We start from the raw sequence: 71,910 nt of genomic DNA on the forward strand, positions 1-71,910 counted from the left end.
ATAACAAGAGGGCTTTGTGTTGGAGCCTATTTCTTCCTATTCAAGACAGACAAAATTATAGTCTACTATCCAAAGATGTAGATTTTTCTCGGCCAACTCCTTCAGTCACCTAGCACTCCTTAAATATCTCAGTGTCAGTGAAGAGATGGTGTGTTGAGTTATAACCTGGGCTCGAATTGAGGGGGTATGTGAGGTATTATGGCTTTTGTAAAATAATATGGCTAAAACATGGGCTTACCCTTTGTTAGCTTAAGATCAACAAAAATAAAAAAAACATACTTAGAATTAAATAATAATAATGAAACGAAAAATGCGTTATTAGGCTTTACACTCATTCTAAAGTACCTTTGAATTCACTTTTAGAAACACAAGTTTAGCGCGTCTTTGGTTTGAGGATCATGCCGTGAGCTATGCGTGTCTAGTTCATTCATTTAGCCTAGCAGATGCTCATATATTCATTCCCATGCCACAGTCAACACGAATCTATTTTGTGACAACAATATCATGGAATAAAATAGAATACGTTTGAAAATGATAGTTTCCCACATGAAAAACAGTTCGAAGTGCTTGTAGGCCATACCTGATGATATGCGGCTGCTGTGTTAAACAACAAGTGTTTTTTTCCCTTGAATTCATTGATGATCAGATACGTCAGTTGTAACTGGTTCTGTTGCGCTACATTTTTTTTATTTTTTTTATTTTTTTACAATTGATTGACAACTTCAGCACTGTTCTAAACTTAGACGATCCTCTTTTTTTTAAACAATTTTTAAACAATATCCTGTATAGAAACGTCAAAACGTCTCCTGTGCAGCAGCATGTACTCATTCGTTGTCATGCTCTGCTGTGGTATTTAAAAAAGTATCTGCTTGTCTCCAGTCATGTAAAATGAATTGCACGTAATGCGTTTATTATAATGGATACCCTTATCCGGGGTGGTCTGCGAATCCACTAAGAACAATTGATAAAACCGCATATCTAAGGCTCTGCGCTGTCCTATTAGTGAGGATATGTGGTAGGCATGTTCTCTGCTATCCACTTTACGCTTTCATTATTATTTTGTTTATAGGGGAGGGTCACCTGTTTTCTTTTTTCATGCGTTCACGGACGGTAGGGTAAAACTATATTTGACTATGGCACTAAGAGGTGATATCCACATTAGTCAACAATAAGAAAGAGACTTGAAAGGACTCCTGCGCAGTTGTGAGTAGGGACAGATTATTACATTAGTTCAAACTCCTTTCTTTCCCATGAGTTTCGCGTAATTCACACGAAACAATTTCTGGAGATGAATCACAAATCACATTGCACCGCTAAATTCCGTATAGATGCAACAGAAATAAGCATGCAGTCTCCCCCCCAAAAAATATTTGTAAATGTTTTTTTTTTTTTAAACATTGGAGATATGGGAGGCGTTAGTGGATATGAGGGTTGCATAGACTTAGAAAAGAGAGGCCAGCCATCGTAGAACCGCCTTTCTCAGGTAAATATCATAAACATACTTACTGTAAGGTAGTAAAAAAAAAATGCGGTGGGAATTAAAATCATTCAAACACAAAACTGGAATCAGGGAACAGAATGTATTGGTGTAGATTCACATATTATACACAGTGTAGCAGCCGTCGGGCATAAATACAGTAATGCATTTTGTGATTTTAGAAGGTACGGTAAAGGAACAAGAAGAACACAAGAACGAATGGTGTTGTGTTAATGTGCAATAGGCCTTTCCTGGTACTCCCCTAGCTATTGGCCACCCTTTCCTCTTTTCGTCTGTCTGTCTGTCTGTCTGTCCGTCCGTCTGCCCGTCTGTCTGTCTGTCTGCCTGTCTGCCTGGTATAGGACTTCATGGTGTGATGTTCCGAGAGGAACGAGAAAGCAGGCTGCGAGCGGTCTTTAGAGAGCATGTGGTGAGGTCAATGGAAATGATGTGACATCACGGATTCTCCAGCTGCAGAGGGAACAATGAGAATTCACATACATGTAAGTCAAGGGAGGGTGAGCTGGGTATTAGGTGTGCATTGCATGGTGTGGTTTGATAGAACACAGGCAATCAAGGTAGTTTCTCTTCATCTCACCTGCATCTTGCTGTAGATCCAGGGCAGTAGGCTGGACACCTTGGTGTAGACTCCCGGCCTGTTACTCTGCCCACAGCCACTGCCCCAGCTGGTCACGCCCACCAGCTGCCAAAGGTTGTCACTGGTCTGGCACACCAGAGGACCACCACTGTCTCCCTTTGAGAGGAATGGAGAGGAGGGATGAGTGAACAGGGGCCGAGGTGTAGAAAGCACCTGATACAATATCACTGTATGTTTTAAAGTGGTGGATAGCAGATGAGGTAGAAGGGAATTTGAGTCGGTGGGAGAGGCAATTTTCATCAGCCCAGAGGCAGCTAAGATGACGACAAGCGTTTGTGCAGGAGAGGACAGCTCTGGACTATCGAAGTTCAGAAATATCATGAATAATGTTGGCACTAAATGTTCTAAGACAGTGAGTTAGTTAGACTCTGGGAAGAATACAGAATGTTGCTGTCGTAGAACATCTGGTGTCCATAGGGAGGACAGTTTGCCAAACTCTGCATCTATGGCTGTAAAAAAAAAAGGACAGTATATATATATTTTCAAAGTATTTTGTATGTTAATTGTATAGAGAGATATATATATATATATATATATTTAATTTAATAGCGGTGAAAGGTAGGAGAAAGAGCGTTGAACGAGTAGTGGGCCAAAATTGAACCCATGCTGCCAGCGGTAGATTGTACCACCACGGGTGTCACATCTTCTTAAACCGTTGCGTAAATAACCGTTACGTGAATTGAGATTTATAAACTTGGTGCGCGCCGTACGTACATACACTTGTTTTCCGTTATAAATCCGACCTGTCGTAAAACTGCGTGTGAACAAAAACCCTCCGTTCCCCCTTTAAGGTGACAATAACGCCTTTCATTTGCTGTATACTCTGGAAAGAACGATCAATTGCAGATTTGATCAAATGTTTTTGGAGGTGTTGACAGAATATGAAAATATTTTGCAATAACCTATGCTGTATTTGCCAAAGGACTGTGACAGTTTCTGAAGAAGAAACAAACAATGGCTAATTGTTGAGGACCTGTCAGCAGAACGTTTTAAAGTCAACAGTTTTGCTTTGACATTTCCCACCAACCTAAATATGCTGGACTGCTTCCAAATTCTAAAACATTGTCTAGGCTACTCAACAACAACAAAAAAAATAGAAATTACAGTAGGTTACTTACAGTAGTTCCATTCATAATTCAATGTAGAATATCAACTGTCTGTTCGCCTGTTAAATTCAACTGTTACGTTATAAACCGCGCCGCCTATGCGATCGTATAGACTACAGCAAAACTTGAAGTACATAGCCTGTCTATTTACTAGGCCCAATTAAATGAGAGAGGCGCGTGGTATTTTTTTTATTACTTCGGGAATGCACCACAGCCAGAGAAGGTGAGGATTTTTTTTCTGCAATGGTTATTAAAAATGAAATAAATAGGAAATAGATTTATGTGTCTAATTATTTTAGATTCCAAAAACTAAACACTCGAGACTTTCGCTCTTCTCACTAACTGCATCTTATAATGATGTTTTTTTGTTGTTGTTGCGTGTCATCATATCCCACGTTTGTACAAAATACTGTACATGCTTGCAATACAATACTTCAGCCACTATAAAATGTGTGTAAGCATGGTCTGAAATTTACATGGAGGTAAGCATGTTCTCATGTTCTTCTTTTTATAATAAATGAGTGAGGTTAATAAATGAGTCCCCAGGCCTGTAAATAGAGGGTGAACTGAACTACAGCAGGTGGACATGTACCTGACAGGAGTCCCTGACCCCATTGAGATCACCGGCACACAGCATGTTGTTGGACACACTGCCAGAGTATACCTTGGAGCTGTTACACACACGCACTTCGATGATGTCAACGGTCACCTGCATCAGGGCTTTGGAGAGTTTCGCTGTGAAGGGACACATACAGTACACAGTCATTCTCCAAACACACACACACTTCAGCTAGGGACACAATAGCTAGTTGCTCTAGGCAAACCGTTGCTCTACTGGATATATCATAGATTCCTGCAATGAGAAGACATTGAGATAGGATGAATGATGTGTAGCCTCCTTTCTCCACGTCGGACAGGCCATAGAGCAATTCTGCAAAATACCAGACGGACTGGTTCATTTTATAGCCTAGTGGGCCTGTCTAAGTTGTTGTTGTTTCTTGTGCAAAATGGTCATTATTTGGCTGATAATAATTTTTAAAAGGGTTGGTGTGGGGGCCTCGAGGATAGAAGTGTGTTAGAAATGTCCGGGGTCGAATTCTGTTCTCAGTCCGTCCCTGTTGTCTCACTCTAGATAAGCATTCTGTATGCACTTTCCTTTAGTGTAGTCCATCTCTCCCTCTCTCCACTCCCTTGTCTCTCTCTTCCTACCTGATCCCGCATCTATTGTTCCGAAGCCCGAGATCCAGCATTTGGTTCCACGGGGGAATGTCTGGTCAAAGGCTGGCAAACAGGCAGGCTGAACTGCATCTGAAAAACAAACATACACGCAGGAAGTTAGACAAACAGAGCGGCATACAGGCTTCAGACACGAGAACACACAGTGACAAAAATGACACACGTGCACACACACACACACACACACACACACACACACACACACACACACACACACACACACACACACACACACACACACGCACACACACACACAAATGAGTGGTGGTGGGGAAAAAGTACTCAATTGTCATACTTGAGTAAAAGTAAAGATACCTTAATAGAAAATGACTCGAGTAAAACTGAAAGTCACCCAGTAAAATACTACTTGAGTAAAAGTCTAAAAGTATTTGGTTTTTAAATATACTTAAGTATCTAAAGTAAATGGAATAGCTAAAATGTACTTAAGGATCAAAAGTAAAAGTATAAAGCATTTCAAATTCCTTGTATTAAGCAAACCAGATGGCACCATTTAAATCTATTTTTATGGTTAGTCAGGGGCACACTCCCAACACTCAGACATAATTTACAAACAAAGTATTTGTGTTTAGTGAGTCCATCAAGACCAGAGGCAGTAGGGATGACCAGGGATGTTCTCTTGATAAGTGTGTGAATTGGACCATTTTCCTGTCAAAATGTAGGAGTACTTTTGGGTGTCAGGGAAAATGTACATTATTTTCTTTAGGAATGTAGTAAAAGTAAAAGTTGGCAAAAATATACATATTAAAGTACAGATACCTCAAAAAATGAGTTAAGTAGTACTTTAAAGTATTTGTACTTAAAGTACTTTACACCACTGCAAATGAGATTACCATTCTGACAGTGGATTCATCGCAGACATTTAGAGGCAAAGGGCAAATGTTTTTACAGTGCTGTCCCAACATTGATGCTAGTGTTTCCCTAGCGTTTCTCTGATATACAAGGAATAGACCTGGACTCACTAGTGAAGACCACTGGGGAGGCCAGCTTCAGAATGGTGATGTCCTGGTCGTTGGTTACGTTGTTGTAGTTCTCATTCACGATGATCTTCTCCACGAGGTAGGGAGAAGGAAGCTGGTCTTGAGACACCACTCCTCCGTACACAAGCCACTTACTGGCGTCAAGAAACTGGGGGAACAACCTTCAATTGGTGAGGGAAAAAAAAAAAATAGATGTTCATTCACGTCTCAAACCAAGGCTGTAGCGTGTGACATATATGGTATCATTATTATGGTAATACGGTGTTTAATTGAGTTATGGAGATTTGGTTGTCAAGGTGAGGGTTGTTGAGGTGATGAGTCACACTGAGCAAGTTGCTGCACAGATCCACTACTAGTCTGTGTTTTACATATGAATGTGTAAGTTAAAGGACTGACGTTATACTTATGGCTAATGACGCGTCAACCACATGTCGCAAACTCTGAAATACAAGCTTGAAATCTATTTGATCGGCCCTCTGACTAGTAATTCAAAGTTAGGGAACCTCGCATCATCTGAGTGTCACACCCTGATCTCTTTCACCTGTCCTTGTGCTTGTCCCGACATGCTGAACTCTGACTAAGGAAATGACTTTGACAACAACATTTTGGGCAGTTAAATGCAACAACGAAAAGTAATTTCATCAAAAAACAATCTATATGTTGTTGTTTTTTTACACTGTTTACGATCATTATAGTTGTACTTTCTGTTCAGGGTTAGAGTAGCTAGCTTGCCGTTAGTCAATTGGCATTCTCAATGAGTTCAAAACGAGTCGGATTTCACTCTGACTTGTCATGAACGCAGCAGAGAGGGTAAGGTGGAGCAATTACCAAGGAACTACATAGCGTGTCTAGAATTAGAGCCAAGGGATCCGTTTGGAACTGAGCATTGTTGTCCTCTAGTCACTGACCTGGGGAAGCAGTGGGCAGCTGTCACCACAAAGTCAGGGGACACCAGGACCCCTCCACAGATATGTGATCTACCAAAGTGTAGAGACAGTTGCCAGGGCCATTGGCCCAGCTTGGCAACAGTGCCCCCTATGATCCGGGAGGTCAACTGCTGACGTCCACAATCTGGGAAAAGGGGAGAAGTGGTCAAAAAGTTTGTATCTAATTGAACTAGAAGTCATATTTCAAACAGAAGGTTGATATAGGCCTGCCTGAGTGCAATATGTGAAATATGAACCGATGAGCGCTCCTTACCAATACACTTCAGAGAGACCGTATTCTGGTCAGGGCAGGAAGAGCTACACAGCAACACAAGATGAATCATGTCAGCAACTCAGGATCTAACATTAAACCACGTTGGAAAACAGGCAGCACGGTTACAGTTGATTTGAAACCTCCGTCGCGAGGCTTATAATGCGGTGTATGATGATGACATAGCATTACGTCCCAAACAGTCATGACAGGGAATGACTTAACACCACCATTCCCTCAACATTACTGGGACTCAAATGAGCAAATACAAAAGTGCTAAGATTTGTAGAGGAGTTGAGCTCTCTTACCCGACGCTGACCTGGCCCTGGATGGGTAAAGACAATCTGTTGTTCAGGGTTAGACCAATGGACTGCTGGGATTTCACGGCCTTGGTTGCAAAGGACCTGCATGGTCGACACACACACAAACACATTTAGAATCTGTCTGCCAAAGCGATACTAGAATCAATTCCCCTCCCATGAAGCATTCCCAGAAACCCAATTTGCCACAGGCATACCAAGCCCGGAGAGAGAGAGGAGCGCAGAGATTCAATCTGAGAGTAAATACTGAAAATGGCAGCAGCGAAATGAGACGCCACTGAGCAAATGTCGGTGCGAGAAAGTAGTCCACGTGAGAGGTAGCGTACACAAATGGCTGTCGTGAGTGAAAGTGGTTGCTCTCTAAATGCCGCGTATAGCATGGCTGCTGTGAGAGAAAGTAGTTACTTTGTGAGGTAGCTCAGAAGACGTCTGCTGTGAAACAAGGTGATCTTACTTTCTGAAGCCCAGTTGGGCACAGGTTCGGTTGGCGTAGCTCTGGTCCCATCCCTGGTAACACACTGGGAGGAAACGGTCGTCCTGAGACGTTCTGACCTGTAGAGCACCGTCCGCCCCAAACCTCACTGGAGAGAGAAGGAGAGGAGGGATGGAATACTAAGATACAAGAAAGGGTTATGTTTGTCCTCTCGGCAGACGTCGAGTGTACGTCTACCTGCCCGCCTGGCTTTCTTTTCTGCGCATCTACCTGCACGCATGTTTGTCTTTATGTCTGTCTGTTATGTGCGTGTGTGTGCTTACCACAGTTCGACTCGTCGGTGCCCAGTCGGCAGTCTCGCAGACCGTCACATTGGACGGTGGAGTTGGAGCAGGTGTCATGAACGGGCATGCTCAACTGCTTCTCATAGTGCCCCTCATCCTCACTGTCATGGTGGTCAAGGGTGACAGCCGCAGTTGCCAATCTGGTACCGTAACGCACTACCCAGAGAGAGAGAGAGAGAAAGACATGAAATGAAATAGACCAAGAGCAGAGAGACAATGGAAAGGTTGGATGGGCTAGGTTGGGGGGCACAGAGAACAGGTAAGGGTGGGGGGAAGAGGAGAGATGGAGGAAGAGATAGAAGAGGAAGACTGTCAATGCCTGTACAAATACAGTAGGGAAAGGGGAAACCTAGTCTGTCGCACAACTGAATTCATTCAACCAAAATGTGTCATTTAACCCCTGCCGAATCAGAGAGTAGCTTATGAATAAATGAATAAACAGGCATGCATGTACATGAGTAACAACATATGAATAAATATAAAGACAACCCTGGCCTTACCTCCGAGCCAGATGGCAAGGCCCAGGAGGAGCAGCAGAACGATGCCTCCTGACCCACCAAAGCACTTGGCACTATGGTGGCAGCATTTACCTTTCTTCTTCTTGTTAGAAAGAGCTGGAACAACAATCACAGCATACACATCAAGTAGATATATCTTACTCAGGAGACCATATAGAGACCACACACTGAGTGTACAAAACATTAGGAACACCTTCCTAATATTGTGTTGCAGCCCCTTTTGCCTTCAGAACAGCCTCAATGCGTTGGGGCATGACCTCTACAAGGTGTCGAAAGTGTTCCACAGGGATGCTGGCCCATGTTGACTCCAATGCTTCCTGTAGTTGTGTCAAGTTGGCTGGATGTCCTTTGGGTGGTGGACCATTCTTGAAACACACGGGGAAACTGTGGAGCGTGAAATCCCTAGCAGCATTGCAGTTCTTTACACCCTTAAACCAGACCCCGTTCAAGGGCACTTCAATCATTTGTCTTGCCAATTCACCCTCAGAATGGAACACACACACAATCCATGTCTCAATTGTCTTAAGGCTTAAAAATCCTTCTTTAACCTGTTTCCCCACCTTCATCTACACTGACTGAAGTGGATTTAAGAAGTGACATCAATAAGGGATCATAGCTTTCACCTGGTCAATCTATGTCATGGAAAGAGCATGTGTTCATAATGTCTTGTACACTCAGTGTACCACACGCAACCGCATAAAACCTCTACGGGATCGGTGTCCCCCCCGCTGAGCTAACGTAGGCTAATGTGATTAGCATGAGATTGTAAGTAACAAAAAAAATCCCAGGACATAGACATAGCTGATATGGGCAGAAAGCTTGCCATGCTAATTGTTTGAGGAGAGTGCACAATTATGAACTTGAAAATGTATTAATAAACCTATTAGGCATATTTGGGCCTTCTTGGTACAACATTTTGAACAGACATGCGTTCATTGGAACTAAACTTTGCACATATACATCTAAAACGTTGCACATATACTGTTGCCACCGTGCTTCTACACCTGCATTCCTTGCTGTTTGGGGTTTTAGGCTGGGTTTCTGTGCAGCACTTTGAGATATCAGCTGATGTACGAAGGGCTATATAAATACATTTGATTTGATTTGATTTAGTGGCCAAAATCTAAATTGCACCTGGGCTGGAATATTACGTTATGGTCTTACTCTTGCATTTCAAAGATGACGGTATCATCTTTTACCAGATATATTTTACAAGATCTAATGTGAAATATTCTCCTACATTCATTTCTAATTTCCACAAACCTCAAAGTGTTTCCTTTCAATTGGTATCAAGCAAATGTATGTCCTTGCTTCAGGTCCTGAGCTACAGGCAGTTTGATCTTGGTATGTCATTTCAGGCAACAACAAAAAAAGAAAAAAGGTGTTGGATCCGTAATGATAAAATCTGTCTCCTATTTTACATGTCAACTATCATCTACATCTGTCCTAGGTCTGATGGGAAAGTGAAGAGGAAAACAGAATGTGAGGAGGTGGAACATCTTCCAGCAGAACTCCCACCTGATGTTTGAGGTCAATAAGGGATCATAGCTTTCACCTGGATTCGCCTGGTCAATCTGTGTCACGGAAAGAGCAGGTGTTCCTAATGTTACTACCCTGGGGCGGCAGGGTAGCCTAGTGGTTAGAGGGTTGGACTAGTAACCATAAAGGTTGCGAGATCGAATCCCCGATCTGTCAAGGTAAAAATCTGTCGTTCTGCCCCTGAACAGGCAGTTAACCCACTGTTTCTAGGCCGTCACTGAAAATAAGAATTTGTTCGTAACTTGCCTAGTTAAATAAAGGTAAAATAAATAAAACATGTTCTTTACACTCAGTGTATAGCCAACACATAATGCTGAGAGACATAATGAGGGAGTTAAAATCACACTTCACAAGGATGTTTTTATAAAACACTTCTGTTTCAACTTGTGTTATTTTACACGACTTTCACTGATGGTTTGTAGTCCCCTGAAAGCAAACAAGGAGTGGAGAAAACTGGACTGGGACAGAACTGCAGAATATAGAGAGTACTACTCACATATACTGGGCTGGCAGACATGCTGCGCAGCCACTGGTGGGGGATGCTGGGGGATATAGTATAGCTGGTTGGGAGGAGTGTGCCTTGGACCCGCTCCATAGACTAGCTCTTCATAGGACTGGAGGGGCGGGAGGGTGTGCACCTCAACAGAGTAGTATGGAGGAGGGAGCTCGTTCTGGAGGGGAGAACACAGAGAAAAACATAGAAGGTTAAGAAGTCAGACATTCAAGAATATTCGGATCAAACACCCAACACCCAACTTAAAGGCCCAGTGTTTTGTATCATATTGTAAAAAAAAAAAGGATGAACTGAACACTATAAATGTGTGAAAAAAAGTGATGTTTTATTTCCTTATGGTTGCTGGCTGATAATACAATCTACACAGGACCTTCAAAGTGACATCACCAGGCGGTATAGGTTTTAAAGTCCCAGTGCAGTCAAAAACGTGATTTCCTGTGTTTTATAAAATAATACTTTGACATTGTGAAAAAGATGATAATGCCCTTTTAATGTAAGAGCTGTTGGAAAAGACCGTCTGAAATGTCATTGTTTTTGGTGGGATGGAGTTTTGGCCTGCCTGGTGACATCACCATGTGGTAAATTCGTTAATAGACCAACAATAAATAGTTTTCCAAACCTTTCTGGCAATAACAGCTTTCCCCTCCCCACTCAGACCACTCCCAGAGTCCTAGCAAAAATATTTTGGGATAAATATTTTTTCGCTCATTTTTCAACAATTTTAAGGAAAAACGATTACATTCAGACACTAAAATGTTCCCCAGAAATATATATTGAGATGAAAATCCCCTGTAAAAACTCCCATGCAGGAACCTCCTGATTCTTCCATAAACAATAGTGTATGGGGTGCTGCCTAGAGCATACACGTTGATTGCGAAAAGGGCTTACAGATGGTTGATAATTGCTGAAAAATGCATTCTAGTATCTTCAGGTTAGATGTAACTCATTGTCGGCCATAATAATATCGTCCTTATCGAGCAAGTGTGAGATCCCAAGACTTGAATAACCAACTCAAGCACAATAGAAGTGCCCATGTCTCTGGGCAACAATGTGCTAAGATTCCCAAAGGGCCCCTTATTAATTTCCTCCTCTCTTTAACATGCTCTCATTTCTGCTTTATATTCATCTGCTCCCCATAGCGCTTTCAAGCATCTCAGACAATAGAGCTAATCATCGTCGCCAGGGCCGCAGCCGAGCTCACATTGCCCCCCCCCCCCCCCCCGGGAGTCTCTATTGTTGCCACGGAGAAGAAGGGTGGCTCCCATGGAGACAACGGAACAGCAAACTCCAAAAGGAAGTTGTGATTGTCCCCTGTCCCTGTTTGTATCACATACACATGTGATTTGTAACCCACATCCACACAGGTGATTTGTAACCCACGTCCACACAGGTGATTTGTAACCCACATCCACACAGGTGATTTGTAACCCACATCCACACAGGTGATTTGTAACCCACATCCACACAGGTGATTTGTAACCCACATCCACACAGGTGATTTGTAACCCACGTCCACACAGGTGATTTGTAACCCACATCCACACAGGTGATTTATAACCCACATCCACACAGGTGATTTGTAACCCACATCCACACAGGTGATTTGTAACCCACATCCACACAGGTGATTTATAACCCACATCCACACAGGTGATTTGTAACCCACGTCCACACAGGTGATTTATAACCCACATCCACACAGGTGATTTATAACCCACATCCACACAGGTGATTTGTAACCCACATCCACACAGGCGATTTGTAACCCACGTCCACACAGGTGATTTGTAACCCACATCCACACAGGTAGTTTGTAACCCACGTCCACACAGGTGATTTGTAACTCACGTCCACACAGGTGATTTGTAACCCACATCCACACAGGTGATTTGTAATCCACATCCACACAGGTAGTTTGTAACTCACGTCCACACAGGTGATTTATAACCCACATCCACACAGGTAGTTTGTAACCCACATCCACACAGGTGATTTATAACCCACATCCACACAGGTGATTTATAACCCACATCCACACAGGTGATTTGTAACCCACATCCACACAGGTGATTTGTAACCCACATCCACACAGGTGATTTGTAACCCACATCCACACAGGTGATTTATAACCCACATCCACACAGGTGATTTGTAACCCACATCCACACAGGTGATTTGTAACCCACATCCACACAGGTGATTTGTAACCCACATCCACACAGGTGATTTGTAACCCACATCCACACAGGTGATTTGTAACCCACATCCACACAGGTGATTTGTAACTCACTTCCACACAGGTGATTTGTAACCCACATCCACACAGGTGATTTGTAACCCACATCCACACAGGTGATTTGTAACCCACATCCACACAGGTGATTTGTAACCCACATCCACACAGGTGATTTGTAACCCACATCCACATAGGTGATTTGTAACCCACATCCACACAGGTGATTTGTAACCCACATCCACACAGGTGATTTGTAACCCACATCCACACAGGTGATTTGTAACCCACATCCACACAGGTGATTTGTAACCCACATCCACACAGGTGCAGGTCAGTCAGTCTGATAGTGTGCTTTCCCTCCCTGGGGCTGGATGACAGACAGCCAGGGTGTCAATATTGGTTTTGAGTTCTGTCTCTCTTTTCATTGATGGCTTCTCACTTTACATTTTGTGTTTATTTGGGGGAATTATTACTTACAATGACAGCCTACACAGGCCAAACCCTGATCACGCTGGGCCAATTGTGCGCCGCTCTGTTGGACTCCCAATCACGGCCGGTTGTGATATAGCCTGGATTCGAACCAGGGTGTCTGTAGTGACATCTCAAGCACTGAGATGCAGTGCCTCAGACCACTGTGCCACTTGGGAGGGATGACATTGCGTTTAACCTCCCTAACTAGTTCGATGTTGGGACATTGGCTGTTCTGCCATTGGCTATGTTTATGATTGCGATGACCGACATGGAAAGAATCTGCTTCCTGATGGTACAACATGCATGACCTCCACACTGATTCCCACAACAGATTAGTAGTGTGCTCTGCTCTGCGTGCTCTGCGTGCTCTGCGTGCTGAGGATTGGTGGGGACACAACATTTACACAACATTACAAGATTTTCAGTCAGAGTTTTGATTTCGTAGGGGCTAGGCTGTAGTGATGATCCCAAGGGTCACAAAGGTCATTACATCCTATAGGTCTGGATCATACTGAAGTGTTCGTCTGGTTGAGGATAAAGAGTGCTAACCAAAAATGACTTGTGTCTACATTGGGGTTTCCATGGTAACTTGTCAACCCTAATATTATTTTTGACAGTTTTTTTTCCAGAAGAACTCAGTCAGTTACAGGGCATCTCGGTCAAGCCCACTAACTCTCTCACCCTAGAGAATGGACCAGAAGCACTATAAATAAATTAAAAAACACCCTCCCGAATCAGAAGAACCGTCACACAGACCCACCACGCTCCATAGGAAGCCAAGAGGCAGGCATGTACCGTATTGTGTCTTCTCTATCTGAAAATCCCCAAAACACCCACTGTCTGGTTTATAAGCTCCTATATCTCCATTTGAAAACACCTGCTGTATTTGATCAGGAAGTCCATGGAAGGTGTCATTTGACCTGAATCCATAGTATGCACAGAAAGGGTTCCTCTCATGGACCTCTATCCTTAGTTCCCCCAAACTATGTGACTGTTTAACACACATCTGTGTGCTGTCATGGTCATTCCTCCTATATTACCATAAATGTATACAATATACCTGATACCTCCCCAAGCACAACAATAAACAAAGATGGGATTTACTGTTATCTGTCTCGGTGACATAGAGTAGACTCCTTGGCTCAGTCAGTAATAATACAGGTTTATAACCTAAACCTTTTCTCTGGTAAACGGCTCCAGTTTCATGACCATAGGCACAAAACGCCAATGCAAATGAACCAGAGTACTTGTACGTGGATGTTCAGTTAGTGTAAGAGCCGGGTTAGCCTGAATTCACAACGGAATCGACAGAGGTCAATAGACATTGGTTCCCCCCTTGGCATTTTCCAGTAATTACTGTAAAATGATGAGGTTTTAGGCTCCAGTTACATTTCAAATGGCAGACTGTACTTATAAACAATAACGTTGTTAAATACAGTAACTTTGAACGTCAATACCAAAGAGTCCCTTAGAGCTTAAAATAGTAGACAAATAGGTCAAACGGAACCAGCCCACATTGATTGTTGATCCACTAATCAAGACAGATAAATCCTCTGTTGCAGATGGAACTCAACAGTAGCAGGGCGGAGTGGGCCTAAGTCTTATTTTGCTCTCTGCCCCCGTATTCTGGTTCCACAAACCGGGCGAATAGACTCGTTTGAGACAAATCCACACACCATTTAGATGAAGGACCCCGACGTTCAACACAATATTTTCCACATGGGGGATTCGGCATACGTTCAACACACCATGCGAAGCAACACAGTAGAGATCGGAGACAGGAGGCCACCGCAATGAGGTCATATGGGGCTCCAGCTACACACCAGCTTGACCCTGTGCCTCTAGCTTAGCTCCTAGTAGCATACCAACGCATTCGTTTACATGTCCTGCAATCTGTCCATGATGTGGCAAAAAGCACAACCTTTGAGAACACCAGCCATACACGAGGGAAACTTTTACTTCAAAAAAAAAAAACCCCAGCCTGACAGTGAGAGTACGAGTATAGTATGTTCAGTGTGTTCGAGAAAGAAAATAGTGTTGTTTTGGAGGCAGGTGATAGAAGTCAGCCCAAGAGAAACAGACAAAGAACCAGACAAGCAGAGAACAAGGAGGAGAGGATAAAGGAGGAACTTACAGGGTCATGCTTTGCCATCGGACGCTGGGGGAGCAGTGAGGAGAGTGGAGGTGAGACCTGGTAGGAGAGGCTTTTCACAGGGCCACTCAAACAGTCACAGAACAGTGATCAGCGCATGCTGACGCCACATTTGACACTCTCCCTCCTCCTTTCTTCTCACTGTCTGTCCCTGAACCCCCTCCACTTAGCCCGCACAGGTGGGACTGCCCCCCCCCCCCCATCCAACCCCTCCCTCTCTCATCTCCTCTTCACAGAAATGGGTGTGTCCCAGTGCGCTACTTTCCCACCTACCAGACCGGTTTCACTGTAGCCAGGGAGAGACAAGGATTGATTCACACAGTGTGGCCTGCTCCATTCCGGCTCAGGTGACACCAGCTGGGCAATCAGAGCCAGGGACCAAAAACGGCGCCCTCTCAGACAGCCACATTACATTGATGTGGCTGATATGTTTCTCATGTCTTCAGTTTCAAAAATTCTGTCAGTCAGAAAAGTCGCAACTTGTGCGATGCAGAGTTTGTTCCAAGTACATAGCAGTGGATCCAATCAAGTGTGTCGACATCATATTTAAATATTGAGTTGAAACATCTATGAAACTCAAAGAAATGTACAGAGCAAAATCTTGCTGCCCATTCACAAACTTCACCTTCACAGTCACGTACAGTAACACAGGGATGTCGACGAAATTAACCGTGCTCAGGAAAACAAATAGAATGGCGCCCTTGTCAACGCAGTTCATGAACCTCCGATATCTTACTCATTATTGCATCAAACAGTTGATTAGTGAGGTCAAGGTGTACCGAATGAGGTCAGACTGCATTCCTTCTCCTAGAGAAAGCACAGGCATGCAGATGCCCACCCATACATGCGCGCCCACACACAACTTGCCAAGTAAAATTATCTTATGATCAACCTTGAAATCCTCTGACGAGAATGTTGCTGATTTTCATTGGATCAAACACCCCCTCCCTCTACACCTTTCCAAACAGAAACAAACAGAAAAGGACGGACGGCGGTAAGTAAACAAACGATTCTGAATGTCTCCACTAAGGGAAGAGCTTCCAACCGTCGTCTATGGTCCAGTTTACCATAACAAATGATGACGCCTTTCAGCAGAATATGAAGCAGACTTCAAATCAGCATTTACAGAGGGTGATAGCCTGGTTCCTCTCTAGGTTTCTTCCTAGTTTTTGGCCTTTCTAGGGAGTTTTTCCTAGCCACCGTGCTTCTACACCTGCATTGCTTGCTGTTTGGGGTTTTAGGCTGGGGTTTCTGTACAGCACTTTGAGACATCAGCTGACGTAAGAAGGGCTATACAAATACATTTTGATTTGATTTGTGATCTAATAGTACAGTATGTTAATACAAGGCAATGAACACAGACCTTGAGGATGGGTAACGGTTGGCTAATGTAATAGCCATCAAAAGTGAACATGTGTTCATTTATGCTGTCTGTTCACAAGACATAGACATATAGACATTCCAGGAGAGTGCATCTTAAAAAGCGTATCAAAAGATTGCGAACGTGACACTCAGCTTGACAATTAACTTACATTACCGACTTATCGCCACTAGAGGGTGATAGTATATGGTACCTCCATTCTGCTATCTCTCAGTCTGCTGCTCTCCGCTGGAGAGCTCATTGCTACGGGTGAGACCACTGTTGTCTCAACTCACCTGAGCTGCATTTGTGTAGTGGTGTCCATTCTCAGAAGAGAAACCAATTGAGAGACCGATCGAGAAAAAGTACCGATGTTGAATTACTAGAAAAAGGAAGTGGAGAGTTGACAGAGCGTGAGAGACAGTAGAGGTTAGAATCATCAAATGAAATGAAATTGTATTTGTCACATGATTTGTGGAATGCTTCCTCACGGGTCCTTTTATGCAGAGTTAAAGATAAAGATACAAAATAAAAAAAAAAAAATAGGAATAAATACACATTGAATACCTCAAAACAATAAAGGGTAAAAATAACATGCTTTAAATACAGGGAGTACCAGGACTGAGTCGATGTGCAGGGGGTGGGGGGGGGGGGGATAATAGGAAGTTGAGGTAGCTACTGTATGTACATCAGTGGAGGTTGGTGACTTGAAAAATTGAGGAGGATGGGAGACCCACGGTATTTAATAAAGACATTTGTAGTACAAAATGATGGGGAGTGGGAATGAGAGGGCTACTCACACCGTGTTGGGAAGGGTTCACAGCAGCGGTTGAATGAGGGTGTGAGGCATGAGTTGTTCAGAGGCTTGCCGTCAGTGCAAGACAGGGGTTGAGGTGTTCAGAGGCTTGCCGTCAGTGCAAGACAGGGGTTGAGGTTCTCATACTGTAGGCTTCAGTGCAGGACAGGGGTTGAGGTGCTCATACTGTAGGCTTCAGTGCAGGACAGGGGTTGAGGTGCTCATACTGTAGGCTTCAGTGCAGGACAGGGGTTGAGGTGCTCATACTGTAGGCTTCAGTGCAGGACAGGGGTTGAGGTGCTCATACTGTAGGCTTCAGTGCTGGACAGGGGTTGAGGTGCTCATACTATAGTCTTTAGTGCAGGACAGGGGTTGAGGTGCTCATACTGTAGGCTTCAGTGCAGGACAGGGGTTGAGGTGCTCATACTGTAGGCTTCAGTGCAGGACAGGGGTTGAGGTGCTCATACTGTAGGCTTCAGTGCAGGACAGGCTCATCGTGGACGGATGGTGTTAGAGAAGAGCTCAGCTATTCCACCGAGGGCAGGACAGGATTTGACTGGGAATACTAAAAACAATCACACAACACACTACACAGTTAGACAAAAGATCTAAGAATGAGTTAGTCCAAGCATGGAGTAAAATCTCTGATGTGTAATAATGTGATTGTGTATGTGATTGACTCTACATACACTAATGAGAGAACATTGATAGGGGTACTCATAGTGCTTGGAGAGGAAACGTTCAATGTAACAGTGGATGAGCGGGCACATGAGACATGGCTTCAGTTCATGTCAGGAGAAAGTTGTCAGTGGTAGCGGAGTGGTGTGGTCATCACCTCTTACTCAGGGAACAAGAGGAGACTTCGCTGTAAATACAAACAGCAGATACATTCCATTACAGCTGCACCGTTGTCGGTTTGGGCAACGGGTTTATCCAGGAAGTTAACCTCACCTTTGACCTCTCGCCCACTTGACAGATCAAAGTATCCCAGGAAACATTCCTGAATATATCCCTGATCATTCACATATCTGACGATAACTGACAACTGCAAGCAGACCGGTGGCAACGTAGGTCCCAGAGTGGTGGGGCAATTGTTACGCCCTGGGGCCCAGAGTTTTTCCTTATCTGTTAACCTAACCAGGAAAACTCTGGACCCTATAAAGGTATGACATTGATTAATCAATTGCAAAATGGCTTTCTTATGGGCTATGATGGGAGCAGTTTTTCCTTATCAGGTCACAAGGTTTTAAAAAACTCTTGGCCCAGGGGGGGGATGAAACCCATGTCAAACTGCAACTACCTTATATTTGTTCATATTCATTATATTTAGACTATATTAAGAGGGGGATTTCCTCTACCCAGACACAACTGATAGACAATAGAACTCACATGGCTGAGCTTGCTTTATGCTTGTTTGCATCACGCAGGCCTATGCAACTGTAGGACTAATAAACATCTGTCATCACTATTATGTTGATTGATTAATTCCAGTTAATCATTCTGGATTGAAAACGGATAGTTTGAATATAAGCCAAATTTGATCACATTCACATTTTCTCCTGACACACAAATGGACTATAAATACACAACGTTACCAATTAGTTTACCCTGACCAGATGGACTGGGCGCGTAGGCTGTATGCAGCTGCTCTTATTAGTAGACTACAGTTGATCAGACTGAAAAATACTCTCGTTTTCATCCCATACAGCATGTCAGATCTGTAATGTTTCGGTGTAGCCTAGGCTGCTGCAACATTTACATCATTCGTTTTTTTCTTGTGTCTGTCCGGAGTGATTATGTGTTATCATCTTTGCTAAATAAATACAGAAGGGAAGTGGAAAGCCTGCTTGAGCACGAAAAAATGCCTCTGCGCCAACCTCTGTCTTTAATGTCACCTTTTAATGCATGATGCGATGGAAGCTATCAAATCGTTCTGAATTGATTTCTGCATCTCCATAAATCCCAGTCCAAAGTTCCATATGTTCAGCAAGTAAAGCATCTTAACGTCTTTCCCTCTCGTCATGTCCTTCGAAAGCCAGTTCTTGCACGTCCCAAAACGCAACACTAAACCGCTTGAGAACATCCCTTTTTCTTCGTACTTTCTCCTTGTGTTGCGCATTTTGAATGAGCAGACCTTCATCCATTATACACTCAGCAAAAAAAGAAACATCCTCTCACTCTCAACTGGGTTTAATTTCAGCATACTTAACGTGTAAATATTTGTATGAACATAACAAGATTCAACAGCTGAGACATAAACTGACCAAGTTCCACAGACATGTGACAAACAGAAATTGAATAATGTGTCCCTAAACGGGGGTCAAAATCAAAAGTAACAGTCAGTATCTGGTGTGGCCACCAGCTGCATTATGTACTGCAGTGCATATCCTCCTCATGGACTGCACCAGATTTGCCAGTTCTTGTTGTGATATGTTACCCCACTTCCAACAAGGCACCTGCAAGTTCCCAGACATTTCTGGGGGGAATAGCCCTCAACCTCCGATCAAACAGGTCCCAGACGTGCTCAATGGGATTGAGATCCGGGCTCTTCGCTGGCCATCGCAGAACACTGACATTCCTATCTTGCAGGAAATCACGCACAGAACGAGCAGTATGGCTGATGGCATTGTCATGCTGGAGGGTCAGAGTACAGGCCTCGGTGTAACGCTCATTCCTTCGATGGTAAACGCAAATCCGACCATCACCCCTGTGAGACGAAACCGCGACTCGTCAGTGAAGAGCACTTTTTGCCAGTCCTGTCTGGTCCAGCGATGGTGGGTTTGTGCCCATGGGCGATAATGTTGCCGGTGATGTCTGGTGAGGACAGACCTTACAACAGGCCTATAAGCCCATGGTCCAGCCTCTCTCAGCCTATTGCGGACAGTCTGAGCACAGCTGGACGAATTCTGCGTTCCTGGTGTAACTTGGGCAGTTGTTGTTGCCATCCTGTACCTGTCCCTTCAGGTGTGATGTTCGGATGTACCGATCCTGTGCAGGTGTTGTTACACGTGGTCTACCACAGCGAGGACGATCAGCTGTCCATCCTGTCTCCCTGTAGCGTCTCACAAGTAACGCTCTCACAGTACGGACATTGCAATTTATTGCCCTGGCCACATCTGCAGTCCTCATGCCTCCTTGCTGCATGCCTAAGGCACGTTCACGCAGATGAGCAGGGACCCTGGGCATCTTTCTTTTGGTGTTATTTAGAATCAGTAGAAAGGCCTCTTTAGTGTCCTAAGTTTTCATAACTGTGACCTTAATTGCCTACCATCTGTAAGCTGTTAGTGTCTTAACGGCCGTTCCACAGGTGCATGTTCATTAATTGTTTATGGTTCATTGAACAAGCATGAGAAACAGTGTTTAAAGACTTAACAATGAAGATCTGTGAAGTTCTTTGGATTTTTACAAATTATCTTTGAAAGAAAGGGTCCTGCAAAAGGGACGTATCTTTTTTGCTGAGTTTATGATCAATGCGGCTTTTTCCCAGAAGCTTGATGTTCTGATGTGGGCATTTATATGCTTCCTGCTTTTTTATGCATTATAGCTGAACGATCGATGTTCTTCAGGTTCCAGTACACCCCTTTCACCCAAAGCTCAAGACTTTCCAAAAAGCAGGAGAGGCCAGCAATACAGGCGGCTTGATGAAAGGCTCCCTGTTAACCACCTATACTTTTGATACCAGTTGGTCTTGAACGCTCTCACCTTCTCACCCTTATTCATGAAACTGATCCCAGGCAGAGGTCCACCCTCGCTTTTAATTCACACTTTGTCCTGTGTACCCCAGAGAATGAAAGTGGTTCTTCAGCAGAAAGTCCACAACATTTTCGGTAGCGTTGGCCATTCTGCCATTCAGGCAGTGAAAACTGCACGCTCGCCGCTTGCGCTGGTATCTAGTGCTACTGCTACTTGCTACTGGAGATAATATGCAGTTGCAGCAGCATATATGGTGACTGTGAAAGTGTGTGTTTGTGTGTGTGTGTGTGTGGCATCAGTATGCATGTGTGCTTTATGTGTGTGTGGCTGTATGTAGTGTGTGTGTGTGTGTTGGGGTGTCAGTGGAATTATGTGTGTGTGTGTGTGTGTGTGAGTAGAGTCCAGTTTGTGTGCATAGAGTCAGTGCAATAGAGTTAGTGCAAAAAATGGTCAATGCTGGTAGTCCGGGTAGCCATGAAGGAGTCTTGTTTAGTAGTCTTATGGCTTGGGGATAGAAGCTGTTCAGGGTCCTGTTGGTTTCACACTTGGTGCACTGGTACCGCTTGCCATGTGGTACCAGAGAGAATCGTCAATGGATTTTGTGGCTGGAGTCTTTGACAATTTTTGGGTCCTTCCTCTTACACCGCCTGGTAAAGAGGTCCTGGATGGCAGGGAACTTAACCCCAATGATGAACTGCGCCGTACACACGGCCCTCTATAGCGCCTTGCGGTTAGATGCCGAGCAGTCTTAGATCCATTCTTTTAGATTGGTTGTGAATTGTTAGTTCCTACTGCACTGTTTTTTTCTCTTTACCTTTATTTAACAATGCAAGTCAATTAAGAACACATTTGTATGTACAACGACAGCCTAGCCCCGCCAAACTATAACCCGGACGACGCTGGGCCAATTGTGCAGCGCCCTATGGGACCCCCAATCACAGCCGGTTGTGATACAGCCTGGAATCAAACCAGGCTCTGTAGTGACACCTCCAGCACTGAGATGCAGTGCCTTAGACCACTGCGTCACTCAGGAGCTAGGAGAACAAGCATTTCACTACACCTGCAACAACATCTGCTAAATATGTGTATGTGACCAATACATTGATTTTGATTTTATACAGCCAGTCAAGATGCTCTCAATGGTGCAGCTGTTGGTAGAGAGTGCGAGAAAAGTGAGAGACAGGCAGACAGGCAGGGAGACAGACAAGTTCTTGGTGCTATGTTGAAACAGTAGGCCCAGGGAGGAGGAAGACAGAGTGAAGGCACACAGCAAATATTTTTGCAAAATGTTGAATTGTTTTCACATACACTCTTTTCCACACTTTTGTTTCCAGTGGACCCGAAAATCCACATATGTAATATAAATGTGTAGGGGGTGCACAGTGTGCACTCAACGAAATGGTGTTCTTTTACATGTTCATCACAGAACATTAGGCAAGGCCAATGAGTTTCAGGTTGAATTAATCGTTAATTGTATCCTTTTTTCTTGTAGTAAACATTGAAAATGGGTCCCACAGACATGATCACCACAAAACGTTTAAATAAAAAAGAACGTTTTTTTTGAATTTTCTGTATTGGGAAAGCAGTGTGTTTCTTGATTTACAAAATGAGTCTCAACAAGCCTGTTTGGGCAGTCATGCCCTCTCCGGCCCTTTATCTGAGGACCAAGAACACGACCACAGTTCTGTGCATTTCCATTGAAAGCGATTTGAGAGTTGCTACTTGGGTTGATTACACACTCTCTCAGGGGGTGTAGTATTCCTTAAGCCCACATGGTGGGGCCCTTATGCAATTAAACTGTACCTGATGCATTTGAACATGTTAAAATCAGTGTGGGTTTTTTGGACGATTTGTCCGCTCTTGGAGCTGTGTCCCCTCAAGGGGCCCAAACTGTCCCTAGACCTGCCCACTCATCACCCCAACAACACAGCTGCATGCAGAGTCATGCACCAAAATGCTCACAATGTTTAGTTTCACACCATTATGGTTTTACTTCTTCGAACAAGGAAATTCTTTGGGCCCGTCAGGGGATTTCAGTTCCCACATGCTCACCCTTATCACTTCTGTTTTCTAGTCATGCTTTTGATTCTGAGAAAGCAGTTTCTCTCTTCTGTACATTGTCAGAAAACTCAAACCTCGCATACTCTCTCTCGCATCTCGCTCTCCGTAGCCGATGCGAATAAGACCTTTAAACAGGTTAATATTCGCAAGACCGCGGGTCCAGACGGAATATCAGGATGCATACTCAGAGCATGCGCTGACCAACTGGTGGGTGTCTTCACTGACATTTTCAACCTATCCCTGACCCGGTCTGTAACACAAACTTGTTTCAAGCAGACCACCGTAGTACCCGTGCCCAAGAACGCCAAGGTAACCTGCCTAAACGAGAATCGCCTCAAAACACTCAGATCTATAGCCATGAAATGCTTTTCAGGTCTGGTCATGGCTCAAGTCATGGCTCACCATAATCCTAAACACCGTGGCCCACTCCAATTCACATACCGCTGCAACAGATCCACAGATGATGCCATCTCTATTGCACTCCACACTGCCCTCTCCCACCTGAACAAAATAAAAACAATGTAAGAAGGTTGTTCATCGGCTACAATGCAGAATTGAATACAATAGTCCCCTCCAAGTTCATCACCAGCCTCCGGACCCTGGGACCTGAACACCTCCTTCTGCAACTGGATCCTGGAGAAGATTTGTCATGGGTTCATACACATATTTAGCAGATGTTGTTGCAGGTGTAGTGAAATGCTTGTGTTCCTAGCTCCCGAGTGACGCAGTGGCCTAAGGCACTGCATCTCAGTGCTGGAGGTGTCACTACAGACCCTGGTTCGATTCCAGGCTGTATCACAACCAGCTGTGATTGGGAGTCCCATAGGGCGCTGAACAATTGGCCCAGCGTCGTCCGGTTTAGGGTTTGGCCGGGCTAGGCCGTCATTGTACATAAGAATGTGTTCTTAACTGACTTGCCTAGTTAAATAAAGGTTAAATAAATAAAACATAAAAATGTGCAGTAGGATCTAACAATTCACAACAATCCACACTAATCTAAAATAATTAATCTAAGACTGCTCGGCATCTAACTGCGAGGTGCTGTGTACGGTGCAGTTCATCATTGGGGTTGAGTTCCCTGCTGTCCAGGATCTCTTTACCAGGCAGTGTAAGAGGAAGGCCCCAAAAATTGTCAAAGACTCCAGCCACAAAAGCCATTGACGATTCTCTCTGCTAGCACATGGCAAGCGGTACCAGTGCACCAAGTGTGAAACCAACAGGACCCTGAACAGCTTCTACCCCCAAGCCATGTGGCATCAGTATGCTACTAAACAAGACTCCTTAATGGCTAATCAAATGACTACCTGCATTGACTCTCTTGCACTGACTGTAGGCACACAAACTGGACTCTACACACACATACTTCCACTGACACCCCAACACACACACGTAAAGCGCACACATGCATACTGATGCCACACACATACACACAAACACACACTTTCACAGTCACCATATACACTGCTGCAACTGCATACTAACTCCAATAGCAAGTAGCAGTAGCACTAGATACCAGCGCAAGCGGCGAGCGTGCAGTTTTCACCGCCTGAATGGCAGAATGGCCAAAGCTACCGAAAATGTTGTGGACTTTTTGCTGAAGAACCACTTTCATTCTCTGGGGTACACAGGTCAAAGTGTGAATTAAAAGCGAGGGTGGACCTCTGCCTGAGATCAGTTTCATGAAGAAGGGTGAGAAGGTGAGAGCGTTCAAGACCAACTGGTATCAAAAGTATAGGTGCTTAACAGGGAGCCTTTCATCAAGCCGCCTGTATTGCTGGCGTCTCCTGCTTTTTGGAAAGTCTTGAGCTTTGGGTGGAAGGGATGTTCAGTAACCTGAAGAACATCGATCGTTCAGCTAACATGCATAACAAATACAGGAAGCATATAAATGCCCACATTAGAATCAAGCTTCTGGGAAAATCCATTAAAAGGTGACATTAAAGACAGAGGTTGGCGCAGAGGCATTTTTTCGTGCTCAAGCAGGCTTTCCACTTCCCTTCTGTATTTATTTAGCAAAGATGATAACACATAATCACTCCGGACAGACACAAGGAAAAAACTAATGACGTAAATGTTGCAGCAGCCTAGGCTACACCGAAACATTACAGATCTGACATGCTGTATGGGATGAAAACAAGAGTATTTTTCAGTCTGATCAACTGTAGTCTACTAATAAGAGCAGCTGCAGTCCATCTGGTCAGGGTAAACTAATTGGTAACGTTGTGTATTTATAGTCCATTTGTGTGTCAGGAGAAAATGTGAATGTGATCAAATTTGGTTTATATTCAAACTTATATACATTTTCAATCCAAAATAATTAACTGGAATGAATCAGTCAACATAATAGTGATGACAGACGTGAGTACATTTTTATGAGGCCTACAGTTGCATAGGCCTGCGTGATGCAAACAAGCATAAAGCAAGCTCAGCCCTGTGACTTCTATTGTCTATCAGTTGTTGTCTCTGTTTCTGGGTAGAGGAAATCCCCCTCTTAATATAGTCTAAATATAATGAATATGAACAAATATAAGGTCGTTGCAGTTTGACATGGGTTTCATCCCCCCCCAGGGCCAGGAGTTTTTTTTTTTCAGGAGTTAAAAAAAAAGACGTGTGACTTGATTAGGAAAGGCTGCTCCCATCATAGCCCATATGAAACCATTTTACAATTGACTTATCAATGCCATAGGATCCAGAGTTTTCCTGGTTAGGTTTAACAGAGAAGGAAAAACTCTGGGCCCCAGGGGGGAAAAAAGGCCCCTTCTTCATACATCAGCAGTACTGAGATGGTTAGTCATGGAATGAACAGATATATTTTGGAGTTCCTTTCTGAATCCGTTATTCCAGTGATTGAGAAATCAACTGGGTGGGCGACGTTCATGGCTAACACTCGCAAAAAAAAAAAAAAAAAAAAAAAAAAAATCACATGAATTGAACATTGAGACATACTGTAACATTTTTCTTTCCAGTTTAGGACCCCATTTGAACCCCTACGTTATGTTAAAACAACAGTACGACAAGTGAAACACACACGCACACACGCAAACAAACACACACACACAGACCCAAACACTCATTTATCCATCAGATAAATATGAGCAAATGACAATCTCTGCAATAAATATCCACGTACAAATGGATGACATGTCCCAAGCAGTGATTAAAACCCCCTTGTTCTATGAGGGGAGATGGAAAGAGAGGTGGCTGTCAGAAAGGAGGAAGGGAGAGACAAATCAGAAAGGGGGGCGAAGAGCGAGAGGAGGGAAGTGCCGTGCTACAGTCAGAACAGGAAGCCCGTTGTCAGCTGAGCGAGAGAGAGAGAGAGCTGGGAGGTCATTAGGGGAAATAAAACACACGTCCTCCTCACACCGTCACACAGATCATGTCAACTATTAACTGTAGCTTGAGTAAAGCCTCTCCGATCATAACGTAGGAGTCCAACTGAGCCTTCCCGTCTCCTGTAGTCAGAGAGAAGGCTGAGCTGATGAGGGACGCCAGACGTGTGCTGACATCATCTACAGTAGTATGACCCTGGTTATCTGAGAACCAAAAAATACTTTGGAAATGGATTGGACCTTTTGGATTTCCATTCTCCTGGTCATCTCAGACTGTGTGTCAGGTAATGAAAGCTTTTACCAGGTATTTTAAATGGCTAGCTAAGGCTGTCTTGTTCTCTTAATAGACTCTCTAAATGTAAGAACTTTAATATTGCACTTTGAAATGTACATCTTAGTCTGGCTTTCGAGAGTGCTTGAGGCAGCATGATGTACATTATTTCAGTGTGTATGTGTCCTGCCTATCAAAATGGAACATGTTTCTGGACACACTTCGATTTTAAACGTGTAAATGCCCATTTACGTGAACAACGAACTAAGTTCTGAGTGGGATTGATAATTCAATTATTAGTCAAAAAATGTGTCGTTCAATTGGCATCCTGTGATGTAGTTCTAATTTGACGATGTATTAATAATAAACACATTGCGACATTTCATAGCGAAACTGGTTTAGAAAACCCCTGATGAAACTCTGTCCTTTTTGGGAAACACGCCAACAACTTATTGCTCTTCTGTACACCCGGTCTTCCTATAAATTTGTTTGTACTTTCAAAATCTCATAAAAAAATATGCCTGGATATTCCTTAACATTTGGAATGTTTTAACTGTGACAGGTGAAGACCTACTGATGATGCCAGTCAATCTGATGGTGGACATATGGGACGGGGAGGTGACGTTGCTCTGGGACCCCCCTGAAGGGGCCCCGCCACTGGCTCAGTACCAGGTGCAGATGGCCAGGTATAACCCATACTCCTTACCTCCAACTAATTCACTCATCCTTTCATTCTCAGACGTGTCACTTAGCTACCTCACTTCAGCCTGCATCCATCTTACGAGTCCTCCCGATCCGCACAATCCCCTTTCTTCTTTTCAATCATTCCTCCATACCACCTTCTCCTCATATCTGAAGAAAAAAACAAAAAACAAAGGTTAATCTAGCTACGTTGATGTGTCTTTCCTCAGGTATGGCAATATTAATTGGACCAACGTGACCAGCTGTGACAGGACCCAGCTGACATATTGTGACCTGTCCTACCTTATCGATGACTTCTTCATGGTCTACAAGGTCCGGGTCCAACTGGTCACCGAGAACAACGTCACTGCATGGTCACGGTCGAAGAAGTTCAACCCCAGAGAAAGTAAGTCAAGCACAGCAACGTTTTAGTGGCCGAGTAGAATAGGTATTGCATTCGGAAATGTGCTCATTTCTTCCTAGCTTATAGTGACACACTGCCAAAAGCTCATCCATTGCTTACCTTTCTCCTCTACCCCTGTTCTCCCAGGTAAACTGCAGCATCCCTCCAGTACGCTGTTGGCCACCTCCAGCTCAGTAACAGTCCGTGTTCACAGGAAGCCATTACTTAAAAAGATCTTCCCATATGGCCTTACTTACACTATCTACCTACAGGGAAAAGGTCAGGGCCAGAAGGTAAAGGACAGTAAAACACAGATCACACTTAAAACATACCAGTAACGGTACTTCTAATGTAATAGCATTTATTATGACGTGCGGTTCATCCTAGTTCATCTGTTCCTGTTACTGTATTGACTGACCTTTTTCATTTATTGGCTTGCAGACCGTCATCCGGCATTTGAAGGACGAAGACGACGAGGATAAGGCGGAGGTTCGGTTTGGGTCTCTTGACTGGGGACAGGAGTACTGTGTCAGCCTCAAAGTCGCAGGCAACGGAGGAGAATTCACCAGTGAGCTCTCCCCTGAACAGTGCCTCCTGCTGCCGGAGCAAGGTAAATACAACTCAGACTACACAGCCCTACATGGCCATATATGGCTCAACATTTTGATGTGTCATGCACCGGCCAAACTGCCTCAAAGTCATGCGGCTAAAAACATGCTCTGTTTCTCATCAGAGTGGTATATCCTTGCTGTGGTGTCCTTCTCCATCCTAAGTGTGACGGGGGTCCTGGTCATCCTGTCCCTTTGCTACTTCCTGAGGCGCCCTGAGACAATTCCTGTTGCACTGGTAAGTTTCTTGGAACAGTTTCACTCATGCAGAACTGAATATGTCTATCACTTCTGGGAAAAGACACTTGAGGGAAAGGACACTTCAGCTAAATGTTTACTTGCAGGTTCCTTCTCTATAATCAAACAACAATAAGAAATAATCACAATAATCAAATATAAGAATATGAACACAAAGTGAATGGCTCAGAAGAGAAGTTCAGTGGTGCTTTGTTCTACCACGTACCGTATATTCATTTCCTGCAACTCCACAGATGGAAAACACCCAGGATTTTAATAAGTCTTCATATAAACTGTCTGTTTACCCTGATGATATTAATAAAAACTAAAAACTGTCATTCTATTTCCTGTTATCAATCACTTCCTTTTTTTTGGTCCTTTTTTTTACCTCAGAAATCCACAGGCAGCGGCTGGCAGCCTCTCTGTGTGGGAAACGACCCAGTGGAGATAGTCACAGACAAAGGCTGGTTCATGAACACTGCCAGAACTGATGCCATGGTCTGGTTGGCTGACGAGAGGTCAACTACAGCAGGCAAGGGAGAGCAGGAAGAAGGAGAGGACAGAAGAGCGGGTCTGGACAGTGGGGCCTGCACCGAATCACACATTTCTGGGAATGGAAATGGAGGGAGTGCGGCAAAGCAAGAAGACAGTGGCTGTGGAAGCCTGGGAGCACCAGAGAGTGCCATCAGCAGCAGGAGTGGAACTGGAGAGCCACCCCTGCTGGATGGGAAGACAAACACCGACATCGACCTGAAAGAGGACAGTGGGGTGGGGCTGGGCTGCCAGTTAGGGTGTGCTGGGAGTCTACAGGGGGACAACTGTGGAATCTTGCCTGAGATGGTAATGGTCACAGGGGGTGGCTACCAGAGCCAGAGTCCCTCTTCGGTGGACACCCATGTTGTTGAGACAGAGCAGAGTTTTCAACAAATCTCATGCGAAACAGTTATGGCTGATCCTGTTGTGGGATACAGGTCTGGTCACGTGGCATGCGTTTGTTTAGGGACAAGCCAATGTGTTTGGTGCCAGACAAGAAGACACAATGAGAGGAGTGTCGATGGACAGTCTGTACCCCTGTTTAGTTTGACAGAGGAGCAGCTAAACTGCAGCAATCTCACAGGAGACATGTGTGAGATGGAATCCACAAGCTCTAGTTATAAAAATAACAATCTCCACATAGACACAGTGGTAAACTTGGAGGACTCAGTAACCTTTTCCTACCTGCCTACATGCATAGGGGAATCCTTCCCGCTCCTGGAAGCTTTATCAGAGTTACCCCTAGCGGAGGGAGGACTGAACTGCAGCGTGAACACTATGCCTCCTTCTCTTGGTGATTTGGAAGTGATATTTGATTGACAAGGTCCACAAACGGAGGACACTGTGAGACACACACACACACACAAGGGTTTGTTTAGCACTCTAGACTGCGGGGAGTCATGCAATATGTCTACAAACCCTTTTTATGTAATTTCAAGTAAACACTCCTTTTCCTAACTGAAAAGATCAGCAATCCTAATTCTATTTGTGGCTATTTAAGTATTTTTGGAGCTTGACAAAGGAAGGTGACAGAGGAAGGCCCAAAAAATTGCCAAAGACTCCAGGTACTCTAGTCATTGACTGTTCTCTCCGGGAACTCTACCTACATGTACATATTACATGTACATATTAAATGTCCTTTTAGAAGTCATTTTAGTAAACACTTTCTTGAACAATTTTTTCTTAAAACTGCATTGTTGGTTAAGGGCTTGTCAGTAAGCATTTCACTGTAAGGTCTACCTATACCTGTTGTATTTGGTGCGTGTGACAAATAAAATGTTATTTTGGAGAGCCCCTAAATGTTATTTTATTTGCTGTATGTCTGTTTAAACCAATTCACATACTGTCTGTCTGTTTAAACCCATTCACATACTGTATGTCTGTTTAACCCCATTCACATACTGTATGTCTGTTTTAACCCCATTCACATACTGTATGTCTGTTTAACCCCATTCACATAATGTCTGTCTGTTTAACCCCATTCACATACTGTCTGTCTGTTTAACCCCATTCACATACTGTATGTCTGTTGAACTGTAAGTCTGTTTAACCCCATTCACATACTGTATGTCTGTTTAACCCCATTCACATACTGTCTGTCTGTTTAACCCCATTCACATACTGTCTGTCTGTTTAACCCCATTCACATACTGTATGTCTGTTTAACCCCATTCACATACTGTATGTCTGTTTAACCCCATTCACATAATGTATGTCTGTTGAACTGTACGTCTGTTTAACCCCATTCACATACTGTATGTCTGTTTAACCCCATTCACATACTGTATGTCTGTTTAACCCCATTCACATACTGTATATCTGTTTAACCCCATTCACATACTGTATGTCTGTTTAACCCCATTCACATACTGTCTGTCTGTTTAACCCCATTCACATAATGTCTGTCTGTTTAACCCCATTCACATACTGTATGTCTGTTTAACCCCATTTACATACTGTATGTCTGTTTAACCCCATTCACATAATGTATGTCTGTTGAACTGTAAGTCTGTTTAACCCAATTCACATACTGTATGTCTGTTTAACCCCATTCACATACTGTATGTCTGTTTAACCCCATTCATATACTGTATGTCTGTTTAACCCCATTCACATAATGTCTGTCTGTTTAACCCCATTCACATACTGTCTGTCTGTTTAACTCCATTCACATACTGTATGTCTGTTGAACTGTAAGTCTGTTTAACCCCATTCACATACATTCTGTCTGTTTAACCCCATTCACATACTGTATGTCTGTTTAACCCCATTCACATACTGTATGTCTGTTTAACCCCATTCACATACTGTCTGTCTGTTTAACTCCATTCACATACTGTATGTCTGTTTAACCCCATTCACATACTGTAAGTCTGTTTAACCCCATTCACACACTGTATGTCTGTTTAACCCCATTCACATACTGTATGTCTGTTTAACCCCATTCACATACTGTATGTCTGTTTAACCCCATTTACATACTGTATGTCTGTTTAACCCCATTCACATAATGTATGTCTGTTGAACTGTAAGTCTGTTTAACCCCATTCACATACTGTATGTCTGTTTAACCCCATTCACATACTGTATGTCTGTTTAACCCCATTCATATACTGTATGTCTGTTTAACCCCATTCACATAATGTCTGTCTGTTTAACCCCATTCACATAATGTCTGTCTGTTTAACCCCATTCACATACTGTATGTCTGTTTAACCCCATTTACATACTGTATGTCTGTTTAACCCCATTCACATACTGTATGTCTGTTGAACTGTAAGTCTGTTTAACCCCATTCACATACTGTATGTCTGTTTAACCCCATTCACATACTGTATGTCTGTTTAACCCCATTCATATACTGTATGTCTGTTTAACCCCATTCACATAATGTCTGTCTGTTTAACCCCATTCACATACTGTATGTCTGTTTAACCCCATTTACATACTGTATGTCTGTTTGACCCCATTCACATAATGTATGTCTGTTGAACTGTAAGTCTGTTTAACCCCATTCACATACTGTATGTCTGTTTAACCCCATTCACATACTGTATGTCTGTTTAACCCCATTCATATACTGTATGTCTGTTTAACCCCATTCACATAATGTCTGTCTGTTTAACCCCATTCACATAATGTCTGTCTGTTTAACCCCATTCACATACTGTATGTCTGTTTAACCCCATTTACATACTGTATGTCTGTTTAACCCCATTCACATAATGTATGTCTGTTGAACTGTAAGTCTGTTTAACCCCATTCACATACTGTATGTCTGTTTAACCCCATTCACATACTGTCTGTCTGTTTAACTCCATTCACATACTGTATGTCTGTTGAACTGTAAGTCTGTTTAACCCCATTCACATACATTCTGTCTGTTTAACCCCATTCACATACTGTATGTCTGTTTAACCCCATTCACATACTGTATGTCTGTTTAACCCCATTCACATACTGTCTGTATGTTTAACCCCATTCACATACTGTAAGTCTGTTTAACCCCATTCACACACTGTATGTCTGTTTAACCCCATTCACATACTGTATGTCTGTTTAACCCCATTCACATACTGTATGTCTGTTTAACCCCATTCACATACTGTATGTCTGTTTAACCCCATTCACATACTGTCTGTCTCTTTAACCCCATTCACATACTGTCTGTCTGTTTAACCCCATTCACATACTGTCTGTCTGTTTAACCCCATTCACATACTGTATGTCTGTTTAACCCCATTCAAAAACTGTAAGTCTGTTTAACCCCATTCACATACTGTATGTCTGTTTAACCCCATTCATATACTGTATGTCTGTTTAACCCCATTCACATAATGTCTGTCTGTTTAACCCCATTCACATACTGTAAGTCTGTTTAACCCCATTCCCATGCTGTATGTCTGTTGAACTGTAAGTCTGTTTAACCCCATTCACATACTGTATGTCTGTTTAACCCGATTCACATAGTGTATGTCTGTTTAACCCCATTCACATACTGTCTGTCTGTTTAACCCCATTCACATACTGTCTGTCTGTTTAACCCCATGCACATACTGTATGTCTGTTGAACTGTAAGTCTGTTTAACCCCATTCACATACTGTATGTCTGTTTAACCCCATTCACATACTTTCTGTCTGTTTAACCCCATTCACATACTGTCTGTCTGTTTAACTCCATTTACATACTGTATGTCTGTTTTACCCCATTCACATACTGTAAGTCTGTTTAACCCCATTTACATACTGTATGTCTGTTGAACTGTAAGTCTGTTCAACCCGATTCACATACTGTATGTCTGTTTAACCCCATTCACATACTGTATGTCTGTTTAACCCCATTCACATACTGTATGTCTGTTTAACCCCATTCACATACTGTATGTCTGTTTAACCCCATTCACGTACTGTATGTCTGTTTAACCCCATTCACGTACTGTATGTCTGTTTAACCCCATTCACATACTGTCTGTCTGTTTAACCCCATTCACATACTGTCTGTCTGTTTAACCCCATTCATATACTGTCTATCTGTTTAACCCCATTCACTTACTGTATGTCTGTTTAACCCCATTCACATACTGTATGTCTGTTGAACTGTAAGTCTGTTTAATCCCATTCACATACTGTATGTCTGTTTAACCCCATTCACATACTGTATGTCTGTTTAACCCCATTCATATACTGTCTGTCTGTTTTACCCCATTCACACACTGTAAGTCTGTTTAACCCCATTCACATACTGTCTGTCTGTTTAACCCCATTCACATACTGTCTGTCTGTTTAACCCCATTCACATACTGTCTGTCTGTTTAACCCCATTCATATACTGTATGTCTGTTTAACCCCATTTACATACTGTATGTCTGTTTAACCTCATTCACATACTGTATGTCTGTTTAACCCCATTCACATACTGTAAGTCTGTTTAACCCCATTCACATACTGTATGTCTGTTGAACTGTACGTATGTTTAACCCCATTCACATACTGTATGCCTGTTTAACCCTATTCACATACTGTAAGTCTGTTTAACCCCATTCACATACTGTATGTCTGTTTAACCCCATTCATATACTGTCTGTCTGTTTTACCCCATTCACATACTGTATGTCTGTTTATCCCCATTCACATACTGTCTGTCTGTTTTACCCCATTCACACACTTTAAGTCTGTTTAACCCCATTCACATACTGTATGTCTGTTTAACCCCATTCACATACTGTATGTCTGTTTAACCCCATTCACACATTGTATGTCTGTTTAACCCCATTCACATTATGTATGTCTGTTTAACCCCATTCCCATACTGTATGTCTGTTTAACCCCATTCACATACTGTCTGTCTGTTTAACCCCATTCCCATACTGTATGTCTGGTTAACCCCATTCACACACTGTGTGTCTGTTTAACCCCATTCCCATACTGTGTGTATGATCTTTCCATACGGAGATGAATATATACACATTTAAGATCCTTCCTCAGAAAAAGACCACAAACACATATAGAACATTACTTCAGACTAACACGTTAATAACATTTTCACAGCTAAGGTCAGTGGACTACAGGCCACACGACACACTCTGTTCGAGCTTTCAGTAGCTGCAGTTATTAGTAATAATTGACCTATAAACCACCCGTTAGAAAGAGCCCTCTCATTTATGGTGCACACAGTGTTTTGCTTCTTATAGTGTGTGTGTGGGGGGGGCTTATGAGGTAAAATGTGTGCATTTTCTGTAGAAAACTCATCAGAGAGGTCCGAACAACATTGATAAATATCTGAACATTCTAACTTGTGTAATGTGTACTCGCAGAGAGCATGGAGAGTCCTTTACAATGATCGTCTTTGCGTTGTCATTGTAATCCACCCCGTCTACCAAGTCAACTGTTTCTCTCCTTATCCTCCCACACTTGTTTCACTTGTGGTGAAACGCTTCTTGTCAGTTGAAATGGGTGAAGGGGTGTCAGAAAGAGGGCTTTCCGCCTCCTGCTCAAATCTCCTGCTCAAACCCACCAACCAGCAGCAGCCAGCAGGCGACAGCTGTCTGCCGTTTTGAAAAGCAGCTCAACCCCTTGTTTTCGTCCTGCCGCACATCACTTTGTCAACAACAGTTGACATTGTCAGTGACTGCTGTAAGTGACTACTCAGGATTAACTAGAGTGAAGAAACATGGTATTTTATTCGCAATTGTGGTCTGCTTGAAACGTATTTGGTATTACAGACTCGATCACACAGTCGTCCGGAACAGCTGATGCTGTTAGCATGATTTCTTATAAGCGTCTGGGTTAGAGTCTGCTCCTTGAAAGCGCCAGCTCTACCCTTTAGCTCAACGCGGATGTTGTCTGTAATCCATGGCTTCTGGTTGGGGTATGGTCACTGTGGGGATGACATCATCAATGCACTTATTGATGAAGCTAGTGGCGGAAGAATCCCAGAACAGATTCCAGTCAGTGCCAGAAAAAAACGGTCCTTTAGCTTAGCATCTGCGTCATCTGACCACTTCCTTATTGAGCGAGTCAGAGTTATGGTCAGATTTGCCAAATGGAGGGCGAGGGAGAGCTTTGTACGCATCTCTATGTGTGGAGTATAGGTGGTATAGAGTTTTTTTCCCTCTGACTTCGTGCACCAGGTGTTATTTACAAATAGTCACAGACTGCCACCCCTTATCTTACCGGAGGCATCTGTTCTGTCTTGCTGATGGACCAAAAACCCAGACAGCTGTATGTTATCCATGTAGTCATTCAGCCACAACTCGGTGAACAATAAGATATTACAGTTTTTTATGTCCCGTTGGTAGGATAGTCTTAATCGGAGCTCATCCATTTTGTTATCCAATGATTGCACGTTGGCTAATAGGACTGATGGTAGAGGGGGATTACTCACTCGCCGTCGGATCCTTACAAGGCACCCCGACCTACGTCCCCGATATCTCCGTCTCTTCTTCATGCGAATGACGGGGATTTGGGCCTTGACGGGTGTCTGAAATAAATCATTCGCGTCTGACTCGTTAAATAAAAAAAGCCGTTGTCCAGTACGAGGTGAGTAATCGCTGTAATGATATCCAAAAGCTCTTTTCGGTCGCAAGAGACAGTGGCAGAAACATTCTGTACTAAATAATTTACAAATCACGTGAAAAAACACACACAATAGTTAAAACAGATATACAGTATGTGAATGGGGTTAAACAGACATACAGTGTGTGAATGGGGTTAAACAGACATACAGTATGTGAAGGGGGTTAAACAGACATACACTATGTGAATGGGGTTAAACAGACATACAGTATGTGAATGGGGTTAAACAGACAGACAGTGTGAATGGGGTTAAACAGACATACAGTATGTGAATGGTGTTAAACAGACATACAGTGTGTGAATGAGGTTAAACAGACATACACTATGTGAATGGGGTTAAACAGACATACAGTGTGAATGGGGTTAAACAGACATACAGTGTGAATGGGGTTAAACAGACATACAGTATGTGAATGGGGTTAAACAGACATACAGTATGTGAATGGGGTTAAACAGACATACAGTGTGAATGGGGTTAAACAGACATACAGTATGTGAATGGGGTTAAACAGACAGACAGTATGTGAATGGGGTTAAACAGACATACAACTAGGCAAGTCAGGTTAAACAGACATACAACTAGGCAAATTAACTAGGCAAGTCAGTTAAGAACAAATTCTTATTCACATTGACGGCCTACCACGGCCAAACCGGGATGACCCTGGGCCAATATTGATACTGGGGAAATTCTTCACTAGATTAGTGGTTTCCCAAACTAGATTCTAAACTAGATTGGCGGTTAGAGGGGGGCCAAAATAGATAGCCACTTCCTCTTTCAGTCTCTAACACTACTCAGAAAGTTTTTTATCAGGGGTTACACCTTATCAAATGATAAGCAGACAACTTCAGCTGTATTCATTAACCAACATACAGTTTCATGCAATACCATTTACACATTATAACCTAGTTTTATTGAAATAGAAAAGATCAGAATATTGTACAGGTATTTGCACTTTCTCACTAAAATCAAGAGCGTGACCCCCCCCCCCCCCCCCCCACACACACACAAAAAAAGAAGACACTTGACATTATCAGAATCAATGTAGTCTGCACATGCCGAATATTGACATGTATCAAACACATGGAATAATTTCTCTCTTATTTTGTCCCCCACACTGAGAACCGTGGGACCTATATTTAAACCACCAGGGCTATCTGTGACCTGCACAGCAGCCACGAGGGTGAGGAACTCTTGTCTGCTCTAAAAGGGAGCAGAGATTTAAATAAAAAAATCTCCTCCTCAGATTACCTGATATATCACCCCTATATATGCAGTGTCACCTGTGATGGTAAACACCGGCTTATTAAACTCTCCAACACGAACTCAACCACAGATTAAGAACAAAACAAAAAAATTACAATTGTCTTTCCAATATCTTATGAGGTTGTTCGAAACTCCCACCACACCTCTCTCAGGTTTCCTGATTGCCATGGGTTTCCACAGAAAACAGCAGAGGTTGCAGGGGGAAAAACACTCGGATGAAAATATATCATATGAGATCGGGATAGGCCATGAGTATGGAAATGCACTGGTGACACGTCGTGCAGTATTTTCCACTCAGAAGCTGCTGTAGATCAGAGACCGTCTCCTTCGTCAGAGCAAACTGAGGATCTGCCTACTGTGACTACATGGACACCGATCGTCACTCATATAGATCCAGTGTTCCACGAAGTTCTGTACATGTTCTGAGCCAGGTCGATCTCTGTTCTGTCACACAGAGGGGACAGGCCAAAAGATCTTAGAGGAAGATAGCCAGTTAATATCAGAGAGGGAAATATTTGCAAAACATATTTCAACAACACAAGGAGCCGAGACTTCAAAGAAATATCCTCAACATGTCAATTGCTTTACCCACACAGTCACAGTCACACATGCATTTACAAATGAGTGTTATCTGTCCTTAACGAATACGCTTGATTCCAAATACCAGAACTGGGTATGGAAACACATATCCGAGAGACAGGTACGTGGGAAAAACAAAGGCAAAGAATGATGCATAAACGATCAAACCGACCTGATAGGAGACTTCAGAGGAATGTCACCTCCAGCTTATAAGAAAGGAGATGTGCGACTTTCTGTGGTTAACTTGTTGACGAGCAGCTAAGGCGCCATTCTCTTTTTTTCGTCATCATCACTCTTTCCTCCACAACCAACCCCTTAGTTTCACACTTCTCCATGTTTTCCCACTATCGATAGAGACACCCGAACCCACACATTTTTTTTTTTGTTGGTTCATCCAAAGAGGACAAAGCGTGACGGTGGAATAGTAGTTACATTTATTATTTGTTTTTTTTTGTATTGCGACGGAAACAAAATGTGGTATTGCTCCAACGTTCAAATTAACTCCCTGTTTTGTGTTAACTCTGCTTGGCGTAGGCCGTGAAGAGAGAGTGGGTTGTTTGAGGTTTGTGTGGTGAGATATGAGTAAGAGAGAGAGAGAGCATAACTGGTATGCTCCGTCTTATGTGAGCGTACCAGGGGGTCATGCTTTCAAACACACCCTCCTCCGTTACTCTGCATCAGCCTACAGTGCCACACTCAAGCGACACAAAGGTTATGCTATGTAAGTCCAAGGTCAACTTTATTGGTCCACACGAGACAAACATTTGTCTTCTGCTATTTTAAAATATCCAACCCCTTGATATATGTGCACATGGCTAGAGAGGCTGGAGCACAGGGCAACCGTAGCACAGGACCCATATAAAGAGTTAGGGGGTTAAGTTCCATGGGATCATTAGCGGTAGGTGGCACCTGAGATATTGATGCCAGAAACCCTCTTGTTACCAGCTCCCTCCCCGTCAGCCCTGGGATTTGAACCGGCAAATCCTCCAGTCGCTGGCCTGCTTCTCTAACCTCAAGGCTACTGCTCCCCCCTCTACAGAGGCGTGCTGCAGTATATTCACAGGAGACAGCGTTTTATGTTCAAACACACGACAACGGTCAGAACGATACCGGCGAGCAAGAGAGTGCGAGAGACAGAAAGCGAGAGACTGTAGTCAACAGAGATGTTCTCCTGTGTGACGCAGGTCCTCAACTTCATACAGCCGCTGATGGAGAAGGGAGGGGGAGACTTCTTTAGGTCTACCGTCCTGTGGACACACACATCAAGTCATTTAATAAACAACACAGCTCTCACACAAACTCTCACACAAGAGGGAGTGCCGTTCTGTAGAGGAACGATTTACCCCCATTACCATCCCCATTAGTAAACTGGTTGTCAACACATTCACGTAAGCACTTTGTCTTTCAGTGATGCTCTAGAGAGAGAGAGAGAGAGAGAGAGAGAGAGAGTGATGCTCTAGAGAGAGAGAGAGAGAGGATATGGTAAATCCCACATGGTCGTGACATGCTCGTGGAGATGTTCAGAGCCAAACAATCTCGTGGAGGAGGTTAAAGTTACAGTTAGTAACAGTAAATTATTGCTTACTCACACACTACCGATCACAAGGTCAATTCAAGGTCACAGATAATTTTTTCCTGACCACGCAAATCTTCAACTGCTTTCTTATTGATTTAGAACGAGCTGTCTGAAGATGAATGGGTAAATCAATCATCACACACACACACACACACACACACACACACACACACACACACACACACACACACACACACACACACACACACACACACACACACACACACACACACACACACACACACACACACAGCCCAGTCTCATTTAAATCTGGTTGGAATTAGTTGGTTGGGAAGACCAGCAAATTGATACCCAGACACCACCATCTTCGTAGCTCCCATCAGGGTCTGAGAGGAGAAACACTGGACAGGCAGTGTATTAACCACCCAACACATGTATTATCTATCCACATCAACATCTCTAGATGGGGGAGGACTCGAAGACGCATTCTGAGTTACACTTCACTCACAGTGCTGACTCACTGTACATCCCAGGAGTCCCTCAATGTTTCCCCGGGTGACTTTTACATGAAGAGTTACATCAGCTGACGGCAGCTAAGTGTTCATGTACCTGTTTATGTACCTGTTTACGTACCTGTTTATGTTTGAGTAGCTTTCAAGGCTAATGTGTGACAGACACAATAGCAGCAGCTCAACGAATGGCTGTGTAATCCCGGAAACCTGGCCAACAGAGTTCAAGCTTCCGTGCTCGAGCGGTAAAATAACAATTAGCCAACAATCTGAATCCCTCAGTAAAAGTGCAAAGACGTGTCCTGTGGAACTTCTCTCCGCTACTCTACAGGTATCACTAAACATCTGTGGAGTTGACAACTCAAAAGCAGTAAATCACCAACAGTATCCAACAGTTTGAGAAAACAACGTACTTAAAGTTTTAAGAGTAGCAGAAATAAAGTTGAATATACTGGGCACTTTAGGCCACATACTGCAGTAAAGGAAGTAAACACACACCACAGTCAACATTTGAACCGTTATGTTCCTTTAGTAGAAGCTAGTGGCTTAGATTTTTCTTCTCCATCGCTGAATTGCCAGGCTTTCATTTTGGATGTCCCCCTCTCTCGCTCCTCTCCTCTCTTCTCCTTTTCCTGAATGTTCTGTCAATCACTTGATTCGCGTTTGGCACACGTGTCCTTTATTAAACCCTTGTCCTTAGATGTTTGGACCGGGGAATCGACTCTAATGTTTTGTCATGTGTATTTCAATACGTTCCCAGCTCCTTCGCAGCTAGGATCCCTCTGGGAACTGGTCCATCTTTATCCTTTTAGCCGTTTATTCTTTTAGCCGTTTATTCTTTTAGCATGTGACATTTAATCACCTGATCCTGACTCTCTTTATTCAGCACCACATTCAGACATTCTCTCTCCCTTCTCCTCTGTGTCCTCTGTTTCACTCTCGTACTTGGGACAATGTGAACGGGTAAGCAATGCCATCTGGCATTCATTTTCTTACTCTAAATGTTCAGGTCACTTTTAGCGGTCATTTAAAAACGCTACGTTTTTTTAAATTTTATTTTAAATGGAGTACCACAAATCCGTCACTGATACAGAGGTATTGACATGGCAGAGGTATTGACATAGTGACATCCTCTTCGCATATACTATTTGTCTTAAGGGTAGAGCAGCATTGGGGTTTGTTCATTTCACACTCTGTTGACAAGAGGCTTCAATGGTAGGCTTGACACACAGCGGTGTATCTGCCACCTTACTCACAGTCCAGGTAAGGGAGACACCTGCTGGCTGACTGTGATACTGCACGTTGTGCATCTGTGATTTGATGTCGGAATTTCCATTGGTGCATCTCAATAATATCTCCTTCGTCCTGAAGTGTGCACTTGTTCACTGCGCTCCACACAGTTGAAGCATCGCATTGGCGTAGGCCTGGGCTAGTGGGAGTTTCCACATACCTGTAATTTCCTTTTAAGCCCACAAAGGGGAGAAAGGAGAGACAACCCTCATACCCCTGTAATGTATGAAGGTTTTCCCAGAGGAGAGGGCTTTAACCCCTCATTACCAAGTTCCTATGCTGACCACCTACACACATGCATTTTGGGGTCCTCAGATACTTTTCATACATGTGTTTATGAGCTTTTTTAAAAATTATTTTTTATTTGTACCCAAACAATTCAACCCAAAAGTCCTCTCTCCGTTAACTTCTTCGTCTTCTTCGTCTTTTTTACTCCTGTCTGTGTTGTCTCCGCGGAACCTTTGTGTCACCAACCCCGACTCACCAAACCCACGAAGCTTTCGCGAATGATCCCCGATGCTGTGTGATCATCACATCCTTCCTTGAGCATGGCCCAAATGATTGAGTAATCATTGCACAACACCATTGGAAAGAGTTGAAAATGAATTCATAGTCTTTCGTGTTTTATTGCCTTGGTGGAGCTGTATTCTCCTTGGCAACCACTGTTCATAACAGCTGCCTCTGCTAATAAGAGCTGCTCAGTAGAGCACAGTGAGAGGATAGATATAGAAAGAAGAGGGATGGAAAGGGTGAAGAGACGAGCTTGAGAATGAGGTAACGGTTCCCCCTGAGGAAGACTCTTAGGCTACATGCTAATCATCGGAGCATTTCCTCTTCTGGCTCATTTCTGGGTAAGATAGGCACGGCTGCCAGTAAGGGAGAGTAGTGATTTACCTCACACCAGGAAGGAGACGTTTTGGTAAGACAATGTGATAAGTATGACATACAATAATAATGGAGAAAGGTGGGTTGAAAGACACACGAAACCGAGGCCGTGTAATGAATGATTTCACTAAACTGGTTCCCGTCAACCACAAAAGACACACAAATATAGATTACACACAAAGCCCCGAGCCCATTCAGTGCCCAGGAGATATTCAGTGCCTTGAGAAAGTATTCATGACCCTTGACTTGTTCCACATTTGGTTGTGTTACAGTCTGAATTCAAAAGTGATGACATATGTTTTCCTCTCTCGACCCATCTACACACAATACCTCGTAATGACCAAGTGAAAAACGTGTTTTCAGGACAATTTTTTTTACAAATGTATTGCAAATGTAATACAGAAGTATGTCATTTACATAAGTATTCACACCACTGAGTCAGCAATTACAGTTGTGACTATTTCTGGGTAATCCTCTAAGAGCTTTCAACAACTGGATTGTGAAAGATTTGTCAATTCAAAATTCTTCAAGCTCTGTCAAATTGGTAGTTGATCATTCATGTCAAAACTGTAACTCGGTCATAACTCTGAACTTTCACTAGCTTCTTGGTAAGCAACTCCAGTGTAGATTTGGCCTTCTGTTTTAGGTTATTGTCCTGCTGAAAGGTGAATTATTCTCCCAGTTTCTGGCCAAAATGAAGACACAACCAGGTTTTTCCTCTAAGATTTTGCATGCTTAGCTCCATTATGTTTCTTTTTTTATCCTGAAAAACTCCCCAGTCCTTAACAATTACAAGCATACCCATAACATGATGCAGCCACCACTATGCTTGAAAATATGGAGAGTGGTACTCAGTAATGTGTTGTATTGGATTTGCACTTTGTATTGAGGACAAAAAGTGAATTGCTTTGCCACATTTTTTGCAGTATTACTTTAGTGCCTTGTTGCAAACAGGATACATGTTTTGGAATGTGTTTATTCTGTATAGGCTTCCTTCTTTTCACTCTGTCAATTAGGCAGTGGTGTGAAGTACTTAGGTAACAATACTTTAAAGTACTACCTAAGTAGTTTGTTTGGGTATCTGTACATTACTTTACTATTTATATTTTTGAACAACTTTTACTCCATTACATTCAAAAATAAAATAATGTATTTTTTACTCCATGTATTTTTTGTGTGCACCCATGCACCCATTCACGCACTTATCAAGAGAACATCGCTGGCCTCTGCCTCTGATCTACCGGACTCACTAAAACCAAATGCTTTGATTGGAAATTATGTCTGAGTGTTGTAGCGTGCCCCTGTCTATCCGTAAATGTAAAAACAAGAAAATTGTACCGTCTGGTTTGCTGAATTATAAGGAATTTGAAATGATTTATGCTTTTACTTTTGATACTTAAGTCTATTTAAAACTAAATACTTTTAGACTCATACTCTATTATTTTACTGGGAGTCTTTTCACTTTTACTTCTCTCTTTACTTTTACTCAAGTATGACAATTGGGTACTTTTTCCACCACTGCAATTCAGTTAGTATTGTGGAGTAACTACAATGTTTTTGATCCTCAGTTTTCTCCTATCACAGACATTAAACTCTGCAACTGTTTTAAAGCTGTTTACTTACTTTCTGGCAACTGAGTTAGGAAGGAGGCCTGTGTCTTCGTAGTGGCTGGGTGTGGTGACACACCATTCAAAGTGTAATTAATAATGTCACCATGGTCAAAGGGACATTCAATGTCTTTTTTCTTTTTTTTTACCCATCTACCAGTAAGTACCCTTCAATACGAGAAAACCTCCCTGGTCTTTGCGGTTTAATCAGTGTTTGAATTGCACTGCCTGACCGAGGGACCTTACAGATAATGGTATGTTTGGTGTACAGAGATGAGGTAGTCATTCAAAAATCATGTTAAAAGCTATTATTGACCACAGAGTTAGCCCCCAGGATAAGACCCAGATGCAGACAGTTGAAAGTTTTTTTTAGTTTTTTTTACAAAAACAGGGGTTCAGGCAAACGACAGGTCAAGGGGCAGGCAGAGGTCAGTAATCCAGGGCAGTGTCACAAGGTACAGAACAGCAGGCAGGCTCAGGGTCAGGGCAGGGAAAATGGTCAAAACCCAGAAAACTAGAAAACAGGGAATAGACAAACAGAAAACACAGGTATAAATGCAGTGGAAGATGGGGGAAATTGGTCGACACCTGGAGGGGGATGAAGGTAACTACAAGACAGTTCAAACAGATCAGGGTGTGACACCGCGCTTATCTCGTGGCTCGTTAAGCAAATGTTTACTCCTGCACTTATTTAGGGTCGCCATAACAACGGGGTTGAATACTTATTGACTCAAGAAACTTCAGCTTTACATTTTGTATTATTTTTCTTTTGGGGGGGGCAGAATTCCACTTTGACATTGTGCGGTATTGTATTAAGGCCTGTGATAGGATTTTATTACATTTAGTACATTTTAAATTCTGTCTGTAACACAACAAAATGTGTAAAAAAAGACAAGGCACTGTCGACACAGCATTTACACAGAGCTGACGACTGTTGAATGAGACTATTGAGACATCGGCATCGGGGGTAGGGGTCTGACCGTTTACTACATACACCTACACCGCTGTGTATAGAGGGGATACCTTCAGGTGGCAAAGAAAAAGCTTCACAGAGAGAGTATGAGTATCGTGCATGACCTGCCTGTTTAACTATTTTAACCTTGATGTTCGACAACTTAAAATGTTATCGATCCAATTCCGTTTGAAATCTTCCTCACAGAGCAGTATTTTCCCTGAACTGCTTCCTTATATCCAAAACCTCCAAGCACACAGACAGGAGGTGGTGCGTAACGTGAGAGTGAGAGGACACAACACACTGACCAGAAACGAGTCTGAATATGTTTGTTTTTTTAAACAGAGAGAGAGAGGTGGGATCGCATAAAATTAAGGTTTCTCCCTAGGTAGGCAGGCTTGAGCAACACAAACAATGAGAGAGGGAAGGAAGCAGGAAGAGAGAGTAGATTCTGGCATGTAAAAACCTTATATTCAACATTGTAGTCAAAGGGACAGAGGAGGTGTGGAGAAGTGCAAGCATATTCAAAGCCTCACTTCTACCTCTGCAGTCCTACTACAAGGATCCAGGTGGACCCCTAAAGACCACCAGGCAAACACCGACTCCAACAACCAGAGACCACCTGATTAGGACCGAGGGTGAAAGACTGACAGTCAATAGTGATCTGGTTAACCTCATGTAAGTGACACAATTTGATCATTTAATTCTTACGAACCATCTTGTTTCAAGATCATTGAGCTATTTGATTTTGAATTGTAGGTATGCAAATATTTATCAAAAGCTATTTTATTAAATATTTTATTAAATATATAGCCCATAGAAATGCGTTGAATAGCACACTCATAAAAGACAGTCAAAAAATAAATAATTAGGAATAAGGTCTTGAAGTGTTTGTCCTATATTTAGGAAATATAAGAAAGCTCAGGAATATATATATACAGTGGCTGACATATATATATATATATATATATATATATATATATATATATATATATAAAGGGGGGTAGGCACAGAACTACCTTCATACTTCCATTAATTTTTTAACTATAGTACCGGTTACCTTCACACTTGTGGGGGTCGTGTTATTGACAGTCCCCCTTTTCCATAGAATGGACATAATAATCTGTAGGCCAAAACGTTCGGACACTACAGATGGTTTTTGTGAGAAGACACATTTTTGGGATTTCTCATGGTCTGACAAACACCGCTGTAGCTCAGCCACCTTCCATGCAAATGCAGAAGGCTGCCACAGATTGCAGATATTTCTAACGTAAAACTGACAGATTTTGATGGGGATTTTTTTATTGTGTTACTTAGATTGATGCACCGGTACATTAATAGACTCTATGGGGTTCAATAAGCAATCTTGTGTTGTGTATTGTTGTGTATTGCAACCTGGACTCAGGGCTTGACGTAACATAGTAAAATGAAATTCACGAAACTCCAATTATTGTGATATGTTACGTTTCAAATGGTACATATGGGTCATCCATTTTGTACGATACGTTACAAATTACAATTCGCATGATACGTTACGATTTGCAATTCGTTCAATATTTTATGAATTTCAATTCATATAAAACGCTACGAATTTACAAAATGTATGATATGTTCCGTATTCCAATTTGTGTGGCTGATTAATGTTAAGGTTAGGGTTAAGGTTAGGGTGAGGAGTTAGGTTCAATTGTTAAGGTTAGGCTTTAGGGGAAGGGTTAGATGCAAAGTAGCTAAAAGTGGTAATAAGCTAAAATGCTCAAGTTGTCCTTGATGAACACAAAACATTTGGGTTGTTGGATGTTTACTTATACACCTACCCATTCACCCTGTCCAACCACCCTACTTTTGTTTTTGCAATAAGTAACCTTCTGTCTCGTGTAACCATACCAAACGTAACGTATCATACTAATTTGAGTGTCCCAGATTTACATTTACTATGTTACGTCTAGTCTATGAGGCCAGGCTGTGCATTATTGTGCATTTTAGTGTAATGCAATTATGTGGGGGCACCATTGCTTGTGCAGGCTTTATTGTATTTCTATATGAGTGTTGAGAGTGAACAATGTCTGTAGAACCTCATGATGTTTGGTATGTCTGTTTAACAGAAGCCACGCCAGGTCAGGAGAGAACATTGATAAAAATGATATTCGGTAAGAGGATGGTCAATGTCCATTTTGATTGAGCTTGCACTAAGATTTAAATATAGTGATTGTGAGATACTCAAGGTTAGGTATTGGGACACTAAAGCAAACGTAATAAACCACTCCACACAACTATAGAGCCCTGAGGGTAACGTTAGTTCAGCAGTGCCAGTCTGGATAATATTTAACCAATCCCAGACAATTTTGTACAGACTATGCATACATAGTGTACTTGTAAAATGCCGTCCAAATCCCATGAATCGACCTCATGGAAATTGTGCCTGTTGTAATTTAGCTATGCAAATATCCACTGGTCAGGAACACTCACAAGCAGCTCATTTGGTTTGGATAGCTCCTATATGTTGACTGGGTATTTTTGACGGTCAAATCATCTTTGGTTTGACACTGTCAGATACTGTCATTGCTGTGGAGAAGTTTCAAATTCACAAATTCATGTTTTTGATCCTCAGTTTTCTCCTATCACAGACATTAAACTCTGCAACTGTTTTAAAGCTGTTTACTTACTTTCTGGCAACTGAGTTAGGAAGGAGGCCTGTGTCTTCGTAGTGGCTGGGTGTGGTGACACACCATTCAAAGTGTAATTAATAATGTCACCATGGTCAAAGGGACATTCAATGTCTTTTTTTTTTTTTTTTACCCATCTACCAGTAAGTACCCTTCAATACGAGGCATTAGAAAACCTCCCTGGTCTTTGCGGTTTAATCAGTGTTTGAATTGCACTGCCTGACCGAGGGACCTTACAGATAATGGTATGTTTGGTGTACAGAGATGAGGTAGTCATTCAAAAATCATGTTAAAAGCTATTATTGACCACAGAGTTAGCCCCCAGGATAAGACCCAGATGCAGACAGTTGAAAGTTTTTTTTAGTTTTTTTTACAAAAACAGGGGTTCAGGCAAACGACAGGTCAAGGGGCAGGCAGAGGTCAGTAATCCAGGGCAGTGTCACAAGGTACAGAACAGCAGGCAGGCTCAGGGTCAGGGCAGGGAAAATGGTCAAAACCCAGAAAACTAGAAAACAGGGAATAGACAAACAGAAAACACAGGTATAAATGCACAGTGGAAGATGGGGGAAATTGGTCGACACCTGGAGGGGGATGAAGGTAACTACAAGACAGTTCAAACAGATCAGGGTGTGACACCGCGCTTATCTCGTGGCTCGTTAAGCAAATGTTTACTCCTGCACTTATTTAGGGTCGCCATAACAACGGGGTTGAATACTTATTGACTCAAGAAACTTCAGCTTTACATTTTGTATTATTTTTCTTTTGGGGGGGGGGGGGGGGCGGGGGGCAGAATTCCACTTTGACATTGTGCGGTATTGTATTAAGGCCTGTGATAGGATTTTATTACATTTAGTACATTTTAAATTCTGTCTGTAACACAACAAAATGTGTAAAAAAAGACAAGGCACTGTCGACACAGCATTTACACAGAGCTGACGACTGTTGAATGAGACTATTGAGACATCGGCATCGGGGGTAGGGGTCTGACCGTTTACTACATACACCTACACCGCTGTGTATAGAGGGGATACCTTCAGGTGGCAAAGAAAAAGCTTCACAGAGAGAGTATGAGTATCGTGCATGACCTGCCTGTTTAACTATTTTAACCTTGATGTTCGACAACTTAAAATGTTATCGATCCAATTCCGTTTGAAATCTTCCTCACAGAGCAGTATTTTCCCTGAACTGCTTCCTTATATCCAAAACCTCCAAGCACACAGACAGGAGGTGGTGCGTAACGTGAGAGTGAGAGGACACAACACACTGACCAGAAACGAGTCTGAATATGTTTTTTTTTTTTAAACAGAGAGAGAGAGGTGGGATCGCATAAAATGAAGGTTTCTCCCTAGGTAGGCAGGCTTGAGCAACACAAACAATGAGAGAGGGAAGGAAGCAGGAAGAGAGAGTAGATTCTGGCATGTAAAAACCTTATATTCAACATTGTAGTCAAAGGGACAGAGGAGGTGTGGAGAAGTGCAAGCATATTCAAAGCCTCACTTCTACCTCTGCAGTCCTACTACAAGGATCCAGGTGGACCCCTAAAGACCACCAGGCAAACACCGACTCCAACAACCAGAGACCACCTGATTAGGACCGAGGGTGAAAGACTGACAGTCAATAGTGATCTGGTTAACCTCATGTAAGTGACACAATTTGATCATTTAATTCTTACGAACCATCTTGTTTCAAGATCATTGAGCTATTTGATTTTGAATTGTAGGTATGCAAATATTTATCAAAAGCTATTTTATTAAATATTTTATTAAATATATAGCCCATAGAAATGCGTTGAATAGCACACTCATAAAAGACAGTCAAAAAATAAATAATTAGGAATAAGGTCTTGAAGTGTTTGTCCTATATTTAGGAAATATAAGAAAGCTCAGGAATATATATATACAGTGGCTGACATATATATATATATATATATATATATATAAAGGGGGGTAGGCACAGAACTACCTTCATACTTCCATTAATTTTTTAACTATAGTACCGGTTACCTTCACACTTGTGGGGGTCGTGTTATTGACAGTCCCCCTTTTCCATAGAATGGACATAATAATCTGTAGGCCAAAACGTTCGGACACTACAGATGGTTTTTGTGAGAAGACACATTTTTGGGATTTCTCATGGTCTGACAAACACCGCTGTAGCTCAGCCACCTTCCATGCAAATGCAGAAGGCTGCCACAGATTGCAGATATTTCTAACGTAAAACTGACAGATTTTGATGGGGATTTTTTTATTGTGTTACTTAGATTGATGCACCGGTACGTCAATAGACTCTATGGGGTTCAATAAGCAATCTTGTGTTGTGTATTGTTGTGTATTGCAACCTGGACTCAGGGCTTGACGTAACATAGTAAAATGAAATTCACGAAACTCCAATTATTGTGATATGTTACGTTTCAAATGGTACATATGGTTCATCCATTTTGTACGATACGTTACAAATTACAATTCGGTTAGGGTGAGGAGTTAGGTTCAATTGTTAAGGTTAGGCTTTAGGGGAAGGGTTAGATGCAAAGTAGCTAAAAGTGGTAATAAGCTAAAATGCTCAAGTTGTCCTTGATGAACACAAAACATTTGGGTTGTTAGACGTTTACTTATACACCTACCCATTCACCCTGTCCAACCACCCTACTTTTGTTTTTGCAATAAGTAACCTTCTGTCTCGTGTAACCATACCAAACGTAACGTATCATACTAATTTGAGTGTCCCAGATTTACATTTACTATGTTACGTCTAGTCTATGAGGCCAGGCTGTGCATTATTGTGCATTTTAGTGTAATGCAATTATGTGGGGGCACCATTGCTTGTGCAGGCTTTATTGTATTTCTATATGAGTGTTGAGAGTGAACAATGTCTGTAGAACCTCATGATGTTTGGTATGTCTGTTTAACAGAAGCCACGCCAGGTCAGGAGAGAACATTGATAAAAATGATATTCGGTAAGAGGATGGTCAATGTCCATTTTGATTGAGCTTGCACTAAGATTTAAATATAGTGATTGTGAGATACTCAAGGTTAGGTATTGGGACACTAAAGCAAACGTAATAAACCACTCCACACAACTATAGAGCCCTGAGGGTAACGTTAGTTCAGCAGTGCCAGTCTGGATAATATTTAACCAATCCCAGACAATTTTGTACAGACTATGCATACATAGTGTACTTGTAAAATGCCGTCCAAATCCCATGAATCGACCTCATGGAAATTGTGCCTGTTGTAATTTAGCTATGCAAATATCCACTGGTCAGGAACACTCACAAGCAGCTCATTTGGTTTGGATAGCTCCTATATGTTGACTGGGTATTTTTGACGGTCAAATCATCTTTGGTTTGACACTGTCAGATACTGTCATTGCTGTGGAGAAGTTTCAAATTCACAAATTCACACTCTCTCTCGCTCTGCATCCCTCACTCACTGTCTCTGTCTCCCTCCGTTCAGACTCTTTATTTCCGTGTCTGAACTTTTTTTTTTATCACAGTTGGGTGGCAATAACATGAACAGTTCACGGTGACGCGTCGATTTGTACTGTACTATGGAACAGCGTTTTGCTCTCTATTACTGACATATTGACGTCTTATTCAGAAGATATTTGGGTTCGGCGGGGCTCATTTAATGGAGGCGAACTTTGAAACCAATAGAAAGCTCTGCACTTGCATTACTTCCTTGTTCTGAAGTTGGAAAACAGTAGTGTGATGAGAGGGCCAGGGGTCACACCGTGGGTAATCGTGGATTACAATCAGCTTCTGTTCTCAACAGAGGACCATTCTCTTTTATCCTGTCCTCTCTTTGTGTCTCTCTCTCTCTCTAACTGTCCCTCTCTCTTGCTCACTCTCACATAACCTCTCGGACAATGCGAGACCACATAGGTTCTGCAAAAGTAAACCAGGCAATTTGCACCAACATAGACTGGTTTTTGACTGTGTTGATCCCTTGAGTACATATGTAAACCTTAGGTGTGACTCCTTGATGCTTTTGTGTAGCATGACCACAAAACCACAGATCTGTATTGGTAGTCAGAGTTCATTTGTTAGCATTGTTCAATGAGGAAACAGTCGGGCTCACAGTGAAGTAAGTTATTGGGTTATGAATCACTTAGAGTATGCAAGCTGTTAGTTGACATCAAAGGAAAATTGACCTATTGTTGATCATTGACTGGAAGGAAGGAAACATTGAGAACCCAGAAGGAAACGAACCGATTATTTACTCCAGTGACACAATTAAAACATTTCCAGAAATGTCACCTCTGTGCCACACTTAGCCTGAGGGGTGGAGGGATATTATATCAAGCTTTTATGGCAATACGATTGTCAAATCCCCAAGTGAGGAGGGTTTTTGAACAAGGGGAGTTACAGTAGAAAAAACAGTCTCCGTCCCAAAATATGATTGTGATCACGTATGCATTCCTGGGTTATGAGACATATGTCCTCTGGCTCAGAGAGCATCGTCGGACTGGAACTCAGACTGATTCTACAGACTCCTAATTATTCAGTCAAAACAACAGGACAGGACTGGCCCACGCCCTGACCTGAAGGCGACTCACTACACACACCAGGTGCTTGTGTTTGAATGTGTGCGTGCGCGTGTGTACGCGCGCGTGCGCTCTTTGCCCGTCTGCGTGTGTCTGCTCCTGTGTGTCCGGGCTTATTTGTGCACCATTTTTTCATACATTCATGGACGAGAGATAGGGGAACAGAAAAAGAGAGAGAAAGCGCCACCAGATCAGTCGAGCTAGTTTGTGTGAGGAGAGAGATAGAGGAAGTACACATGGAGAGAGAGGAGGGCATAAGGTGTCCTGTTACAGATAATGGTTTGGTGTTGTTTGGCGAGCATGGGGCTGGGTCACTCACAACAAATCCCTGTGGATTTCAGCAACACGGATACGCACAGGAACACACCGGCAGTCGCTAATACAGCAGCATACTTTTACAGCAGCAGGGCAAGTTAGGCAGCCTGCAGGACAGATCGAGTTTCGCCGCCGGTGAATTGAGGGACAAAGAACAGGGTTTCGAGAGGGCGAGAGAGAAAGATAGAAAGAGAGAGAGAGAGAGAGAGAGAGAGAGAGAGAGAGAAGGAAGAGAGAATAACCATACGGACCGGCACAGAGTTGTGAGAGGTAAAACTGTGGAGGGAGAGGGAGAGGAGGCACAAGACGAAGGGGAAGGGAGACTCTGTCGAAGGGAGTTCTACTCGCTCCAGAGACCGAAGGGCAGTGCATCCTCTGTACCCTGTGACCTGTGAGTCTGGGCCAGCTGAGAGGGGACTTCAGCACCATGAGTGTGAGTAGAGATGGAGACCACTGTCTGTGAAGATAGGGGATCAGGCCAATCGCCAGTGGAGTAGCATCGATCACTTGTCACTCAGCTCTTACTGTGGACTCGTACAGTTGTGTTTTACAGGTTCACAGGGGTGAGACTTTAGAGAAAAACGAAACATATGGGATGACATGGCCATGTGTACCTGTCTATGAATGTACAGTCCGTGTGTTTAGCGAACAATTGCTATATATGCAAATAGTCCCTTGCAAAGCAAAGCAATCCTCAAGTGCATTTTAAAGTATTACCATGTTGAAGTTTTAAAGTCTCATTTTGAGGCGACTGTTCTGACAATGTCTAGATTCTTGTGAGATCGATATGTGTGAAATAGACGTAGATTCGGGTTATTGGGAATGTACACGTCTGTAGTTTTTGTGGTCAGCCTGCAGCATTACGTAGGGAAGACGATGTGCCTTGGTGCCAGAAAGACTAAGTGATCAGCGGTCAGTTTGTGTACGGAACTGGTGTGCATTTGCGTGTGTATGCATGAATGTGACTGTGTGTTTGTTGCTGGAGATTAAAACTCACAAGTAACTTCTCTAAAGGCCTTTCTTGCTCTCTCACGTTAAAATGCAATCCGCAAAGGAGAGGAGGAAAGGAGGAGAGCACCTTTGAATACGCCAAGGTGAAACATGCCAAGTGATTTTATCAGTGAAACCTTCTGTGGCACAGCTCTGCTTCCCTAGGTGCTTCCTCAAATGCAAACTGGGTCTAGTCCCAGTGTTTACTCTACTGCATGGGCCAAATGGGCCAAACTACCTGAACACACCTCTGTCTTGCTCCCACACAAGCATGTACATCTGCATACATCTGTCTACATGTCACTTCTATATATTTAACTTATCCTCTCTCTCGCTCTCGTTTTCTCTCTCTCTCTTTATCTCTGTCTTTCTCTGCATATTTCTCTTTCTCACTCTTTCTCTCTCTCTCTCTCTCTCTCTCTCTCTCTGTGTGTCTCTGTCTCCCTCTGCATATTTCTCTCTCTCTCTGGGATTTTATTCCACCACACCTTGTAAGTGTATGCCAACTGTTTGTCAAATTGAATTCTTGCAATGAGGTCATCATTGACATACAGCAGATTGTCTGATTCAGGTTTCGGTTGTGCTTTTAGATATCGTGTTGCAAAGTAGACGATCCTTCAAGATGCACAATGAATGGAGAAGGGCCAGCAGTTAGTGATCTCTAGTTTATATATGGTCTACCCGTCACTAGGAGTCTCTGTTTTCGATAGTTTGCTACGCGCTGTATATTGCTGGTCACCTTTGATGAAACCTTGCAGGCTTTTCTGTTGAGTTTGGTACTGGGCAGTCAGCAGTCAGCTCCAAGATGTGTATAGTCACATGTCAAGTTGAACTGGCTCACCCTCCTCTTCTCCCACCTCTTTCTCTCCTTTCTGCTCGCTCTTTGTAACCATATTTCCTGGTCACACAGCCTGCTGATGTTCACCTAGATACGTATGTGTTTACAATACATCTACGTGCAGAGTTCCACCAACCAGCAGCGTCCCTATGACTCATGCAAATCATAAAAGATGTTGAATGACACACTCGCACGTCTCTGTGCGTGTGAGCGTGTCATTCAAATCAACATTTCTATACGGTCCGTGTGCACAGGCATGCAATCCCGTGTTGTGTTTAATGCTAATCGTATGGGAGCGATCTCTTTCACTTATCTGCCATTGTCGTTCAACACTTTTCCTAAACGAGTAAGCATTTTCCTTAATGAAAGACTGGTACCATACCCTGTAGCCGTCCAAATTATGTTTATACAATGGAAGATTATACAGTATGTGAATCAAATATCAATATGAAATTAGCTTTTTCGGTAAACTTGTGTATCTCTGGTCTTACTGTTGTGTTACATGTGGAAGAACTCCAAGGCAAGTTGAACGCAAACCCATGTCTAGCAGTTACTTCATTTGAGGCTTTGCCATAGGACGCTTACAGTCAGGCACAGTGTGTCCGCCTCTCTGAAACACACAGCCCCCCCCCCCCCCCCCCCCCCCCATTTTGTTATGCTACAGCCTTCTTCTAAAATGTATTTAAAAAATAAATAATAATCCCATCAATCTACACACAATACCTCGTAATGACAAAGCAAAAACAGGTTTTTAGAAATGTTTGCAAATGTATACAACATTTAAAACAGAAATACCTTACTTACATAAGTATTCAGACCCTTTTGCTATGGTACTCTATATTGAGCTCGGGTGCCTCCCGTTTCCATTCATCATCCTTGAGATGTTTCTACAACTTGATTGGAGTCAATTCAATTGATTGGACATGATTTGAAAAAAGCACAAACCTGTCTATATAAGGTCCCAAAGTTGACAGTGCATGCCAGAGCAAAAACCAAGCCATGTGGTCAAAGGAATTGTCCGTAGAGCTCCGAGACAGGATTGTGTCGTGGCACAGATCTGGTTAAGGGTACCAAAAAATGTCTGCAGCATTGAAGGTCCCCAAGAACATAGTGGCCTCCATCATTCTAAAATTAAGTTTGGAACCGACAAGACTCTTCCTGGAGCTGGCCACCCGGCCAAACTGAGAAATTGGGAGAGAAGGGCCTTGGTCAGAGAAGTGACCAAGAACGTGATGGTCACAATCAAAGAGCTCCAGAGTTCCTCTGTGGAGATGGGAGAACCTTCCAGTAGGACAACCATCTGCAGCACTCCACCAATCAGGCCTTTATGGTAGAGTGGCCAGACGGAAGCCACACCTCGGTTAAAGGCACATGACAGCCTGCTTGGAGTTTGCCAGAAGGCACCTAAAGGACTCTCAGATCATGAGAAACAATATTCTCTGGTGTGATGAAATCAAGATTGGAGGAAAATTGGCACCATCCCTATGGTGAAGCACGGTGGTGGCAGCATCATGCTGTGGGGATGTTTTTTAGCGGTCAGGACTGGGAGACTAGTCATGATCGAGAGAAAAATGAACGGAGCAAAGTACAGAGGGATCTTTGATGAAAACCTGGTCCAAAGCTCACAGGACCTCAGACTGGGGCGAAGGTTCATTTTCCAACAGGACAATGACCCTAAGCACACAGCCAAGACAACACAGGAGTGGCTTCTGGACAAGTCTCTGAATGTCCTTGAGTGGCCCAGCCAGAGCCCGGACTTGAACCCGATCAAACATCTCTGGAGAGACCTGAAAATAGCTTTGCAGCGACACTCCCCATCTAACCTGACATAGCTTGAGTATGTCTGCAGAGACGAATGGGAGAAACTCCCCAAATACAGGTGTGGCAAGCTTGTAGCGTCATACCCAAGAAGACTCAAGACTGCATTCATTGCCAAAGGTGTTTCAACAAAGTACTGAGTAAACTGTCTGTATACTTATGTTGTAAATGTAATATTTCAGTTTTTATTTTTAATACATTTGCAAATATTTCTAAAAACCTGTTTTTGCTTTGTCTTTATGGGTGTGTAGATTGATAAGGGGGAAAAACAATTGTATCCATTTTCAAATAAGGCTGTAACGTTTCTGAACGTTTCTGTCCGACTTCTCTTTTTCTACGAAGTTGAGGTTGTTTTGTTGTTCTTCTCCTCTATGTTGGTAGATCCCTCTGTTTTAGTTTCCAGTTTTAGACCTGTCTCCATGGAGAATAGACAGGAAGACTTGATGCAAATTATGGGATTTCACTGGAAGCTGATTTGTGAAAATAGGGGAAGTTGTATATGAATACCACTTGAGAATGGCTCACTACCATGTTGCTTGATGTCAACACATACAGCGCAAAAGGATTCACCTCCCTTGGCGTTTTTTCGAGTTTGTTTCATTAGAGCCTGTAATTTAAATGCATTTCTATTTGGATTTCATGGAATGGACATACACAAAAAAAGTCCAAATTTGTGAGAAAAAAAAAAAATTGTTTAAAAAAATTCAGAAAAAAAAGTAAAACGGAAAAGTGGTGCGTGCATATGTATTCACCCCCTTTGCTATGAAGCCCCTAAATAAGAACTGGTGCAACCATTTACCTTCAGTAGTCACATAATTAGTTAAATAAAGTCCACCTGTGTGCAATCTAAGTGTCACATGATCTCTCACATGATCTCAGTATATATATATATATATACACCTGTTCTGAAAGGCCCCATAGTCTGCAACAATACTAAGCAAGGGGCACCACCAAGCAAACGGCACCATGAAGACCAAGGAGCTCTCCAAACAGGTCAGGGACAAAGTTGTGGAGAAATACAGATCAGGGTTGGGTTGGGCTATAAAACAATATCTGAAACGTTGAACATCCCATAGAGCACCATTAAATCCATGATTAAAAAATGGAAAGAATAGGGCATCACAACAAACCTGCCAGGCCACCCACCAAAACTCATGAACCAGGCAAGGAGGGCATTAATCAGAGAGGCAACAAAGAGACCAAAGATAACCCTAAAGGAGCTGCAAAGCTCCACAGCAGAGATTGGAGTATCTTTCCATAGGACCACTTTAAGCCATACACTCCACAGAGCTGGGCTTTACGGAAGAGTGACCAGAAAAAAATAAGAAAACATGTTTGGAGTTCGCCAAAGGCATGTATATGGAAGACAGTACTCTGGTCAGATGAGACTAAAAGTGAGCTTTTTAGCCATCAAGGAAAACACTATGACTGGCGAAAAACCCAACACCTCTCATCACCCCGAGAACACCATCCCCATAGTGAAGCATGTTGTGGGGATGTTTGTCATTGGCAGGGACTGGGAAACTGGTCAGAATTGAAGGAATGATGAATGGCGCTAATTACAGGGAAATTCAGTTTTAGTCTTCCAGAGATTTGAGACTGGGACGGAGGTTCACCTTCCCAGCAGGACAATGACAATAAGAATACTGCTAAAGCAACACTCGAGCAGTTTAAGGGGAAACATTTACATGTCTTGGAATGGCCTAGTCAAAGCACAGACCTCAATCCTATTGAGAATCTGTGGTATGACTTAAAGATTGCTGTACACCAGCAGAACTCTTCCAACTTGAAGGTGCTGGAGCAGTATTGCCTTGAAGAATGGGCAAAAATACCAGTGGCTAGATGTGCCAAGCTTATAGAGACATACTTTATAGAGACCTGCAGCTGTAATCGCTGCAAAAGGCGGCTCTACAAAGTATTGACATTGGGGGAGTGAATAGTTATGCACGCTCAAGTTTTCTGTTTGTTTTTGTCTTATTTCTTGTTTGTTTCGCAATAAAAAATATTTTGGATCTTCAAGTGGTAGGCATGTTGTGTAAATCAAATGATTACAACCCTCCCAAAAATCTATTTTAATTCCAGGTTGTAAGGCAACAAAATAAGAAAAATGCCAAGGGGGTGAATACTTTCACAAGCCACTGTACCAATAAAAAAACTAAAAGAAGTCTTTTTGGATTTGGGGTTTAATGGTATAATCTGTAAACAAAAGCACAGAATTGTAAATACAGAAGACCAGCAGCAGGTAAGAACTGTGTTTACCCAGCCACGAAGAGCCCTGTCCCTCCCTATAGCAACCACTTTCCTTGTCCCTCCGTCAGTGTCCCTCCGTCAGTGTCCCTCCGTCAGTGTCCCTCCGTCAGTGTCCCTCCGTCAGTATGACCCTCCATATCTGCGGGATGGCGTATTGTATGGGAAGCCATATTAGGACAGCCTCAGTCTCAGCAGGACTTGAGTTCGCTGTTGCTCAGCGTGTCAGGAAGGACCAGGTGACAGTCTGCAGACTTTACACGTAGTGTATTAGTCTGGTGACAGATTTGTACAGTATTTGTGCCGCCAGTTGGAGAGATCTGACTAAACAGCCAGTACTGTAGATACCTAACAGACTGCTTGAGAGGCCTGTCATTGGTACTTTGGGATGTTGTTGCTTTCGGGTCGTGACGGTTGTTTCACCAGTCGTCAGGTGGTTTCATCCACCGGGGTAATGACCTATGACTCATGACAGCTATGATGGCAGGTACTTGCGTTGTTGTACAACTGATCAATTATATAATCATGAACACAGTGTCATTTAGAGAACAGTAAAGCCTGGGCAGAGCTGTCAATTGCATAACTTGAATTAAGTAATCTATAGCTTGACTCATTATATTACTGTGTGTATATAACATGTTCCACCATTTAAGATCTATTGTCCTTAAATGGAGTGGAATCGAACAGCGTAAAGCAACTACATAAAGAGCAGAGAGCCACACCTGAGCCTGTGTCATATGACTGTCTCTGTCTCTGTGTCGGACCGGGCCTTGGAATTGTGCCCACAGCACTAGGCGTGACAGTCAAACACAACCTTGTGATGGGAGGCACACTGTGTTTTGTGTGTGTGCTCCTGATCCAATCTGTCATGCCTCCCCTTCTCTCGGCCCGAGAACCTCACACTCGTACACACTGTCACACATTCTGCACTGAGCACAGTAAGATTCCCTTTGTCTCATTCACTGTCCTCTCTCTCTCTCTCTCTCTCTCTCTCTCTCTCTCTCCAGACTGACACCTGGCTCGCTGAAGAAAGCAATAGACCATTAAATCCTAGACAACAAGGTAAGCCATTGTTGTGGAATTGATACATTTTGAAATAATATTGCACAAGTACTGAATACTATGCAATGTCATACTGTCCAATTATGCTTTAGTTGCACGTGTCTACGTTTGAAATAGCTACAAAATGCTGATTGCTCTGTCTCTATCTTCCTCTCTCTCAGTTGTAGTGCGGCCTGGTCGGAAAAGAAAAGTCATGACGGCGCCGAACTCCCAGAAAGGGAAGTCCTCGTCGAGGAAGAGGGTCCTGATCACCGTGTTGATGGTACTGGTAGTGCTGGGGATCCTGGTCACGGCTGGATACTTCAGTGAGTCCAGCTTCAACACCCATCATACCTGCATCCCAAACGGCACCCTGTTCCCTACGTAGTAGGGATCAAGAGTAGCGCAGTCAAAAGTAGTGCAATATGTAGGGAATAGGGTGCCGTTTGGGACTCAAGCCCACCTCTGCACCCTCTCCCAGCCTTTGCTAACACAAGACATACTAGTACTTTACCCCCTCTGTGCAAATGCTCAATTATTCACAATCAAACAGTAGAGAGAATGTTTCATTTCAGTCGCCAAACCATATTATTTCAAGAACCTGTATCTGTCTTCTGTACTCTCTCCTCCTTTCACCCCCCACCCCCTTCCATTTTGTCCCCAGTCGCACAGCTGATCAACAGTAAGTACTTTTTCTGCTCCCGGTCTGTGAAGTTCATTCCCCTGGACAAAGCGTGTAATGGGATGGCGGACTGTTCAGGAGGAGAGGACGAGCTCACCTGTGTGACCAACATGACGGTCAACACTACCTTTCCAGGTAAACACACACACACATGCACAAACACACAAGCATGCATACATGTACACACACACACGGACAGGTACTCACACACACCACTCCATCTATACATCTTTATACATCTGTCTCTGTGTCACTTCTATATGTTTCCTCTCATTCTTATTCTCACTCACTCACTCACTCGCTCACTCACTCACTCACTCACTCACTCACTCACTCACTCACTCACTGACTCACTCACTCACTCACTCACTCACTCACACTCTCTCTCTCTCTCTCTCTTTGTCTCTCTCTTTGTCTCTCTCTCTCTCTCTCTCTCTCTCTCTCGCTCGCTCTCTTTGTCTCTCTCTCTCTCTCTCTCTCTCTCTCTCTCTTTGTCTCTCTCTCTCTCTCTCTTTGTCACTCTCTCCCTCTCTTTGTCACTCTCTCTCTCTCTCTCTCTTTGTCTCTCTCTCTCTCTCTCTCTCTCTCACTCTCTTTGTCTCTCTCTCTCTCTCTCTTTCTTTGTCACTCTCTCTCTCTCTCGCTCTCTCTCTCTTTCTTTGTCACTCTCTCTCTCTCTCTCTCTCTCTCTCTCTCTCTCTCTTTGTCACTCTCTATCCCTCTCTCTCTTTGTCACTCTCTCTCTCTCTCTTTGTCACTCTCTCTCCCTCTCTCTCTTTGTCACTCTCTCTCTCTCTCTCTTTGTCTCTCTCTCTCTCTCTTTGTCTCTCTCTCTCTCTCTCTCTTTGTCTCTCTCTCTCTCTTTGTCACTCTCTCTCTCTTTGTCTCTCTCTCTCTCTCTCTTTCTTTGTCTCTCTCTCTCTCTTTGTCTCTCTCTCTCTCATCATTTCTCTGTGCAGTGCGTCTGGTCTCTGAGCAGAGTGTTCTCCAGATCTACAGTGCCGGGACAGGATGGAGGAGTGTGTGTAGTGAGGACTGGACCCAGCAACACACAGAGAAAGCCTGTCAACAGCTGGGCTACACCTAGTGGGTCTCCTCCCAACCTCACTCACTCACTCACTCACTCACTCACTGCTCACCTAGCAGCTTAGCTACAGTTTCCCCCTTAACATTTTCAGTTTCTCTTAAATGTCTTTAAAATGTCTCTCTGTCTCCACTCGTTCCCACAGTAAACCCGTCAGTAGTATCATCTCAGTGAGGAACTTGTCCTCGTCCATGAAGACAGGACCGTTCTCAGGGGTCAGGGTCGCAGCCGAAACCACGCCCATTTACCAGACTGTCATTGACCGGTAAGCATTAGAAGCCGGGTGGTAATTGAGCCTGTTACCGTGGTGTGACTCTACTGTGTTCTGAGGCTCACTCGGACACTTTCCAGCTGTGAGATTTAGTTTCAACAGAAAGGAGAACGGAATCAGTAAAAATATACACAGTTCCTTGGTGTCAAATACGGTTGGATAATTATCTTAATAAATGGAGAATTGAAACAGGTCTAAATGAATGTTCCCCACTTTGGGTACTTCTGTCTGTACTTCTCCTATGGTACTTGTCTTATTTTCGCCAGGCCATAATTGTAAACAGTCATTTGTTCTGTATTGAACCGCCTTGTAAAATAAAAGTTGAATAAAAGTCAATGACTATATTGACCATGCAGCTATGCCTGCATCACTGTTACACTGTTCACTATGCAGTGTTACTGTTGGTCCACGCCCATCCCCCTGCCACTGTTTGTAGTAAGATGGCTAGTTCGGCTCAGGCAGATGTGACATGCCAAATAGAAGGCATGAATGCCACTCATGACAGATTGGATGGCACCACCATGTCTGTTTACTCTAAAACAGCCAAAGGAACTGGAAAAACAGGTCCTCTTTTTTTTATTTTCTTCTGCTTCCTTTTCTTGTCTCTCTCTCTACTTGTGACGCGTACAACTGAGTCATTGTTACGCACACTCCCTCTCCAACTCCCAGCGTACACGTTACAGTCATCTCTCTCTCTCTCTCGACGTGTGTTTCTGACTGTGCAATGCTCTCTGTTTTTCTGACACAAACCATTTAGGAGTTTCTGTTCTTTCCCCGTCCTTGTTTCCGTAATTAGAGGACACAAGAAGTACGAGTATGTGATGTCTGACTGACACTAAACCAACACTGAAGATTAACTCTGGAATCTGTCTCAATGTCGACCTATGATGTTTGGTAGTCGCGTTTTGAATGTGTTTCTATGCACACCACATGGGATGTGTGTATGTACTCTGTGTTGAATTCCCCTCTCTGTTTGATTCCAGCCAGGTGTGTAACTCAGGATCCGTGATCTCCCTGACCTGCTCCGGTAAGCATCTGCCTCTGAGGCCCAGCCTCACACTGCAGTGCATTCGGAAAGTAGTCAGACCCCTTGACTTGATGTCACGTTACAGCAAGGGTGGGCAATTCCTGTCCTCGAGGGCCTAATTGGTGTCACAGTTTTGCCCAAGCTCACACACCTGACTCCAATAATCACCAAATCATGAGCTTCCGTTTAGAATGCAATTTGATTAATTGGCTGTGTTTGCTAGGGATGGAGAAAAAGTGACACCTCTCAGGCCCTCGAGGACTGGAGTTGACCACCCCTGCGTTACAACAGTATTCTAAAATGGATTGAATAAAATAATTCCCCGACAATCTACACAGAATACTCCATAACGACAAAGTGAAAACAGGTTTGTAGACATTTTTGCACATTTATTAAAAATAAAAAACAAATACCTTATTCACATAAGTATTCAGAGCCTTTGCTAAGAGACTGAAAATGGAGTTCAGGTGCATCCTGTTTCACCTGTGGTAAATCCAATTGATTGGACATGATTTGGAAAGACACACACCTGTCTATATAAGGTCCCACAGTTGACAGTACACAAAAACCAAGCCACAAGGTTGAAGGAATTGTCCGTAGAGCTCCGAGACAGGATTGTGTCGAGGCACAGATCTGGGGAAGGGTACCAAAAAATGTCTGCATCATTGAAGGTCCCCAGGAACACAGTTTACGCCATCATTCTTAAATGGAATAAAATTGGAACCACCAACACTCTTCCTGGAGCTGGCCACCTGGACAAACTGAGACATCAGGGGAGAAGGGCATTGGTCCCTTCTCCCCTGCAGAGATCACCAAGAAACCGATGGTCACTCTAACAGAGCTCCAGAGTTCCTCTGTGGAGATGGTAGAACCTTCCAGTAGGACAACAATCTCTGCAGCATTTCACCAATCAGGCCTTTATGGTAGAGTGACCAGATGGAAGCCACTCCTCAGTAAAAGGACCATCACAGCCCTCTTGGAGTTTGCCAGAAGGCCCCTAAAGGACTCTCAGACCATGGAAAAACAATTCTCTGGTCTGATGAAACCAAGATAGAATTCTTTGGACTGATTGCCAAGCGACACGTCTGGAGGAAACCTGGCACCATTCCTACAGTCAAGCATGGCAGTGGCAGCATCATGCTGTGGGGATGTTTTTTTAGCTGCGGGGACCGGGAGACTAGTCAGGATCGAGGAAAAGATGAACGCAGCAAAATACAGAGAGATCTTTGATGAAAACCTGAGTTCTCAGGACCTCAGACTGGGGGCGAACAACCCTAAGCACACAGCCAAGACATCGCAGGAGTGGCTTTCAGGACAAGTCTCTGAATGCCCTTGAGTGGCCAAGCCAGAGCCCGGACTTGAACCCGATCAAACATCTCTGGAAAGACCTGAAAATATTTGTGCAGCAATTCTCCCCATCTTATCTGACAGAGCTTGAGAGAATATGCAGTGAAGAATGGGAGAAACTCCCCAAATACAGGTGTACCAAGCTTGTAGCGTCATACCCAAGACGACTCGAGGCTAATCGCTGCCAATGGTGTTTCAACAAAGTACTGAGTAAAGGGGCTGAATACTTCTGTAATTGTGAAATTTCTGTTTTTTATTTGTAATACATTTGTAAAAAAAATAAACTGTTTTTGCTTTGTCATTATGGGATATTGTGTGTAGATTGATTAAATCATTTATTTTCCTTATCAGTTTTAGAATATGGCTGTAACCCAACAAAATGTGGAAAAAGTCAAGGGGTCTGATTACTTTCCGAATGCACTTTATGTCACCTTCCTCTCCCACTCTACTGGACTCCCCCACTCTTTCCCCTGACTGATCATTGGTAAAAGACTTGAGTGATATTCATCATCCAAGTTCTCTAGGAATTGAGTCATATAAGAGATAGCAACAGAAAGACTAACACACAGAGACAGACAGATAGGTTCGGACTACAATCTCCATCTCCGACAGTGATGGAGAGTGCAGGCAAACATGACAGGATCCAAGCAACAAGCCACTTTGTAAAGGGTCCGTGCTAGATTGAGTGTGTTACTTAACTAACAGGTAGCAACGCTAACTGCCAAAGTTCTAATTTGCGTTTTACCCCACTGCCAATTCTATATTTTATCGTCAAACTACCTTTGCGTACAAGGCAACTTCTGTTCTTTACTAAACTGTCTTTCCCCTGTGTGTGTGTCAGACTGTGGAGAGCGGGGGAGATCGGACCGTATCGTGGGGGGTGTGGATGCATCTATAGAAGAGTGGCCGTGGCAGGTGAGCCTGCAGCAGAACGGACAACACACGTGTGGAGGGTCACTGGTGTCACCGCGCTGGGTCGTCACAGCAGCGCATTGCTTCTCTGGGTCAGTACCACTGGACACCCAATAGGGTGGCAGGTAGCCTAGCGGTTAAGAGCGTTGGGCCAGTAACCGGAAAGCTGCTGGTTCGAATCCCTGAGCCCAACTAAGTGAAAAATGCGTTGATGTGCCCTTGAGCAAGGCACTTAACCTTAATTGCTGTCTGCTAAATTACAAAAATGTAAAATCACATACACACAAGAATGTGTGCGTATCCACTCTGGATATCTACAGCTAGCTTAACCAGACATAAACGATTTAACTCTGACCATCCAATGTGGAAACTCCCATAAAGTAAGCAATCGTATACTATGCTTAAGCATCTAGAGACAGAGGTCCTGCTGTTAACCCCTGTGCCTCTTCCCTCTCCTGGTCCTACAGTAGTAAGAAAGAGCTGAGTCGCTGGCAGGTGGTGTCTGGTAGGACTTACATGGGCACCCTGGGAGGCTCATATGTAGACAGGATCATACTGAATGGACAATACAACGCAGCCCGCAACGACTACGACCTGGCCATGATGAGGCTGACCAAACCCATCACTGTAGGAAGTATGTCCCCAACGTGACATTTTAGCAACGCACAGACTGTGGTACTGAATTTGCTGGACAGTTCCCGGTTTCTCAAAGGCTAGACATAACAAAAGCCCCATATCCACCTATTCTTGTTTTGAATTGACTTAACACAAAGAACATTTCCCAGCACTCTCAAAATGAATGCTAAAGCACTACATAATGACATGGAAATATCTACTCGTAAAAGCAGTTCGATTCCAGGAAGAGAGAATGCATTCATGGTAGATTCTGACCTCTAGTGGCCAATTTATCAAACTGTCAATTTCAATGAGTCTTGCAGCATGGGACATCCCTCTAGGGAAATACTGTATATTTAGACTGTAATGAGAGTAGACTGTGATTGATTTATGTCATTAAAGTTCTGTTTCCTCCACCAGACTCTCGTCGGCCCGTGTGTTTGCCCCCTAAGAACCTGGGACTGAAGGCAGGAGACACTATGACGGTGACAGGCTGGGGCTACCTGGAGGAGAAGGGTGAGCACAGAGCAAACAAAACTTGCCTTTCTATTACCCTCTTCATCTCTATCCAACAAGCACACATGCTCAAAGTGATTCTCACAGAATGTTAGTAGTCACTTTCTCCTCTTCTCCTTCTCATCCCTCTGTCACCTTTTCTCTCTCAGGTAAAGTGTCTCCTGTCCTCCAGAAGGCTACCCTTCCCCTTATAGACAGCGCTCAGTGCTCCAGTCCCACTGTCTACGGTTCCTCAATTACTCCCAGGATGCTTTGCGCTGGTTACCTGAAGGGCAAAGTGGACGCATGTCAGGTACGAAGTGGAATGTTCGCTTTGAGAAAAACAGAAGAGAGACTAAGATAGATTTTGGCGTGAATACGTTGAAGGACTCGTCCTGTTAGAAAACAAAACGCGAAGACCTTATGACAGTATCCACTCTCAACTTTGGCAGTTGCCATATGTGTATAGTGCGTAATTCCGGGGTACCTAATGCCATTGTTGGGTCATGTGTTGTAGGGAGACAGTGGTGGTCCTCTTGTGTACCTGTCAGAACAATGGCAGCTGGTGGGGGTGGTGAGTTGGGGGATCGGCTGTGCCAGAGAGGGTCGACCAGGGGTCTACTGCAACGTGGACGATATGCTCAACTGGATACACACTGTCATGGAGGTATGTAATATATGTCTGTTCACGCAGGAGAGGCAAGGAGCTAGTGCATTTCAGTAGTGTTTCTTTGCACTTTGTTCTATGTAAAGTCTAGATGAGGTATGCTGCTGCCCTGATAGTGTGTTTTACACAATGTAATGGTTTGACCATGTGTACTTTATTGTTCTAGAAAAACCCTTGAAGCCTCAAACCATGACCAAGAGGCTCTATCGCGTTGGGCTACCCGAATTTCAGCGGATCTAGTAGTGCTCTGTCATGGGAATAGAAGAGGAATCGTCTTCAAAGTGCAATTTTAAAACCCCTACAACAATACATAACTCAAACCAACACGCACACACATGCCCGCACACTCAGATAGGCACAAAAGTGCACGGACGCAAACACACATGGACACACACTTACACTCCTTCTTTACTATAGCAGGTTATTCACGGAGTGGCTTGTGCCATTTTTAAAGTATCTCAGGGAACACTGACTTGGCAGTGTAAAACGGACAGTCTGTCTGGGGCCGCGTCCCAAACAGCACCCTATTGCCTTTTTAAAGTGCACGACTTTTGATCAGAACACTCGGGTGAAAGTGGTGCACTGTCAAGGGAATAGGGGTCCATTTGGGACGAAGCCTGGGCTTTTCACATGGCTGAGCACTTGAGACAGGACTCTCACCAAGTGCCCCTGCCGTCTCTCTTGGTCAACAAGGTTGCGAGAAGACTCTCCATGGGTGAAATGTCTTCATGAAAATATGTGTAGATAAAGTATATGTGCCATGCAGGTGAAAATGTGCATTTTTAACCAAATGTTAAATGAGTATGGGTGCTGTGACGTGACGTGAAGCTCTCTTCATAGTATATGTCAATGGAGGGGTCATTAGTCTCATCGAAATACCGTGCTGTAAATCCCATCATGGATTCACTTGTGCACTTTCAGGTGGTCAGATTCACGGTCTGCCAATAGACTTCCAGTGTGCAATTGGAATAATCCCTACAATATGCACATTTGCAAGGTTCTGATTAATGACGTGTTTTTTTTGTTGTTGTTGACATTGTGAACATTTCCTTTCTTTGTATAGCTGTACATATTGTATTACGACGCAGACGTTGTTGTCTGTGTAAGATCAGAATGTCTGTATTGCACACGTTGTTGGTATGTTTTATAAAGGGATGCCTGTGTTAAATAAATGATCAGATTGGGATGAACTTTGAGGAATTGGATGTCTCGGAAGTATGTGACTGTAATGATTAAACCCTGTATTCATGACGTGTAAGCCTGAGTCATCCAGTTGGCTATATGGGGAAGTTACAAGACAGTAGTGACAGTCAAGTTACTCCACAGCCTCAGCAACAGACAGACACAAATACGACAATAACTCCTTTTATGCAAACCTTTATTTCATATATATATATATATATATATATGTACTTGTTTTCTACAATCCAGAGAGAAAAAAATGATTGAGGTGCATAGTTATGAGAGGGGAGAATGTGGGACATTACTACAGAGACATATTAAGGGGAGTTGCACATTCACTTTATAGTTCAACGAAGCGTCTTGTTGGAGACCGAGGGAGTTGAGTTGGGTCAGTCATGGACTGCCTCACAGTAAGTGGGTGAGTATGTTTTGGTGGGTAAGAGGGCGAGCTGTTTTCTTCAGCACGAGCCACATTATAGCCCTCATACTCAGCTTGGGCTTGACAGTGGTCGTTACAATTTAGCAAGACATTATGGAAGTACAGCACTTGTAGTGCACTTAGTCATCAGTTAGGGTGATATTGCCACTTGAGTCCATTCAAGCCTGGCCGTGTAGCGACTACTACCCACAGGCAGTAAACGCCGTGGGTGAGGCCAGTGAGGGAGTGAAAACAGCCCCTCCTCAGAACCCTGGACAGCTCCTTGGAGTAGAGGATGATGGGTAAAAACGGTGTACACCTATAGGTGCGTGTTGTGATTCTAACAAGCAGTAACCTGGCTACCTGTGAGCTCAGAGTAAAAGTCACATCTATTTAAATATAGAGTAAACTGTGCTGCGGGTAGCTTGAGTTGGCTACAAATGCACATGCACACCCATTGTAATAAGGATTCAAATATATACTTTTTTTTTTGGCTTGTTTGTTTCACTTGGCCTTGGTGGGCTAAAACAGCGCACAACTGAGCCTATAGAAAAGGAGTTTTAGAATGCAGTTTGGCCAGGGGACCTGTACTGTTCTGTACAGCATGCTGCAGGTTGGAACAGTGGGTGTTCTCCGCACTGGAATGTGGGAAGCAGAGAGCAGACTTCACAAACTCTTGGCCTGGCAGTGTGAGTAGGAGTCGCTCCGGCAGTGGGCCGCAGGAGACCCATATCAGTATCAAATCAGACGACTATTACATCTACTATATACGAAGCAGACAATGTTAGGACTGAGTGGATATATATCTATTTCTGTCCCCTGACTGCCATTGTCGATCTTTATATTGGATAAATATACCCTGTGGCAATGTAATCTACAATGCTTTGTTAGAAACTTGGAGTGTTCTTTTTTTTAACTGCAGAACATTCACATAACGTCATTTGTTGAATTTCAAGGTTGTGCAAGTTTGATGAGACTGTATCAAATGGGGCTTAATGAGACTGTGCTGTAACAGTACTCATAATACTACCAGCCATGCTGTTAGTCTGTGCTGCCTGAGACGTTGGCTCTCAGGGTGAGTCGTGTGGATCTGCCGCGGTTCGATGCAGACTTGAGCTAATCGCAGCTTTTAGTCCACCATAACATGCGATCCACAATGCATCACTGCGGCTATGCGACTGCCTCTAGAGCAGCACTACACTGAGCGTGCTCACTGCTGTGCCCCGCAGCTCAGGCACGCACAGTCGAGCTCAGAGCTTGTGGATCTCAGCTCAGACATGGCTAGTCGAGCTCAGAGCTTGTGGCTTGAACAGACGGTGTTCTTCTAGAGATACTGAAACAGTGAACGATAACTCCGAACTTAGTAACACACAAGACATTAAATACCGATGGTATTCTTTTGGACATTCTCAGATCTGATTGAAGTTAGAGAAGGGAAAATGAATCTGCTGAAAACAAGATACAAACGCAGTAACTAGCCTTAGGGATCATTTTTCTTCATCGACACGATCCTTCTGAATACACCAACAGAGGCTTGATAATACAAAGACACTGACAGACAAGGATCAACTGAACAGTATTGCTTTTCTCCCAAGATGCAGGTTTTGGTGCTTTTCCTCCAATGTCAAAGGAGTAACGGTTCACTGACTTCACATGGAACCAATATTGTGTGTGTGTGTGTGTGTGTGTGTGTGTGTGTGTGTGTGTGTGTGTGTTTGTGTGTGTTTGTGTGTGTGTGTGTGTGTGTGTGTGTGTGTGTGTGTGTGTGTGTGTGTGTGTGTGTGTGTGTGCACTTCCCTGCGTGTTTCTGGCTTTCTACGGGGTACCACAATGGACAGAAGAGCCACCATGGACCACATAATCACAAACAGTTGGTACATCCGTGCATAGAACAGACAGCGCACCACCTTACCCAATATCCTAGATCCCCATGTGCGGATTCACGAGCTGTCTCGCGACCACAATTAGCAAATTCAAGTTGTCAACCTCGTTGCGCCCATTAAAGTACGAATGAAATATGGAAACCACGGTGGCGGGTAAATAGTGAACAAGGTGATACGTGATTCTGCAAGGACCCGCGGAAATGTCGTTGCTGTATCCCGTCGGCTGCCTTGTGCTCTCTAAAGCTACGACATTACTTGGCAAACGTAAGTCCAGTGCCACTAGTGCATCCATCAACCCATCCTATAGGATTAAAATCACAATCGTGGGATATGGGTACGGCAGTGCTCTGCCTGACAGCGTGCCCTGGCTCTCCACGTCACCGGGGCCCCTTGTGGTAACATAAGGAAAAAAGGTACTGCAGGTCAGGTGATGAGGAAGACCTTTCCGAAGGTGCCAACCTCAACACGGTGAGGGAATAGAAGGAGGGAGGTTCGAGAACGGATTACGCCGGAACAGACCACTTGTCCATCTCAAACCCGTTATCTCGCTATCACCACACACAATCTGGTTACAGTCAACCCTACCTGCAAAGTCTCCTAGCACACCTCTCTCTATTCCTCACGTCCACCACATTCCAGACGTCGATAAGGATACCCTATGTTAGTAAAGTGCCTACCATGCCCCTCCTCCTAGGTCTACAGCACCACCCTCTCCCTAAAACCCCTGCCCATTGCATGATCTCAGGGCGAGGAGAAGGTGTGGAGAGGAGATGGAGGGGCCTATTTACAGTTCCATCTCAGATGAGTAAACCCTACGAAGTGGACATTCATGTATAGTCCTGGCTCTGCAACCACAATGGTACTTTATGCTCACGTGGATGTATAGAGGTGTGGCCCGTCATTTCAAGTGGCACCTCTGAATTTGACCCAAATGTGGACAAACTAATGACACATTTGCCTTCGAAACAGGTTGGAAATAAATGCATTTAAACAGATATGTTATGGCTTTGCCCTGGTTTTGTCGTGGACTATTATCGCTCTGAGAATTGCATGATTTTCATTAGCGAGGCAAGATGACATTCATTCTTGAGGGGACAGAGTCCTAAGGGGAATGCTTGGATTGAGTGACAATGGATCTTTGTGCTACTTGAGCCATTGCGGTCCGTAGCTCAAATCCCGACGCCCACAGCTGTCTCTATTTCTGGGGGAACAACCAACAACAGTGGGTATTCATAAAATAATCATGCACATTAATAATGGGGAATTTGGTTCATATGGTGATTTGAATACGGGACACAAGGTCAAGGGGTATTGATGATGAGCCTGCTTGGTGTTTGGCATCAGAGTCATCAATACAATGTTTTGCACTGTTGAAGTCGTGGGGCATTGTCCTGTATTAGGCCAATAGCCTCATTAGCATGTTAGTCCTATGGGGGTGAAGTGGATGTGAATGAAGTAGCCTACAGATTCACTATACATACAGGCCAGGTGATGACAGCACACTAGACAGCAGTCTTTCCCGGGGTATGGACGTGTTTCATATATAAGCAACATTCACATGCGAAAAAAATGCATTTGTTATTTGTTAGAAGCGTCATCATAAACTTGAATTCATTTTCATATATATATATATATACGTTTTTTTGGTGTGTTTTTCACAGCGGTTTTGAGGCTCCCGAGAAGCGAAGGGAGCGGGCAGTGAAAACAGGCACCCGTGCTTCATCTAATGCAAAAATGACTCAAACCATTTCTGGGCTGGATCTAACATTACACTCCAATGACTACCTTCTTCCTCTTCTCCTTTATCACACTCCTTTCCTCCGCAGTGACGTTGTCCTCATGACCAGGCCACTGCTTTGCCTCCTGAAGCTTCTGAACAGTATTTGTGTTCAGTATGCAGATCTAATGAAGAGCCTTGACCTCAGTAACTGTATCGTTGAGAATTGTGGCAAACATCTTTCAGTTACTATGTATCCTATGGAATAGGCACAATTGACACTG

The 71,910-nt window shown here is 43.3% G+C and overlaps 3 protein-coding genes across 4 annotated transcripts; 2 read left to right on the forward strand and 1 right to left on the reverse strand.

The window, feature by feature from the left end:
* Positions 1 to 1,536: 1,536 nt before the first annotated feature.
* On the reverse strand, positions 1,537 to 15,199 carry LOC139382869 (transmembrane protease serine 13-like). The gene is made up of 13 exons (XM_071127112.1): positions 15,182 to 15,199; positions 10,323 to 10,497; positions 8,270 to 8,383; positions 7,749 to 7,925; positions 7,447 to 7,573; positions 6,981 to 7,076; positions 6,676 to 6,719; positions 6,384 to 6,546; positions 5,458 to 5,636; positions 4,451 to 4,549; positions 3,834 to 3,976; positions 2,076 to 2,231; positions 1,537 to 1,948 (listed from the first exon to the last, which is right to left on the reverse strand). The coding sequence occupies exons 1-13, from the start codon at positions 15,197 to 15,199 to the stop codon at positions 1,934 to 1,936; spliced, it is 1,506 nt and encodes a 501-aa protein (XP_070983213.1). The 3' UTR covers positions 1,537 to 1,933.
* An 11,272-nt stretch (positions 15,200 to 26,471) lies between these two features.
* On the forward strand, positions 26,472 to 30,474 carry LOC139382858 (uncharacterized). Its single transcript, XM_071127097.1, has 7 exons — positions 26,472 to 26,725; positions 27,275 to 27,398; positions 27,624 to 27,799; positions 27,944 to 28,089; positions 28,238 to 28,406; positions 28,530 to 28,642; positions 29,035 to 30,474. The coding sequence occupies exons 1-7, from the start codon at positions 26,671 to 26,673 to the stop codon at positions 29,992 to 29,994; spliced, it is 1,743 nt and encodes a 580-aa protein (XP_070983198.1). The 5' UTR covers positions 26,472 to 26,670; the 3' UTR covers positions 29,995 to 30,474.
* Positions 30,475 to 48,892: 18,418 nt separating this feature from the next.
* LOC139382446 (transmembrane protease serine 4-like) lies at positions 48,893 to 67,622 on the forward strand. 2 transcript variants are annotated; one of them, XM_071126502.1, is made up of 13 exons: positions 48,893 to 49,174; positions 59,293 to 59,347; positions 59,509 to 59,652; positions 59,991 to 60,143; positions 60,968 to 61,094; positions 61,238 to 61,357; positions 62,347 to 62,390; positions 64,579 to 64,741; positions 65,117 to 65,283; positions 65,685 to 65,780; positions 65,930 to 66,072; positions 66,277 to 66,426; positions 66,593 to 67,622. In XM_071126502.1, the coding sequence occupies exons 3-13, from the start codon at positions 59,541 to 59,543 to the stop codon at positions 66,602 to 66,604; spliced, it is 1,287 nt and encodes a 428-aa protein (XP_070982603.1). In that variant the 5' UTR covers positions 48,893 to 49,174; positions 59,293 to 59,347; positions 59,509 to 59,540; the 3' UTR covers positions 66,605 to 67,622. The 2 variants fall into 2 exon arrangements, with proteins under 2 accessions (XP_070982603.1, XP_070982602.1); XM_071126501.1 differs by lacking the exon at positions 48,893 to 49,174 and adding an exon at positions 52,347 to 52,825.
* Positions 67,623 to 71,910: the final 4,288 nt, after the last annotated feature.

This window comes from Oncorhynchus clarkii, chromosome 24 (genome assembly GCF_045791955.1).
Source record: "Oncorhynchus clarkii lewisi isolate Uvic-CL-2024 chromosome 24, UVic_Ocla_1.0, whole genome shotgun sequence".
Classification (NCBI taxonomy): Eukaryota; Metazoa; Chordata; class Actinopteri; order Salmoniformes; family Salmonidae; genus Oncorhynchus; species Oncorhynchus clarkii.

What these genes read in the sequence shown, in the direction of transcription:
- LOC139382869 (XM_071127112.1), bottom strand. An exon ending in CACCGACGAGTCGAACTGTG is followed by an intron (nt 7,574 to 7,748) that starts GTAAGCACACAC and finishes TTCTCTCTCCAG; the next exon opens with TGAGGTTTGGGGCGGACGGT. An exon ending in CAGGGCCAGGTCAGCGTCGG is followed by an intron (nt 6,720 to 6,980) that starts GTAAGAGAGCTC and finishes GTTGCTGTGTAG; the next exon opens with CTCTTCCTGCCCTGACCAGA.
- LOC139382858 (XM_071127097.1), top strand. Translation starts at nt 26,671, where the DNA reads ATGGATTGGACCTTTTGGATTTCCATTCTCCTGGTCATCTCAGACTGT. An exon ending in CATCTCAGACTGTGTGTCAG is followed by an intron (nt 26,726 to 27,274) that starts GTAATGAAAGCT and finishes TAACTGTGACAG; the next exon opens with GTGAAGACCTACTGATGATG. An exon ending in CCTCCTGCTGCCGGAGCAAG is followed by an intron (nt 28,407 to 28,529) that starts GTAAATACAACT and finishes GTTTCTCATCAG; the next exon opens with AGTGGTATATCCTTGCTGTG.
- LOC139382446 (XM_071126501.1), top strand. An exon ending in CAACAGCTGGGCTACACCTA is followed by an intron (nt 61,095 to 61,237) that starts GTGGGTCTCCTC and finishes TCGTTCCCACAG; the next exon opens with TAAACCCGTCAGTAGTATCA. An exon ending in GGGCTACCTGGAGGAGAAGG is followed by an intron (nt 65,781 to 65,929) that starts GTGAGCACAGAG and finishes TTTCTCTCTCAG; the next exon opens with GTAAAGTGTCTCCTGTCCTC.